Raw genomic sequence first — 71,743 nt, 5'->3', positions numbered from 1 at the left:
CACTTCTCTTCCAATACAGAATGTGTCACGGCAATAGACATTTCAGTCTTTGTCCCTGACAGGTGCTCTTCCCTCCCTTGATTTGCAGTTGTGCAAGAGTTTAATTTTTTCCAAATGAAATTCACAAAGGCCCATTAGGCACCAGTCCCTGGGGAGACCTGGAAAAGCTCTGCTAAGGCTCATGGTGAAAGCACCTCTATTTCCACCCTTTGTCCTCACTAATTCTAGGTGTTTGTGGCTGGTATTTTCATAGGACCTCAGAGGCTCTGCATGTTGTCCATTTTGATTCTAAAAGCTTCATGCTTATGAAAGCCACGCACCTCATTCCATGGGCTCAAGCTGCCTGGATCCATATCTGATGGCAGAACCACGTTAAGAAGCTGAATCCTTTATCTCCAACTACATTTTATTAATTTTGCAACTGTGACAAGTACAGTTTTGCAAATCACATATTGCCTGTGTTGAGTTATATTTGATGTTGCATTCAAATAGGCATTTGGTAGCCTTCTTAGCAGTTTGGGAGAAGAGGGGGAAACGGCTCTACAGACTTTTTTGGTGTCAATCATTTGATTGACAGTTGGCTTCTAGGACCAAGATACTTGCAGGACTATTCCTTGCCTTGCTGAGATTCTGAGGAACTGCTGAAGACTCCTTTTTTCCCCTTATGTGCTATCATTATATCGTACTTTCTCCTCTGTCTTTTGTTTCTGAGGCACTGCATGTTCCAGATTTGCTGGGTAGCCAGTTACCTGATGTATATGAGAGAGACTATCTCATTTCTCAATTGCAGCTGGGAGGTCACCAGAACACCTTCCTGAAGGACATTCAGCCAGCATTGCTCATCTCCTACCGCAGCGCCTTAAACTGAGTCAGCCCTCTCCCCCAAGGATATCACATCGGAATCTCATTGAGTCATATAAATGACCAAGACAGATGCTGTTGCAATTCCTTTCCTTTGGTTTTGATTTTTGAAAAGTATATTGCATAATTGCCAGGTAAACCATTCATGCCACCAAGACACAGTGGCCAGAGTAAGTGAAAAAGGCACCTGCCTTAATGACTTGTGGGTGGGTGAGTGCATGAAGCCAGCTATGTATTCATATGGTACCAAGAAGGTGACAGTATTCGTATTTGCTGCAGTATTTCATTGGCGACTGAAGCAGGTTGTAGGATAACTTATATTTAACTTAACAACAAGGAATAAGTTAGAAACACAGCACTCCTGTTGCTATAGTCTAGCCTGGCTGTATTCTCTGTCTCTGAGTGTGTCAGAACTGCATAGTGTCTTGTCTGATGTGTGGCAACTTTAAACTCCATACTAAAGCTTAGATTTCTTATATTGGACACTGTCATAAACAGATAGCTAAGGGTTAATGTCTCTTTCACCTATAAAAGCAGCAAAGAATCCTGTGGCACCTTATAGACTAACAGACGTTTTGGAGCATGAGCTTTCGTGGGTGAATACCCACTTCCTCACATGCATGTGAGGAAGTGGGTATTCACCCACGAAAGCTCATGCTCCAAAACGTCTGTTAGTCTATAAGGTGCCACAGGATTCTTTGCTGCTTTTACAGATCCAGACTAACACGGCTACCCCTCTGATATCTTTCACCTATAAAAGGGTTAACAAACAGTGACCTGAAACACCTGACCGGAGGACCAATCAGGAGACAAAATACTTTCAAAACTGGGTGGAGGGAAGTTTGGGTGTGAGTTCTTTGTTCTTTGTCTTGGTTCGGTGACCCTCTCGGCTCTGAGAGTGATCTTTCTATCTCCAGGCTTTCTAATCTTCTGTTTCCAAGTTGTAAGTACAAGGATAGTAAGACAATAGGTTTATATTGTTTTTTTTTTTTGTATTTACATGTGTGTAGTTGCTGGAATATTTTAAATTGTAGTCTTTTTGGATAAGGCTGTTTATTCATTTTTTTCTTTTAAGCAATTGACCCTGTATATTGTCATCTTGATACAGAGACCATTTTTATGTCTTTTTTCTTTCTTTTTATATAAAGCTTTCTTTTTAAGACCTGTTTGAGTTTTTTCACTGGTTAAGGCTAAGAAACGAAGGGAGGGGGAAAATCTCTTTGTGTTAGATCTACTAAGCCTGACTTTGCATACCCTCTGGGTGAGGGGAGAGAGAGATTTGATCTCTCGGTACTTGTGTTTCAAGGACTTGAAGCAGGGAATCTCCTAGAGTACCCAGGGCGGGGAAATCTGGGAGGAGGTAAAGAGGGTGGAATCCCTTTGTTTAGATTCATGGAGCTTGAATCTGTATATCTCTCCAGGAACCCAGGGAGGGAACACCTGGAGGGGAAGAGGGAGAAGGAAAATGGTTTATTCCCCTTTGTTGTGAGACTCAAGGAATCTGAGTCTTGGGGTCCCCCAGGGAAGGTTTTGGGGAGACCAGAGTGAGCCAGACACTGGAATTCTGGCTGGTGGCAGCGGTATCAGATCCAAGCTGGTAATTAAGTTTGGAGGTTTCATGCTAGCTTCTCATGTTCTGAACTCTAAGGTTCAGATCTGAGTAGGAAAGTATGACAGACACCTTCCCTTTTAACAAACTGGTTTCTAAACAGTTGGATTCTAAATCCCAGGTTGAACAAATTCTAACAAATACAGCGATTTAACATCTTTTATTTTGTATTTTGAGAGGTCTCAGTTAGCGGGTTGCAATATTTCAACAGGATTCCAGATCTGCTGTAAAGCAAAGTGTATTTAGGCACATTCGTTATTTTATTTATTTATTTTATTCATTCATTTGTATTGCAGTAATGCCTAGAAGCCGCAGTCCTGGACCAGGCCCCCACTGTGCTAGGTGCTTCCTAACACAAAAAAGGCTGTTCCTGCCTCAAAGAGCTGACAATAGACAACAGAGGGGTACATGGAGCGGGAGCACAAGAAAACAATGAGATGATACTGGCCAGCATGATGGCCAGTGGTATTATCCGACAACTTGGTCCCTTTCACCTAATCCAAAACAGGATCAATCCGTGAAGCATTCCTCCAGCGTATCTGTTCTCCCTTCCTTCTTCTCTGTTAACTGCTCGTTTTCTTTCACCGTTCCCATTTCTGGTCACCTTTAGCAGATGTTTGATTCATTTATAAAATGATCCCACTTTCTTTGATCAGTGAATGTGAACATGGTGTCATTTCTTTAATCACTGTAACTTATTCAGGTCAGCAGCCGTCTTGCCAATTCTAAACTTTGGTTTTTAATCTGTATGAAGGATTTATGCCTCTGTTATACCTTGTTTTGACTTGACTAATGTCTTGGACAATATAACAGAGTTATTTGTCATGCTTTGATTTTTGTCTCATTTCTGGTAATTGAGTGTGTTTTATATGCCAGTTATATAGCAATTCTACCAGTGATTTTTCCACACTGCAGCAGTGTTGCTCTGAACCTGAGTGCTACTAAATATGGATCTCCCCCTTGCATCTCTTATTTATGTGACCAATTTCTAACTAGATGGACTCTACATTCTGCTAGTTCATTTGCTTATATGTAACTTGGGCAAGATATCTTAAGTTGAAATCCATACTTTTTAGAAAAATCCAGAAATTCCCTGTTCTTGGATCATGGTCCAATGTTTGTTGTTTTTTGGGTTTCTGTTATGTGAAAAGATGGATTTAACATCTTTAATCACAGCTGTGGTATCTGCAAGTGTCACCATTCTGGAAGGCTGCTAGAACAGTCCATTATAAGCAGCTGTTCATGTTTTCCTTGGTAGTTCTAATATGTGCCCTGGAAATGTTGGTTGTTCATTGGGTATCATAGGGCATAGACACCAACTCTGTGGGTGCTCCGGGGCTGGAGCACCCATGGGGAAAAAGTGGTGGGTGCTGAGCACCCACTAGCAACCCGTTCATCAGCTCGCTCCCCGATGCTGCCTGCCCGCCAGCGGGCCCTGCGGATCAGCGCCTCCCCCTCCCTCCCTCCCCGCGCCGCCCGCCTGTCGCCATCTGCTATTTTGTGGCATGCAGGAGGCTGGGAGTGGGGGAAGGTGTGAGGATGTGGGGCACTCAGGGGAGGGGTGGAAGTGGGTGGGAAGAGGCATAGCAGGGGTGGAGCGGGAGCGGGAAGAGGCAACGTGTCAGTGGGGCCTTCGGGAAGAGGTAAAGTGGGGGCGAGGCTTGGAGTAGAGCCAGGGGTCGAGCATCCCCTGGCACTTTGGAAAATCGGTGCCTGTGTCATAGGGTCTTTGTGTTGTGTTGTGTATCTGTGTACTTCGGGCGGGACCCACACTAGCTCACCATTTCAGCAATATCACTGTTCCATTGTGGCTAGAATGGGACTTTCTCAGCTCTTCTTTTGGACTTCATCATCCCAAAGTGCACTTTGTGAATTCTTCCCAATGGTTTACATTTCCTCACTGTGGGAAATATGATATTTGTACTTGGATGGGTACTTCTTTAATCAGTGAAAGCTCACTTTTTTAATATTGGGAATATACAGGCGGAAAGTAGAGTAGAGCAGAACAATTACCTCCCATGTCTTACATATGACACTTCTGCTAATTCATCCAGAATGACATTTGCCTATTTTGCAACTGCATCACATTGTTGGCTCATTCAATTTGTTATCCACTATAGTCCCCAGATCTTTTTCAGCAGTACTACTGCCTACCCAGTTATTTCCCATTTTGGATTTGTGCATTTCATTTTTTCCTTGGTAAGCACTTGTCTTTACTGAATTGCATCGTGCTGACTTCAGACCAGTTTTCCAATTTATCTAGGTCATTTTGAATTCTAATATTATCCTACAAAATGCTTGCAATCCCTCCCAGGTTGGTATCATCCACAAATTTTATAAGCATGCTCTCCACGCCATTATCCATTAGCATGCTCTCCACTCCATTAGTTTTGAATGAAACTACTGAATTAGTACCAGACCCAGGACAGACCCCTGTGGGACCCTACTAGCTATGGCCTCCCAGTTTGACAGTGAACCATTGATAACCGCTCTCTGAGTTTGTTTTTCAATCAATTGTGCACCCGTTATAGTACTGTCATCTAGATGATATTATGATCAATTTCAGCTGTGAAGCGAGGATTTAAGAGAGAATTATGAAACTAAACAGCCATTGATAATGCCTAGCGTCCAGGGCCGGCGCTACCATTTAGGCAGCCTAGGCAATTGCCTAGGGCGCCAGAATAATTGGTGGGCGCTGTTTTGCCGGAGGGGGCGGCAGGTGGCTCCGGTGGAGCTGCCGCAGTGGTGCCTGCGGAGGGTCCGCTGGTCCGCGGCTCCGGTGGAGCTGCCGCAGTCGTGCCTGTGGACGGTCGGCTGCTCGCGCGGCTCCGGTGGACCGCCCGCAGGCACCACTGCAGCAGCTCCACCAGAGCCACGGAGCACCGGACCCTCCGCAGGCACCACTGCGGCAGCTCCACCGGAGCCGCGGGACCAGCGCGCGGGGCGGTGAAATTGCCATGCGCCTAGGGCGCTCAAACCCCTAGTGCCGGTCCTGCTAGCGTCTCTCTTTTAATTTGTACATACATATTCTCTGCTGCTGTCATGGCTCTCAAACCAAATGTTACAGCCAGCCATTCATTGTTGCATCTCTGTAACACTACAGCTCTCCACCCTCCTTTTGAAGAATCTTGTGGAGGTCTTGAGTCCTTTCAGTGGGGCAAAAAGTAGCAGCACTGGTGCTGAGTTCAGTACATCCTTCAGATATTTTTAAGACATCTGTACTTACGGCTAGATCGGCACTGCTGTGATTGATGCAACGGGGTCAATTTAACGTAGGGGGTCTCGCAATAATTTTTTGGTGGCCTCAAGAGTGCGACCACCAACTCTTGCTGGTGGCCACTCTGACAATTTTTCCTAAAGTAATTAATTAACTTTAGGAAAAACAAATAGATATGCACATATACATGTCCAGATCATTGTAATTTATTTATGTAGGTTTTTACTGAAGACTCAGGGTATGTCTACACTACAGGATTATTCCGATTTTACATAAACTGGTTTTGTAAAACAGATTGTATAAAGTCGAGTGCACGCGGCCACACAAAGCACAATAATTTGGCGGTGTGCGTCCATGGTCCGAGGCTAGCGTCGATTTCTGGAGCGTTGCACTGTGGGTAGCTATCCTGTAGCTATCCTATAGTTCCCGCAGTCTCCCCCACCCATTGGAATTCTGGGTTGAGATCCCAATGCATGATGGTGCAAAAACAGTGTCGTGGGTGATTCTGGGTAAATATCGTCACTCATTCCTTCCTCCGTGAAAGCAACGGCAGACAATCATTTCGTGCCCTTTTTTCCCTGGATTGTCCTGGCAGATGCCACAGCATGGCAACCATGGAGCCCATTTTGCCTTTTGTCACTGTCACCATATGTGTACTGGATGCCGCTGACAGAGGCGGTACTGCAGTGCTACACAGCAGCATTCATTTGCCTTTGCAAGGTAGCAGAGACGGTTAGCAGTTGTTCTGTGCTGTCTGCTGTGCCATTGTAAATTGGCGATGAGATGACGGTTATCAGTCGTTCTGTACTGTCTGCTGCTGTCATGGGTGCTCCTGGCTGGCCTTCACTGAGGTCGGCTGGGCGCGCAAAGACAAAAATAGGAATGACCCCCTTGGTCATTCCCTCCTTTATGTTGTATCTAAGAATAGGGTCAGTCCTGCCTAGAATATGGGGCAAGTGTACTAGAGAACCAGTGTATCGGAGAACCAGAGAGCACAGCCGCTCCGTGTCAGATCTGCAGAAATGATGAGCTGCATGCCATTCACGGGGGGGGGCCCTGCAACAAACCCACCCGTTGCTTCCCTCCTCCCCCAACCTTCCTGGGCTACCGTGGCAGTGTCCCCTATTTGTGTGATGAAGTAATAAAGAGTGCAGGAATAAGAAACACTGAGTTTTTAGTGAGATAAAATGAAGGGGAGGCAGCCTCCAGCTGCTATGATAGTCCAGGCAGGACATTAAACGGTGTGGGGGAGAGGAGCCCAGCATCCCGCTGCTATGATAGTCCAGGAAGTACAGAATCTTTTCTTTAGACATGAAATGGGGGGGCTGATGGAACTCAGCCCCCAGTTGCTATGATGAGGACGATTACCAGCCATTCTGTACCATCTACCGGGAATGACCGGGAGTCATTCCTATTTTTACCCAGGCGCCCCTGGCTGACCTCACCTGAGGCCAGCCAGGAGCACTCACAGGATGATGAGGACAGCTATCAGTCCTTTTGTACGGTACTATCTGCCACTGGGGAGGGGAGGGGAGAGGATGCTGCTGTTCAGTGCCACAGCACCGCATCTACCAGCAGCATGCAGTAGACATATAGTGACAAATAAAAAAGTCAAGAAACGATTTTTTCCCTTGTTCTTTAATGGGGGGAGGGGTGGTAAACTGATGACATATACCCTGAACCACCCCAGACAATGTGTTTGACCCTACAGGCATTGGGAGCTCAGCCAAGAATGCAAATGCTTTTTGGAGAGTGTGGGGACTGTGGGATAGCTGGAGTCTGCAGTACCCCTTCCTTCTCCTGCTGTGGACTCTGTATCATAGCCTGGAGATTTTTTTCAAATGCTTTCTCATTTCATCTTCTGTAACGGAGCTGTGATACAACAGATTTGTCTCCCCATACAGCGATCAGATCCAGTATCTCCCGTATGGTCCATGCTGGAGCTCTTTTTGGATTTGGGACTGCATTGCCACCCGTGCTGATCAGAGCTCCACGCTGGGCAAACAGGAAATGAAATTCAAAAGTTCGCGGGGCTTTTTCCTGTTTACCTGGCCAGTGCATCCGAGTTCAGATTGCTTTCTAGAGCGGTCACAATAGTGCACTGTAGGATACTGCCCAGAGGCCAATACCGTCGATTTTGTGGCCACACTAACCCTAATCCGATATGGTAATACCGATTTCAGCACTACGCCTCTCGTCGGGGAGGAGTACAGAAACCGGTTTAAAGAGCCCTTTATATCGATATAAAGGGCCTCGTTGTGTGGACGGGTGCAGCGTTAAATCGGTTTATCGTTGCTAAAATCGGTTTAAACATGTAGTGTAGATCAGGCCTCAATAATAAAAAATAATGTACAGTTGTCTCTTTTCTTTACTGGACCTAAACAGAATAGAAACAAATAATGTGCTTTGCATGTTCTTGTCTGTTGTTTCTTTTGCTTGTTTGGTTGCTTTTTTTTTTTTTTGACTTGTTAGCTAGTAAATCTGTTTCTGTGAAAAGTGTTGTTTGTATGTTTGTTAACACTGCTTTGCTTTGCACACTTCCCCACCCCCAGCCCCCGTCACCACCCAGGAGTGGCTACTTGCGGCCACACAAAAAGCCCCTGGTGGCCACATGTAGCCACGATGGCCACATTTGAGAAACACTTCTTAGCGGATCTGGTGAAGACTCACTAAGTCAATGGCAGAATGTTCTCCCGTCAACTTCTGTACTCCAGCTCCCCAAGAAGCGTAAGGTAAGTCAGACAGCGAGTGTCTCTTGTCGACACAGTACAGTGTAAACACCACTGTAAGTCGACCTAAGTTACGTCGACTTCAGTTATGTAACTTACCGAACTGAAGTAGCGTAGCTGAGGTGGACTTACAGCTGTAGTATAGACCAGCCCTTAGCATTTCATGCTTTTGCTTCCATGCCCATTCTGAATCTTTATGAATGAATTTTCTTAGGTGACTTGCCCAAGCTGCATAATTTGATGTGAATTCACTGACATAATTCAACATACCTTGCTGTCTCTACTTTTTTATCTTTGGGCCTCTGCATATTTTTGTCACTGGAGTCTTAAACTCATCAGGCATTATACCCTTGTGGTCAGTTTCTCTTCTAAGTAAATTTCAGTTGTGGGAAATTTACTCATAGCCTTGTTCCATGTAAGATAGTTTTTTTGCAGTTCCTAAGAATCTTCACACTCATTCCTAATGTTGAGTAGAAGTGGTATAGTGCTGCGCCAGACTGCTGGGTTATCTATACTTGCTCCCGTGAGAGTCCCTAATTCTGAGACATTGTGTGATAAAAGGCTTCTGGTGCTGAATGTATTCCAAAAGGCAATTTCAAAAAGCAGTGTCTGCCAAAGAGTGTTTTGAAAGTGCAAATCTTGGAGCATTCTGTGTCCAAGGAAATGTGTCAAAACCCTGCCAGTGCAGCTAATCTGCTGAAGAACATGGCTCCTGCCACCTCAGCAAACATTTTGTTCCTTGTAGGCATGTGGAAATGTTCCTTTTTAGTGTTTGCATTCAGCTCTTGGCGACCAATGTGCTAACTCATTCTGCATCTTTTTTCCCTCTACCATTTCTAAGGAGCAAATCCCATCTGTTCGCTCTTCTAGTCTACAGGTGACTCTGTCTGCATCTTGTTTGTTGCTGGGAGACATCACTTTCCTGTGGACACATCTTCATGAAACACAGGCAGATCTTGGTTCCGGCTCATTACCAGCACTGCTGTTCTGACTCCTTTCTGTGGCATTCTCTCTCTTGACTAAGCCAAGCATATCACATGTGTGCAAGCCCAACTGATTGCTGTCCTTGGTGTATTACAACAAACTCTTGTCTTGTTTTAGCTCTTGTACCTTAGTGACAGTTCTCTCAGTCTCTGGGAGCTGGCATTTGTTCCTCTCATCGTTTGACTTTTCAAGCTAAATATTTGCTTTGTGTTACTCTGCTTCAGTTTATTACATTCACTTGCACTTCTGTGTGTATTTTGTATGTAGACCATTTGTACACATCTTTAGTAACTATTATTTTGAGTTGGCAGAATCAGTCTTTCTCGTGTTTATGAAGAGCTCATTTTTAGTTGAGGGATTCTCACATTCTTCCTTTAGCCCATCCACTTTTCTGCTTTGTCTTCACATTTCTGCAAAGAGGTTGGGCTTATTATTATTTCTGTGTTTGCCCAAATGCTTGATATTTGCTATCTTCCTGACAGTTGCCACGTTGCCTATATTGTTCCTTTTTTGGTGTGTATTTTCTTCTGCCTTTTTTGAGTCCTTATCTGGAATATATCATTCATAAGGAACACTTTTTTTTCTAGTGGTACAATTATTTTTAAACTGATCATTGCTTCTTCACAACTTCCTCTCCCTTGAAATGCATTGTGGATATGCCACCCTTCAGCGTAGCCATTATTAAAAACTGTGCAATATGTATGACTTACCTTCCATTTTATTAACTCTTCTGGCTTTTAGTTACAACTGAAATTGCTATTTGAACTTCTCCAGGTCTCCTCAGCATCCCCTACAAGAGCTACTATGAGATTTACATGTTGCATTTGCAGAGGGGTTGCAGCAGCCATTCTTAGTTCACCATTCTCATTGCTAAAATTTGTGTTGCTTACTTCCATTAAGCATTTGCAGTCTAGTTACAATTTACCAGCATTCCATTCTTTTCACATCTGGTGCCATGTGGTATTTCATTGATGACTGAGGCAGGTTTTAGGACACCTGATTATCTAACGATCAACAAGAAGTAACTGTTAACGGCATCCCAGCAGTATGTACTTTGTGAACTAGCCTGGATGTAGTTTTTGTCTCAGTCCTGCAGCTGGTTCCAGTCTGCTTGTGTATCTGTAAGTGTAGCCTCATACAGTGTCCTGCAGGATGAGTGGCAACTTTAAATTTTTTTTCAAGCTTAACCCTTTTGTTCCAGATTAGTATACATCTGCATGTCTCTCTCAGTCTGCAAACTCCACTTTGTTTTGTGAACACCATTTTGACTGTAAAACTGTATCATGCCTTCTCTGTTGCTTTTTACCTTCCATTTTGGACTGGGATTCCAGGAGGTGTTAGCAGTGCTCCCTAGCAGACGGTTAACAAAGGAGCACAGTCAAGAGTTGTTAACCTGGATGGTCAAATGGAAGAGCCCTAGAACAAAGAGCTAGCTGCTGCCCAGGGAAGCCAGAAGAAGGCATCAAGAGGGGCAAGAGAAGGAAGATGATTATAGGAGGTTCTGGAACCCTGAAAGGACACTGAACCAATCTTTATCTTCCCTATATGACCAAATCCTTATCACTCCTCATGTGTAGCTGTGAGGAAGCTGAGGCAGGGATTTCCATGCAGGTTTCGTTGTTTTTCCATAGATCTGTATATCTCTTATGCTTGTCTGTCAGTAAATGGGTTTAGAGATTCCTGTGCAAAGTCTCTGTGTTACTTGATTTAATTGTCATGTAGCCATGATGGGTGAAATAGTATTCCAGAGGGTCCACAGCTTCAGTGAAACTCTGATAGAGCGAAGTAGTCACCAAGGAGACATGGGAGAGTTGGTACTAGTTTCAGGTCCTAGAGTTGGACTGCAGAGTCCAATACCTCAGAAGAGGAGCTGGAGATCTGCACCCTGAGATTGTCTGGAGGCCCAGAGCCAGTTCTTAGTCTCTGTCCACCTCTAGTAAGCCTGAGGGCGCAGAGGAGCCAGCCTGGTGAGCATCCTCCTGGGGAAACTCGTCCAGGGTTCTAACACTTTTATTGCATAATATTATCCCCAGCTGGAAAAACTGAGGCAGAGAGCGAGTGAGAGGGCTGTGGATAGAATTACTCCCACAGTACAATCATGTGAGGCTTTTGTGTGCTTTCCTGGGAGAATGTTGTGAAGCTCTGAAGAAACCAATGGGAGATAAATAATTGCTTGTTAGCCAGATTACATTTACTCAGTGGGGTTGGTCATTGGGTTCTGGTGAGATTACACTGTCTTCTAAATCAGATCTGGGGGATCATTGGTTAGCAGTGGCATTAACTGCTGGTAAAATGGTTGTTTATGTTTTGGTTAATGAGTCTGGGTTTGATAATGTAAATGGTATTTGAAAATTATGTGCAGAGTTGACTGATTCCAGTGTTGCAATAGAAATTAATTTTACAACTCTGAAAATGTAATTATCGGGGGTGATTATAATTTTGGCTTCAGATGGATCATTTTCCTTCCAAATATAGTATTTCTCATCCCAATAAATATATTCATAACCTACGCATTGCACTCAATTTAATTGACAGGTGGTGTAAATTAACCCTCCTCAAAAACGTGATTTACATGGTTTGGTTCTAACTCATCTATTAAATACAGGGTTGATTTTGTGTTGATTTCTGGGCAATTTAGGTAAAGTGGTTTTAGTTTGCTCTATTTTAGCTTCTGCTTATTTGATCATTGCTCTACCTGTTTTAGTCTACAATTGCAGCCATGTTGGGAGTGTATGATAGAGCTTATTGAAAATGTAGTGCCAATTCATTGAAATCAGAGCAGTAAATACATCCCAGGTGTAACTTCATTTGTTCCAGTAATGCATTTGGCTCAGACTATTTTGTAAAAGGGTAAATGTTTTCATTGCAAATGTTTTGGAAAAGAGAATTTTGATTCTGGAATTTATGAAAAATGGGATTTCTAATCAGAAAATAAGTTTAGTAGAGAGACAGCAGCCTCAAGAAATACTTTAAAAACTTGGCTTTTCCATTTCATTTGTACTGTAATAAAGAGAGATTACCAGGTAAAGGGCAAGGTGTGTTTATATCATTCTTTCAGTTTCAGGTGGGAAAGGACTCTATTAGGGCAAGGAATAAATGAATTAAAAAAGGAAGGAGGGTATATTGTTTCTTAAATCAGAAAAAATCACCAGTCTAAGTACGGTATTAATTAGTTCTTGTCTGTAAACTGCTCTGAAGATACACTCTAACTGCAACTGTACTGTGCATGAAAGAATGACTAAAGATATCTGTCTTCTATATCATTTAAACTGTAATATCTTCTTGGAAGGGACCTTGCTTTCATACATGTCCATAAAGTACCTAGCTCAGGCAGAATAAAGCATTGGGACAGATGCCTTAAAGGGGAAATTAGCTTTGGACCACTCATTTTCGTAACACGTACTCAGAGTAGAGAGGCCATGATGGGAGAAGAGTCCTGCATTCTGGCAATGATCAACATCAAAATGGTCTCTAGGGGCCACCGTGGGCCAGGTATTCATATGTGCTCATTGCTCAGCACCCTCAGTTGGGGGTCAGATTTTCAAGAGCTCAGCTCCCGTTTAGGCACAACCCAAGTGATGAGATTTTCAGAAGCGCTCAGTTCACTGGATGCTGAACTCTTCTGAAAATCTGACCGGGGAACTGCTGAGGGCCCACATGCCAAGCTAGTGGTGGAGCCCTTGTTTTTGTAATCTTTTCTCACATTGGTCCTCACTGCCTGTCGGTCACTCTTGATGTTCTTCTTTGAATTTCCTCCAACTTAGCAACATCTTTCTGATACCGAAGTGCCCTCAACTTCTCTGTAACCTGAACTCTGCATATAAAGACGAAAATCACACTGGGCCTGATTTAAATCTGTTTTCAGTCGATGCAAATCTCTCCACTGGCTGAAAAGGCCTCTGGATCAGGCCCATTGTGTTTCATTACAGCTACCATACATATAATGTTCTGTTACCCAGTCTCTCTTAGCCACCCCTAGTTTACTTTTAGGTTTCTCTCTCCTGTCCCGGTAACTGGGTTTCAGTTTATAGTTAGTTTTCCAGTTTTTTGGGCAGTGTCAGTTACAGCTCAGTGGCAATGAGAGAAAATTTCCTTGGATGATGAAGCATTTGGATGTGGTATGTGGAGTGAGTCATAACTCTGTCATTTACTGGTACTGGAGAACAAAGTTTAACATTTTGGTGGTGAGGGGATGCAGGGATCACCAATGTGGTGGTGGGGGCAGAGTTTGGAAGAGGCATAGATTTGCTGTAACCCCTTTGGGGTTTAGAGAGCATGGCCTCTTTAAATCTTTTTCCTAGAGGAGATGGGGAGAGTGAGAAAAAAGGAGGGAAACTCCAGGGGGTGGCTCTGGAGCTGGGAGAGAGAGGGAGCAGCCCCTCGCAAAGGAAGCAGCAGAGAACTTGCCTGAAGCCTGGGAAGGACAGGGCGGCCAATCGGGGACACCCCAGGACAGGAGCCAGGAGGAGCACTGTGCCAGGGAGGAATCGCCCAAGGAGGACAGGCCGGAGCTGGATCCAGTATCACGACTGCCCAGAGCTGCATGGGGCTGTGAGTACTGGGGCTTGTGACTCTGCACTGGGAACAAGGAGGGAGGCTGCTAGATAATTAAGTGGAGAGGTGGTCGCTCTGTGTGGCTTGCAGAGAGCGGCAGAAGAGGGCACCGGAAGGGTTTGTTGGGGGCAAGTTCACTGGCGCCGAAGATGACCAGGAGCACCCAAAACTCACCACTGGACTGGACCTTTGCTCAGGACTCCTGAACTCTGTGTGTAGACACATTGCTCGATGTCTGCCCTCTCAGACTGTGCTACCACTGGACCCGTGGGACCTTGGCTTGGATGCAGCTCTGTTTTACTGCTCCCTCTATATTCCCCCTTGTTGTATTTCTCCTCTCATCCCTCTGTAAATAAATATCTCCCTTTGTTATATCCATTGTACTTTTCCTGTGGGGGGCGTGTGTTCACTCTGGAGGGTTTGGAACAGGTGCCCCTGGGCTGAAAGGGATTTTTCCTGCTGCATTCCTGCGCGTTCCTTCTCTTGGCCAGAGCTGCCTGCAGAGCAGACTCCATCTTGGCTACGAAGGCGCTAAAGTTACATTGGGGTGTGTGCGGAGATAATGGTGGGTGGGGGAGAACCTGGGCATTATGTGTGAGGGATTTGGGTTTACTTGCACTACTCTTCTGATCAACCTCTCCCATCCTCTTTCAGCTCCTGCTTTCCATACTAATCCTGTTCAGCTCGTGTCCCCCTCCTCCTTTAGCCACCAATGGTGTCTTCCCCTCCTCTTCTCTATAGATTACAGGCCAGAGTTACGTCTGCACTGCAGTGGGGCGGAAGCCCAGGTAGACAGACTCGCACTAGTGAGGCTTGAGCTAGGACACTGAGAATAGCAGTGTGGATTTTGCAGCTCCAGTGGAGACTGGAGCTAGCTGCCAGAGCTCAGACATGGGGTTGGGTAGGCTTGAGAGCCTGATGGGCTGTCCAAGCTGCAAGGTCCGCACTGCTATTTCTAGTGCTAGCTCAGGCCTGCCTACCCACGCTGAGGCTTGCTTCCAGCTGCAGGGTCCAACATACTCTTAGTTACCTGACACCAGATACCACAGTGGTCATGGGTGGCTTGGAGGAGGAGCTACAGCTCTGCCCCACAGCCAGGGCCGTGTCTACAGTTTTTGCCAACCCAAGCAGCGCGCTGAATTTCCGGAAGGGGCAGTCCGTGCGCCCTTAGGGCGGCAGGCGCGTTTCCGCGATGGCGGCAATTTGGCAGCAGCGTCTATGTTTATTTGTCCGCGGCAGCTTCAGCTAAACATAAAAGCTGCTGCCGAATTGCTGGCACTGCGGAAACGCGCCTGCAGCTCTAATGGCACACTAACTGCCCCCGCTGACCGAGGCAGCAATTCTGTGCGCTGCTTGGGGGCAAAACAACAGGGACTGCCGCCCCTTGCAGAATGCCGCCCCAAGCACCAGCTTGGAATGCTGGTGCCTGGAGCTGGCCCTGTCCACAGCGCTGCTGAGTTCACACCATGCATGATGTAAGATGTATTCAGCATGGAGTGAATAACATGGAGAGGGGAACTGACTGGCCCCGGGTCCCAGTATTGGTGGTAGCAGTAGGCTCAGAACCCAGGTTTGAGAATGCTCAATTTTCTGTCTCAGCCAGTGAACCACTCTTCCTCCACCTGCTCAATGTGTGAGATTTTCACATCCTGTGAGCGCCAAATGAGGGCAAGTTACACCACTTTATTGCTTCCCTTGATTTTTCTAAGCAACTCAGAGCTGCTATGCAGCTTGCATCATTCTTCATGTCACTGCTGCATTTAGGCCTACTGTGTGTTTTATGATTAGTGCGTCAGTGTTTCAGTGGAACAGCTTCAAGCTTTTTCATCACTTGCTTATTTTTGTGCCCTATGAAAGTGCAGCTCAGGCTGCAGGGACAGAAGTGCAAAAAAAGAGATGGACCTTTCCCAGGCCAGCGCCAAGTACATTGCATACATAGCCATAGGTAAAAGCAGAATTGCTGCCCAAACTTTAAACAGCCAGGTTTATTTACCTGTTCACAAGAGAATTTTGACAGAATCACAGAAATGCAGGGCTGGCAGGAACTCCACGAGGTCATCAAGTCCAGCCCCCTGCACTGGGGCAGGAACAAGTAAACCTAGCCCATCCCTAGCAGGTGTTTGTCCAACCTGTTCTTAAAAACCTCAAATGATGGGGCTTCCACAACCTCTCTTGGTAACCTGTTCCAGTGTCTTAACTATATAGAATCTTTTAATCATAGGACTGCAAAGTACCTCAAGAGGTCATCTAGTCCACTCCCCTGCACTCAAGGCAGGACTAAGTATTATCTAGACCAGTGCTTCTCAAAGCCAATCCGTTGCTTGTTCAGGGTAAGCAACCTGAAGGGCCGGGCTAGTTTGTTTACTTGCCATGGCCACAGGTTCTGCTGATCGCGGCTCCCACTGGCCACAGTTCACCAATCCAGGCCAATGGGGGCTGCGGGAAGGGCGGCCAGCACATCCCTCAGCCCGCGCCACTTCCTGCAGCCCCCATTGGCCTGTGATGGTGAACCACGGCCAGTGGGAGCTGCGATCGGCCGAAACTGCGGACGCGGCAGGTAAACAAACTGGCCCAGACCACCAGGGGCTTTCCCTGAACAAGTGGCGGCATGACTTTGAGAAGCACTGATCTAGACCATTCCTGACAGGTGTTTGTTCTACTTGCTCTTAAAAATCCCCAATGATGGAGAGTCCACAACCTCCCTAGGCAATTTATTCCAGCGCTTAACCATTCTGACAGTTAAGAAGCTTTTCCTAATGTCCAACCTGAATTGCCCTTGCTGCAATTTAAGCCCATTGATTCTTGTCCTATCCTCAGAGGTTAAGAAGAACAATTTTTCTCCCTCCTCCTTGTAACAACTTTTATGTATTATGTCCCCTCTTGGTCTTCTCTTCTCCAGACAAAAACCCCAATTTTTTCAGTCTTCCCTCATAGGTCATGTTTTTTAGACCTTCAATCATTTTTGATGCTCTTCTCTGGGCTTTCTCCAATTTGGCCACATCTTTCCTGAATGTGGTGCCCAGAACTGGACACAATATTCCAGCTGAGGCCTAATCAGCACTGAGTAGAGGGGAATTATTACTTCTCACGTCTTGCTTACAACACTCCTGCTAATACATTCCAGAATGATGTTTGCTTTTTTTGCAATAGCGTTACACTGTTGACTCATATTTAGCTTGTGATCCACTATAATTGCCAGATGCCTTTCCGCAGTACTCCTTCTGAGGCAGTCATTTCCCATTTTGTATGTGTGCAACTGATTGTTCCTTCCTAAGTGGGGTACTTTGCATTTGTCTTTATTGAATTTCATCCTATTTACTTCAGACCATTTCTCCAGTTTGTCCAGATCATTTTGAATTTTAATCCTCTCCTCCAAAGCACTTGCACCCCCTCCCAGCTTGCTATCATCCGCAAACTTTGTAAGTGTACTCTTTATGCCATTATTTAAATCACTGATGAAGATATTGAACAGAACTAGACCCAGACCCGATCCCTGCGGGATCCCACTCATTATGCCCTTCCAGCATGACTGTGAACCACTGATAAATACTCTCTGGGAATGATTTTTTCCAACCAGGTATGCACCCACCTTATAGTAGCTCCATCCAGCTTGCATTTCCCTATTTTGTTTATGAGAAAGTCATGTGAGACAGTATCAAAAAGTCAAGATATACCACATCTACCACTTCCCCCGTATTCTCAAGGCTTGTTACTGATGAAAGAAAGCTATCAGGTTGGTTTGACAGGATTTGTTCTTGACAAATCCATGCTGACTGTTATTTATCACTTTATTTTCTTCTAGGTGTTTGCAGATTGATTGCTTAATTATTTGCTCCATTATCTTTCCAGGTACAGAAGTTAAGCTGACTGGTCTGTAATTCCCCAGGTTGTCCTTATTTCTCTTTTTATTGATGGGCACTATATTTGCCCTTTTCCAGTCTTCTGGAATGTCTCCTGTCTTCCATGACTTTTTAAAGATAGTTGCTAATGGCCCAGATATCTCCATCTCCTTGAGTAGTCTAGGATGCATTTAATCAGGCCCTGGTGATTTCAAGACATCTAACTTGTCTAAGTAATTTTTTACTTGTTCTTTCCCTATTTTAGACTCTGATCCTACCTCATTTTCACTGGCATTCACTATGTTAGATGTCCAATCGCCACCAACCTTCTTGGTGAAAACCAAAACAAAGAAGTCATTAAGCACCTTTGCCATTTCCACATTTTCTTGTCATTGTCTTTCCCCCCCTCATTGAGTAACGGGCCTATTCTGTCCTTGGTCTTCCTCTTGCTTCTAATGTATTTGTAGAATGTTTTCTTGTTTCCTTTTATGTCCCTAGCTAGTTTGATCTCATTTTGTGCCTTGGCTTTTCTAATTTTGTCCCTATATACTTATTTGTTTATATTCATCCTTTGTAATTTGACCGAGTTTCCACTTTTTGTAGGACTCTTTTTTGAGTTTTAGATCATTGAGGATCTCCTAGTTTGGTCTCCTGCCATACGTCCTATCTTTCCTATGCAGTGGAATAGTTTGCTCTTGTGCCCTTAATAATGTCTCTTTGAAAAACTGCCAACTGTCTTCAATTGTTTTTCCCCTTAGACTTGCTTCCTATGGGATTTTACCTACCAGCTCCAAGTTTGCTCAAGTCTGCCTTCTGGAAATCCATTGTTTTTGTTGTGCTGTTCTCCCTTCTTCCGTTCCTTATAATCATGAGCTCTACCATTTCATGATCACTTTCACCCAAGTTGCCTGCCACTTTCAAATTTTCAATCAGTTCCTCCCTATTTGTCAAAATCAAATCTAGAACAGCGTCCCCCAAGTAGCTTTCTCCACCTTCTGAAATAAAAATTGTCTCCAATACATTCGAAGAACTTGTTGCATAATCTGTACCCTGCTGTGTTAGAGTTAGAAAGCTTTTCCTAATATCTACCCTAAATCTCCCGTGTTGCAGATTAAGCCCATTACTTCTTGACCTACCTTCAGTGGACATGGAGAACAATTGATCACAGTCCATGTATAACCCTCTTTAAACATAGTTAAAGACTTATCAGATCCCCCCCTCAGGTGTCTTTTCTTAAGATAAAACGTGTCCAGTTTTGTTTTAATCTTTCCTCGTAGGTCAGACTTTTCTAAACCTTTTCTCATAGTGCTCTGTACAAAGTGAAAGGGGAATAGTTACCCTGCAGTGCACTGCAAAACACCACCTGCCGTAAGCAAAGGAGGGAGCATTTCAGAAACCCAATAAACATCACCTTGACTGGCTTAGTTTGTACATGTCTGTGTTTTATTTGTTGTTTTGGTTGAAATGTCCTGTACCACAAGAATACAATTTATTTAACAGTTTTTCAGGAGCAGATAATAGTTGAGTAAAATAGATACTGTTTATTGCACTCTTTAACTCCCTGCATCATTCTCACAGCCTCAAATGGACTTTGACCATGTGTCTGGTTGTAGCTTGTGGATACATGGTGGAAGCTCTTTCTCAGCTCAGCCAGTTACATTTTACGGTCTGTCTCAGTGATTTTTCCTTTAATAGTTGCTTACATATTTCTGGTGCAGCATGATTTTATAATATGTTTGTAATAGTTCAAAAATTGATGCAGTCAGGTTAATGAGAGAGAATCACGCCCCCTATTTGGCATGAACTGTACTGCTAGGTTGTGGTTCAGTGTTTCTTCTGTAGCTTCATAGTTTCACTGTAAGGTAATGCCCGTGTTTGCCCAGAAACATAGTTCCATGCAGTGTTTCACCATTTATCTGAATTGATCCCTGTGCAATTTGTTTTGCACCAGAGGCCAGAGACCTCGGTTTTCCAGGAGGAATGTGACTGTCTAAGAGGCGCTGTCCCCTCTTGAGTAGGTCTGTAGCAGCTGGCAGCTATTTAGTTTATCTGCCTATGCAAAGCTTTGTAGTGTGTGGTACGTAGTGAGCGGGAGCTGTGTGATGCAGCGCCTATTAGTGTGAGTGAATGGTGGATTGAGCTTCATGGTTATGCACACTTGTTGAGGCACTTACCTCTGTGTCTTGTTTTAAACTAATTGCAGGCATTTAGTAACCACATGCATCCCAAAGTTTGGATTCCAGCATCTCCTACACCATGTGACGTTACAGTAGTACAGGACTGGATCAATGACTCTTACACTAGGCATGAATTCCCTACACGACTCCCAGGGAATCTGTCCTAGAACCTCTTTCCTATTTAAAGGCTAGATTGTTACATTGCTAACTGTGTGTGTGAGATGTTGCTGAGCGTACACTAGCCTAAGCAGTCACTGCAGCCCCCCCTAGGCTCTCTCAAAGTGTGACAGGCCTGGAGTGTGACACACCCATAAACCCAAATGCCATTGCTCTTCTGGGCATCCATCCCCATAGTCTAAAGTACTGCTGTCATCGTGCTATATTGGCTGGTTAGAGTAAGCCTGGGTGTAGGTTTCCTATGACAACCTCATGTGCTAAAGAGCTGTGGCCTTGTTTCCTAGTTAAAGAAGGTGGGGAGCTGTTGGGGGTGGGGGTTGTTCCAGGCATGTGTTCCCTTTGCATTTCTGGTGGGGGAGATCACAGCTCTTGCTTAGAGGCAAAGCGATTCATTAACACTCTGATTGGTTTTTCCAGCCCATTGAGATACTTATATGGCTTGGTCCAAGGTCTGTCATCTTGGAGCTATGGGTGTGAGGGGACCTGATGGGCTCAAGGGTTATGCAGATTAAAATCGAGAAGGAGTCCTGCAGCTCTTCTGAGGGCAGAGTGTGTACATGCAGCCTGCTTTAGGCGCTGCTTATCTCCACTGGTAGCATGTTAGGGGAGAAAGGTGAGGTGGTAACTGCAGAAAGCACCTTCAAAAGTTTTACACTTCCCTATCACTACAAGAATTACACCACTAAACTCTTCAGGCCGAACTAGCCAGCAGCCTCGGGGGGACGGGACCTAGATTCAGCAGCTCCTTCCTTCCTCTCTTCTCCCTCCTGAGGGGCTCACGTTCCCTTAACGACTCAACAACTGTCCCACCACGAGTAGTGTAGGAAAAGCCCTTTTGCAACAAAGAGGTAAGGCTCCCGCCATGGCCCTGTGGCTGAGGCCACTGATGTTAATTCACTTCTGAGGGCTTCCACAGCAAGGTCTGCACCAGGGTGCTTTGCACAGAAGAGGCATGGCCATGCTTGCTCAAAACAGAGGTCAGTGCAGCTGCCTGCAGAGCTCCAGGTGGAAGTGGCATTGACAGGCACTGAATCCAGGGTATTGGCCACAGTGCTGGGGAGAGCCCATCCCAGCTTGTGAGTAAAATTACCTGATGCTACACAGCTAGAAACAGCTGCTAAGGTGCAGCATGTACTCAGAGCTGGCTACACGCCGACAACATGTGTTTCCCGTCTCAGGTCACAGAGCATTATGTGGATGTTTTATACAATCAAAGTCTCTCTCTGTTTCCAGAGCAGCTAGTGAGCAACATCAGAGTCTGTTCGAAGCACAAGGCTGCTGTCCATTCTCGGCCTTGAGGAAGTGGATGCACATCTCCCAAGTGGTTGCTGGCTCTGCCAGTTAAGCCTTGCAGTGGGGTGTCCTGTCTGTTCTCTAATGTGGTTGATCCAGAAAGGGAGTGAGTGTAGCACTGGCAAAAGTAGTTTGAATGACAGCCCTGGACAATGACGCCTGCTTCTCTCATGGAGATCACTCTTCACTATACTGTTTGCTAATGTGCCTCACCCTTGCCTCAGAGTGAACCGCTCTGTCAGGTCATAGCCTTTCTCCTGAGACTGCCAGCAAGGGCTCAATGAGTGCTGGTAGTTTTAAGATGCACAAATTAACCAAGACTCTTCACCCATCCCAAATCTGGTGCCAGAAGAAAATTTTCAGCCATCACTGTGTCAGGCTGGCGTTGAACAAGTGCCCTAGAAGAGATAGTTACAAACTCCTCCCCCAATTTCTTCAGCCACCCAAGTTCCCCTCTAGAAAACCACTTTAGGAACCTGGTTAGAGGTGGGGAGTAGGACAACCCTAGGAGTGAGGCACAAACGTTCTCCATGAATGTTTCTTGAAAAGAAATATTTTCTTTTGGAGCTAGCCCCATGAGGCCTCACGAGGCCATAGAGCAGTCCGAGATGGACTGTTGATTATTTTGGGGGTGGAAGGGAGGCAAGGGACATGGCCAATGGTATGTGGGAGTCGGGGATTAAATGACTCCATTTAAATGTGTTTTCAGTTGGCACCAACTAGCAGCTTCCCAGGCCTGCAGTACATAGTTTTCTCCAAAGGACAATTCCCTTTGTTCCCAACTAGTGAGTGAAGTAAAGTCCAAGCAGCTATGGAGGCAAACATCCATTCTTGCAAAAATGGATGGGCAATCCCTGGGTGGGAGAGGGGGATATTTACATTTGGGCCCTGTTATTGCAGACAGATATTTGTGTCATGTGAGTGGGGGAAGGACTATTTTCGGAGTTGACGAGGCAGATTTGATGCTCTGCATGGTGGAAATTGGGGGATTTTAATTAGCACCATGTGTGAGGATGCAGAGACTATCATGGGAATCCAGCACCGGAGCAAAATATCAGGGTCATCCCGAGAGTGAGGACTTGCATTCTCTGAAACATGGAGCCTCCCCCTTGACTAGCCTGTGGGAATGTGGGATTGCCCCAAGATTACAATAGCCAGGCGTAATGACACACTGTACAAGATCATGGATTATTTTACATAGGCAGGAGCATCGTTCCCAATAGGAAGCGGAGCCTCTATGTACATGTGTTATGTGTCACTAGAGGAGTTCAGGAGGCAACCATTTTTGAGTGAAGAGGTCCCATGAGGCTCTTCTCTAAACAAGCACCTGCCCCATGGGCCTGTGAGCTGGAATGAGATGACAAACATCAGGAGTTGCCCTCTCTGCCTCCACCCTCACACCACCAGTAGATGAAGACTAGTGACGCTTTGCTTCTTCAGCTCCTGCTTCAATTCCCCCCTTCCCTCTCCAGAGTTGGAGGAGGGAGCTGGGGAACAGGCTTCCCCAGCTAGGGCAGAGAGCGTAACTGCTCAGGGGCCCACATTCCCTCCAGCCCCTTCTGCAGGTGCATGAGCGCGAGCACGCTCTGGTACTTCCTACAGCAAAAACAAAAACAGAGAAACAGGTGACTGATTAAAAGTTTCCCCCTCTGTACATGAGATGCTGCAGACAGGCAGGCAGGCAGGCAAGCAGGCCGACAGCTGGACATTACATAATTCTTCCATAATAAATGATTGGAGATAAAAGCCGACCCCTGCTGCTGTTTGGATTGCTCTGTGTCTGCGTCTTTGTTTCTAGTTTGTTCCCCGGCCACTGAGGGCTGGCACCAGGGCCGTCAGACCTTGGCCTCTAGCATTTCTAGGAAGAGTTTGTGCATGGGGACCTTGCCCTGCAGTTTGATGCTGTAGAAGTGCTGCACCGCTTTGGCGGCTGTCTGACGCAGGAGGGGCAAGGTCAGCAACAGCTTGCCCGCCCGCCTTGGCTCCTCGTGGCGCTGACTCAGCTCGTAGTCCTGCAGGGCTTCATGGAGAAGGTCCTGGAGTTTCTGCACCGCCTCCATGTCCTCTATGTGCATGGAATCTGCAAGGGGGGGAACGGATAGCAAAGAGCAATGGTCAAAAACCAGAACTGCATTCTTCATTTGAATCTAAGGCTTTGTCAGTGCTGCGGCTTCTGGAAAGTAGCTCACGGGTAGGAAGCATCAGGGCCCCTGGGAGAAGAGCTGGCAGGGCAGGTGTGCCCCCAGCGTGGCTGCCTGTGCCAGGCTTTGCGGTACTCTGGCAGTGGGTGCTCAGGGGCGAGTAGGGTTGCAAAGGGTGGCTGGTGAATTACATTATAAACAAGCCACTTCTACAGGTGGGCTAGAGAGCTGTGCAAGAACAATGCTAGCTTGAGGTTAGGATGGGTACTTGGCTACTCCCGTGCCTACCAGCCCCCTGTGTTCCTGAGGGGGAGTGGCATGAAGAGTGAGGGGCTGCTGATGTGCCACCAATCAGGAGTGATCGCAGTAGGTATAATTAACACTTCCACAGAGCTTCATCTGTGTGAACTAATTGCTGAGCAGCTGCTCGGGGTGGCAGAGAGATGGAAACCCTTCCTGGAGTACTGGCAGGGCCATACCCAGCTCAGGACATGGTGGAGCAGAGGCTCACAGAGTGGCGCCAGTGTGGCTTTTAACCAGCAAAAATAAAACTATCCTTTCTCCACAGCGGCTTTGTGGCTCCCCCCCGTCCGCTGCATTTGCTGAACAGTGTGACTGGAGTGGCTGCACAGTCTAGCTGAGGCACATGGCAGTTTTTGTCCGTCAGGTGAGTGCTTACAATTGCACTTTGCCAGTCTCAGTGAGCTTTACAGATAAGCCTCAAACCCCAGCTCAGAGGGAGGTGTGTTACAGATGGGTAAACTGAGACACAGATCTGCTAAGTGACTTGTCCATAGTGCAGCAAGTCAGCTTCAAAGGAGAACACCAGATCTGACTCCTTATCACTAGCTCTGTGCCCCAACTCACACTCCCTGTGTTCATTCCCTTAGGGACAGTGGGATCACGTGGAATCATGTACCTAGCTGTGCTTTATATACCAGGTACTCTTGTATGATACGTGAATCAGCGTAACAGTGCTGCTTCTCTTCGCCAGCTGATTTCTATAGGCTGAAGAGCCCTAGCAGCAATGTATTTCCCATTTCTTCCCCTCTGTGTTTCTTTTAGAAAGACCCAGCTGCATCCCAAACCCGTTCTGCCCATTGCCCTTCTCTATGCTGAGAAGAGCTCCAAATCTGCAGCGGCCTGCAAAAACTAAAACAACATTGCAGGATTAATTTCCCAGCAATCCATCAGCAAGCCAGTGTTGATTACATTGATGAACTGTTAATTACAAAATCAATGGCTATGAATTTTTACAGCTGCTAGAGCACCAACGAGGAGGGAGGCTGCCAGGCTGTGGCCCACAGGGGCATAAAGCATGGTAATCTAAGGACTCCCTCCTAATGTGCATTCAGCAAGAGCCATGCCTGCACTTCTGCAGAGCTCCGTGGATGGGAGACAGAGTGCACGTGTGATAATGGACAGCCAGTCTGTCCAAGTTGCTGCAAGCAGGGCCTATTACCTCCCCCAACAATAAAAGTTTAGTTTAAGCTGGCACCCTGGGGCCCCATAGGAGCAGGGGTCTCCATGTTCTACCATCACAGAATTTGCGGCACAGTTCATCCCTTGCTGCAGAACTGTGCTCAAATCACCTCAACACTATGTCTTCAGGCGGGGCAGCTGCAGGGAATAAAGGGATATGGTTACAGACAGGATGAGACGCCCCTAACTAACTAGGGCTCTGGGCTAAACTGCAGGGAGCCCCTCAGCACTAGAATTTAAATGAATCTCTGCCCCTTTGGGTTTTTCCCCTTCCTCAGAATGCTTAGGCTCTGGGTGGGAGTGGCTGACACTGTGACACACACAGCACGGAGTAACAGGACAATTGGCGAGTCAGAACCTGCTCCCTGCTGGGATGTTTAGAATGAAGTATTGGGAAATGGTGGTCTTCACTGCTCTTTATCTGTTGTTATTCTCCAAATAAAACCACACTCATTCCCTCCAGTAGTCCCACATAGCATCTCCTTGTAGCTTTACCCACAAAAAGGGCTAGTGATCTGCCAGGGCTCCAGCAGTGGAAGCTGTCTCCCAGCAATCCCCTCTCTGTGTCCAGCTGAGTCACTTGGCTTCTGAACATAGACTTTAAGGTCAGAAGGGACCATTGTGATCATCTAGTCTGACCTGCACATTGCAGGCCACAGACCCTCACACACATACCAATGCTCCAGGATTGTCCTGGAGTATCCAGGAATTAAAGATTAATCTTTAATGTGATGAAACCTCCAGGACCATGTACAACCAAAATTGGCAATCCTACACACACACACCCCCCCTCCTTTAATAGACTCATAACCTCTGGCTGAATTATTGAAGTCCTCAAATAATAATTTAGAGTAAATGGTGGAGTCTCTCTAAATTTGAGTCTTTAGTTTAAACCAGCTAGTGACCCATGCCTGTGCTGCAGAGGAAGGTGAAAAACCCCCAGGGTCTCTGACCTGGGGGAAATGAGCATGTGGGCAAGACCCACCAAGTAGACACCTGGGAAAGAATTCTCTGTAATAACTCGGAGCCCTCCCCAGCTAGTGTCCCATCTCTGGCTACTGAGGATTTTTGCTAGTAGCAGTTGCGGATGGGCCACATGCCATTGTAAGCAATTTCATCATACCAGCCCTTCTGCACTGATTCATAGATTCATAGATTCTAGGGTCAGAAGGGACCAATGTTATCATCTAGTCTGACCCCCTGCACAAAGCAGGCCACAGAACCCTACCCATCCACTTCTATAACAAACCCCTAACCTATGTCTGAGTTATTGAAATCTTCAGATTGTGGTTTGAAGACCTCAAAGCTGCAGAGAATCCACCAGCAAGTGATCCATGCCCCACGCTGCAGAGGAAGGCGAAAAACCTCCAGGGCCTCTGCCAATCTGCCCCGGAGGAAAATTCCTTCCTGACTCCAAATATGGCGATCAGCTAAACCCTGAGCATGTGGGCAAGACTCACCAGCCAGCACTCAGAAAAGAATTCTCTGCAGTAACTCAGATTCCATCCCATCCAACATCCCCTCACCGACCGCTGGGCATACTTATCTGCTGATAATCAAGGATCAATTGCCAAAATTAGGCTATCCCATCATACCATCCCTTCCATAAACTTATCAAGCTTAATCTTAAAGCCAGATATGTCTTTTGCCCCCACTACTCCCCTTGGAAGGCTGTTCCAGAACTTCACTCCCCTAATGGTTAGAAACCTTCGTCTAATTTCAAGTCTAAACTTCCTAGTGTCCAGTTTATACCCATTTGTTTTTGTGTCTACCTTGGTACTAAGCTTAAATAATTCCTCTCCCTCCCTAATATTAATCCCTCTGATATATTTATAAAGAGCAAGCATATCCCCCCTCAGCCTTCTTTTGGCTAGACTAAACAAGCCAAGCTCTTTGAGTCTCCTTTCATATGACAGGTTTTCCATTCCTCGGATCATCCTAGTAGTCCGTCTCTGAATCTGTTACAGTTTGAATTCATCCTTCTTAAACATGGGAGACCAGAACTGCACACAGTATTCCAGGTGGGGTCTCACCAGTGCCTTATATAACGGTACTAACACCTCCTTATCTTTGCTGGAAATACCTCGCCTGATGCATCCTAAAACCGCATTAGCTTTTTTAACGGCCATATCACATTGGCGGCTCATAGTCATCCTGTGATCTAGCAATACTCCAAGGTCCCTCTCCTCCTCTGTTGCTTCCAACTGATGCGTCCCTAATGTATATCTAAAGTTCTTATTATTAATCCCTAAGTGCATGACCTTGCACTTTTCACTATTAAATTTCATCCTACTATTACTCCAGTTTACAAGGTCATCCAGATCTTCCTGTATGATATCTCGGTCCTTCTCCGTGTTAGCAATACCCCCCAGCTTCGTGTCATCCGCAAACTTTATTAGCACATTCCCGCTTTTTGTGCCAAGGTCAGTAATAAAAAGGTTAAATAAGATTGGTCCCAAAACCGATCCTTGAGGAACTCCACTAGTAACCTCCTTCCAGCCTGACAGTTCACCCTTCAGTACGACCCATTGTAGTCTCCCCTTTAACCAGTTCCTTATCCACCTTTCAATTTTCACATTGATCCCCATCTTTTCCAATTTGACTAATAATTCCGCATGTGGAACCGTGTCAAATGCCTTACTGAAATCGAAGTAAATTAGGTCTACCGCATTTCCTTTGTCTAAATAATCTGTCACCTTCTCAAAGAAGGAGATCAGGTTGGTTTGGCATGATCTACCTTTAGTAAAACCATGTTGTAATTTGTCCCAATTACCATTGACCTCAATGTCCTTAACTACTTTCTTCTTCAAAATTTTTTCCAAGACCTTACATACTACAGATATCAAACTAACAGGCCTATAGTTACTCGGATCACTCTTTCTCCCTTTCTTAAAGATAGGAACTACGTTAGCAATTCTCCAGTTGTACGGTACAACCCCTGAGTTTACCGATTCATTAAAAATTCTCGCTAACGGGCTTGCAATTTCATGCGCCAGTTCCTTTAATATTCTCGGATGAAGATTATCTGGGCCCTCCAAGTTTGTCCCATTAAGCTGTTCAAGTATGGCTTCTACCTCAGATGTGCTAATATCCACCTCCATATCCTCATTCCCGTTTGTCATCCTTCCATTACCCCTAAGCTCTTCATTAGCCTTATTAAAGACTGAGGCAAAGTACTTATTTAGATATTGGGCCATGCCTAGGTTATCCTTAACCTCCTTTCCATCCTCAGTGTTTAGAGGTCCCACTTCTTCTTTCTTCGTTTTCTTCTTATTTATATGGCTATAGAACCTTTTACTATTGGTTTTAATTCCCTTTGCAAGGTTCAACTCTACTTGGCTTTTAGCCTTTCTCACTTTATCCCTACATGTTCTGACCTCACTAAGGTAGCTTTCCTTGCTAATCCCACCCTTCTTCCACTCCTTGTAGGCTTTTTGCTTTTTCTTAATCACCTCTCTGAGATGCTTGCTTATCCAGCTTGGTCTACAACTCCTGCCTATGGTTTTTTTCCTCTTTCTTGGGATGCAGGCTTGCGATAGTTTCTGCAGCTGTGACTTAAAGTAATTCCAGGCCTCCTCCGCATTTAGATCCACAAGTTCTTCAGTCCAGTCCACTTCCCTAACTAATTTCCTTAATTCTTTAAAGTTAGCCCTTTTGAAATCAAACACCCTAGTCCCAGATCTTTTTTTGTTTATCCTTTCATCTGGTTTGAACTGAATTAGCTCATGATCACTCGAACCAAGGTTGTCCCCTACAACCATTTCTTCTATGAGGTCCTCACTACTCACCAAAACCAAATCTAAAATGGCATCCCCTCTTGTCGGTTCTTCAACTACTTGGTGAAGAAATCCATCTGCTATCACATCCAGAAAAATTTGAGCCCTACTATTCTTGCTAGCACTTGTCCTCCAGTCTATTTCTGAGAAGTTAAAGTCTCCCAAGATCACACATTTCCCATTAGTGTTTACTTCCTTAAAAACATCAAGTTCAGTCTTGAAGCTAGTTAGGTTTTTTGGCCCCATTCCTCCACTTGGAAGCCTATTCCAGAACTTCACTCCTTTGATCGTTAGAAAACTTTGTCTAATTTCAAGCCTTAACTTGTTGAGAGCCAGTTTATATCCATTTGGTCTTGTGTCAACAATGGCGCTTAACATAAATAATGCCTCTCCATTATTTATAGAGTGCAGTCATATCTCCCCTCAGCTTTTGTTTGGTTAGGCTAAACAGGTCAAGCTCCTTCAGTCTCCTCTCGTAAACTAGGTTTTCCATTACTCTGGTCATCCTAGTAGCTCTTCTCTGCACCTGTTCCAGTTTGAATTCATCTTTCTTAAACATGGGAGACTAGCACTGCACATAGTATTCCAGATAAGGTCTCAACAGTGCCTTGTGTAAGGGCAATAACATTTTCCCTCTCTCTGCTGGAAATACCTTGCCTGATGCATTCTAGGATTGCATTAGCCTTTTTCATGGCTGCATCACATTGGTGGCTCATAGTCATCCTGTGGTCAGCCAATGAACCCAGGTCTTTCTCCTTCTCTGTTGCTTCCAACTGATATGTCTCCAGCTTATAGCAAAAATTCTTGGTGTTAGTCCCTACATGCATAACATTGCATTTTGCACTATTACATTTTATCCCATTTCTAGTACTCCAGTTTTCAACATACTCTAGATTTTCTTGTATGCTATTCTGATCCTCCTTCATATTGGCAATACCTCCCAACTTTGTGTCATCCACAGATTTTATTAGCATGCTCCCACTTTTTGTGCCAAGGTCATTAATGAAAATGTTAAATAAGATTGGTCCCAACACTGATCTCTGAGGAACTCCACTAGTAACCTCCCTCCAGGCTGACAATTCTTTAGCCACCTTTCAGTTCTCTCATTAATCCCCATCTTTTCCAATTTAACTAATAATTTCCCATGTGGAACTGTATCAAATGCCTTACTGGAATCCAGGTAGATTAGATCTACTGCATTTCCTTTGACTAAAAAATCAGTTATCTGCTCGAAGGAGGAGATCAGGTTTATCTGGCATGATCTAACTTTTGTAAAACCATGTTGTATTTTATTCTAATTACTGTTTATCTCTATATCCTTAATTATTTTTTCTTTCAAAATTTGTTCCAAGACTTTGCGTATAATTGAGGTCAAACTAACAGGCCTGTCATTTACCAGATCACTTTCTTCCTCTTTCTTAAAAGTAGGTTCTATATTAGCAATTCTCCAGTCAGAGGGTATGACCATCCCTCCAGTTTACAGATTCATTAAAAATCCTTGCTCGTGGGCTTGTAGTTTCATGTGGCAGTTCCTTTAGTATTCTTCTATGGAGATTATCCAGGTCCCCTGATTTGGTCCCATTAAGCTGTTTGAGTTTGACTTCCACCTCGGATGTGGTAGTTTCTACTTCCATATCCTCATTCCCAGTAGCCACCCTACCTCTATTCCCAAAGCTCTTCATTAGCCTTATTGAAAACAGAGGCCATGCCTAGATTATCTTTCATCTCCAATCTATCCTCAGTGCTTAGCAGCCCTACTTCTACTCTCCTTATTGTTTATATAGCTATATAACCTTTTACTATTGGCCTTATTTTCTTTGTGATGTCCAATTCTGCTTGGCTTTTGGAAGTTCTCATTTTTTCTCTAAATTTCTGTCCTTCAGGAGGTAACTTTCCTTGCTGATCTGTCCCATCTTCCATTCCTTGTAGGCTTTCTGCTTTCTCTTAATAACCTCTTGGAGGTGCTTGCTCATCCAGTTTGGATGAATTCTCTCTCTCTCTCTTTCCCCCATGCTTGGGATGCAGGTTTCATGTAGCGTCTGCAACTTTGACAAAATAATTCCAAGCCTCCTGTACATTCATATCCTTGAGTTCTTCAGTCCAGTCCACTTCCCTAACTAATTCCCTTTTGAAATCAAAGTCCTTGGTTGCAGACTTATTTTTGTTTATCCTTCCACTTAGTTTAAACTGAATTAGCTTATGATCCCTAAAGGTGGGGACTGGCTCAGAGGTACATCTATAGGTGAAGGTGTTGGCCATTTGCATGCAAGCATTTATATGTTTCACTGCATTTGTGCAACTGTGCCCTTCGATACGGAAATTGAGTCCATAGTGACATTACAAGGACATTAACGTTAAGTTAAGTACTAAAAAGTCAGCCTAAGCTCAGCTGTGCAACCTTAATTTACCGCCTGTGGGTACAGATTGTGATACAGTTTTTAGTTACATGATCACATCCTGTTTTTCCCACAGGAAAAAGACAGACGCATGCAGGGAGATCTCACACACTGTTGACTTTCAAACATTCAAGTAAGAAATACCGGGACTGTAAAAACTAAATTCTGCTTGCAGCTGTACTGCACCAACCCACTGAAGTCAAAGCAGTTGCACCCCTGTAGCTGAGAGCAGGATTTGGCCCAGTGTTTTCTAACCCTTACTCTTGTTTTTCCTGATTCATGGAGTGAGAAGCAGAACCACAAAGCAGCTGCTGAGAGTTGGTTGCTTTATTTTATGGTAAATATTGTTCTGTCACTGATGGTAATTCTCCCCACAGACTGTCTGCTCCAGCATATCCTGAGCTGGGCACTGCCCTGCTTATGCCCCAGGCATGAGCATGGTCAAGACAGTGCAACAACAAGTACTGAAGTGCCTATTGCAAATAACCCTGATGGCAGCATTGAGCTCAGAGGTCCCCACTTAGAACACAGCCCACAAAACAGCCTCCTGTGGTACCCCTTAGCACTTTAGCCCAGCTGGGTGGGTGTTAGGGCCAGTAGCTTCCTTCACATCACTACTCTGGTTTCTGCTCCTTGTCTAACGGAGGCACCCTCCTTGTAGGTTGGAGGCTGTTTCTTCATAAAGAGCTTATTAGATTGCCAAAAAGCCACAATTCCACAATCAAGAAAGAGGCCCACTGTGGCTAAAAGCCTATCCTGGTCCAGTGTGAAGCAAAGGCAGCAATTAGAAATATAAAAGTAACTCATAACAAATGGAAAAAGAGGGAAATAGATGGCACTCAATATAAATTAGAAGTGATGAAGTGCAGAAAATTGATAAGAGAAACTAAGGACATCAGGGAAAAATCCATGGCTGGTAGGCTGAGGACAATAATGAAGATTTATTTAAAAAGTATATTAGGAACAAAAGAAATTCTAGCAACAGTACTCCATTACTAGATGGAAATTGTGCACTTGCTAATAATGATGCAGAAAAGGCAGAAGTATTCAATAAATATTTCTGTTCTGTATTTGGAAAGAAGCAGAATGATGTAATCTCATTATCTGAGGATGATGAACTACTTTCCAGTCCATAAGTAACTGAGGACGATGTCAGACAACATCTAGGCATGAACATTTTTAAAATCAGTAGGCTCAGATAACTTGTACCCAACAATCCTAAAATATTTGGCTCAGGAGCTTTCTGTCTCGCTGATAAATTTTTTAATAAATCTTGGAATACCAGGGAAAATCCAGAAGACTGGAAGAATGCTAATATGCCAATATTCAAAGAGGTCAAGCTCAGGGAATTATAGGCGAGTTATCCTGAGTTCAGTCCTAGGAAAAATAATGGAAAAGCTGATTCATGATTCCATTAATAAAGAATAGGAATATAACATTTGACAGTCAACATTATTTTATGGAAAATAAGGCATGTCAAACAAACCTGATTTTGTTCTTTGGGGAGATTGCAAGTTTGGTTGATAAAGGTAACTGAATAGATATAATAGACGGAGACTTTTGTAACATGTTTTACTTAGTAGCAGCTCTCATCATGCAGTAACTTCAGCTCTGATGACTTTCACTGTTTCCTCATGGATAGATTTGTGAGTAGCACCTTTTCAGCTGCATAGCACACACTATCTGTTGTGATTTGGGGCAAGCTCTTACTGCCCTAATCCCAACCAGTGCACCTCACTCTGCTCTGGAGGGCCTCTGCCTATTTTGTGGCTGAAGTGGAGTTTACTCTCTGTGGCCTGTTCAGACCTTGGCTTCTCTGATGAGGCTGCTAACAAAGGGGGACAGTTAGTGCTAACTGTAGTGGTGGTTTTGGTGTTATGGCCACTTGTCAACTGGGATTTGAACCCTCAACTAATTTCACACTGGTGAGCACCCCATACATTTGAGTAGGGTGTAAAATTTGATTTTTACAGTCTCGCTTCTCTATAGTCACCACTGAGCTGGGCCAGATTCAAACAGGGCCTTAGAAACAAAAAGTGCTGAATCTCATTTTCCAAGAGCCAGCCGGCTCTCCCGGACCTGGGCTTGAATAGGAACTGGTGACTTCAAGGTAAAAGGCTCCATATCCCATTCTCTGATCCAGCCTGTCCCCCGACCTAGGTCTGACTGGATCCAGTACACTAGTGCGCAAAAGCTCCATATTCAGCAGTTCTCTCTCCAAAAGCCAGCCAGTCCCCCCTCTCAACGAACTTGAGGCCAGATTGGAGTTGGAGACTCAAGAGTGAAAGGGCTGATACCTCAACTCCTGCTCCAGCCACTCATTCCTCTCCAACCAGGGCCTATATTGGGAGCAGCATTCTAAGAGGGAAAAAGGTCTATACCCTATTTCCAGACCCCTGGAGATAAGGCCTACATTTTCACCAGGTACTCCATTTACTTCTAAACTGAAAGAAAAACAGTGTGGGAGAGTGGCGCTGTGTTAGACCCAGTGGAGAGCCTCATTGTTACCAGGAGCCAGAGCATAGCCAGGCACTGGTCCTCTGACTTTTCAGGAGCATATTAGAGTGCTAGATCCATGTTGGCCTTGGCTCCCTGAGCCTCACATCAGTCCGGGCCATGGTTTTACCTGAGTTGGCAAGGGCCAGGGCCTTGAGTGTGACAAACTCCTCCTTCTCCACCTTCAGCTTCTTGTACCGGCGCACCAGCTGCAGGATGGCCAGGTAGAGCTCCAGCAGCCCCGTCAGGCGCGAATGCTCCTCATCCATGATGTAGTCCTCGGCGTAGACCAGCTTGTCCTCGTAGGGCAGTGAGCGGTACACAATGCCCAGGATGAGGATCTCCATCCAGGCACTCTGCAGGAGGCTCATCTGGTCCCCCAGGGAGAGATTAGAGAAACCTGACAGGGCAAATGACAAGCAGGGTCAAACTGGGATAGGACCCAAAGGCTGTATCCCCAACAGCTCCCCAGTTTTTCTGAGAATCACTCCATCTTCCCAATCCCCTGCACATTACATGGGATCTCTGAGCATCTCTCCAAAGCCTGTGGCGAGCCTCCCAGCCCAGGTCAATGTACTTGGGTTTGTGGGGCTCACACCAGCACTCAAAAACTGCCGTGGAGACAGTGCTCTGAAGTCGTGGCCTGGGCTGGAGCTCTAATGCCACCTCCTTCCCCCCAGGCTTCAGAGCCTGAGCTGCTATGTCTGCACAGCTATTTTTAGTGTGGTATTGGGAGCCCAAGTCTTTTGACCTGGGCTGGGAGGCTTGCTGCCGTGGGCCATGTAGACATGCACTGTCTAGGTACTTATGTGGCCCTCATCATGCAGTGTCTGGCACCTATGGAATTCACCCATCTCTTTACTTCCCAGTCCACCTGCAGCCCTGCCTGGAATCCATCCTTTGTGCTCCCCATGTTTCCTTGCAGCACTGTCCTGAATACAGCCCAGTCCTCAGGTCACACCATGGTGGGATGTACCCTGACCCTGTTCCTCTTGCAGTACTGCCTGGTAGGTACTTTGCTCCCCTGTTCCTTCTGCTGTATTTTCTGTAATGCAACCCATTCTCTCCCCATCCCAGCAAGGAACTCTGCTGGCTCGACAGGGAAGCACTCCAAAGGGAGTCAGTGGGCTCCTGATAGGGTAGGAAGAGAAGCTGCTTGCTTGAGTTTCAAGCTCATCATGATCAAAATGCCATCTCAGCCGAAGTGGCAAATTCTCCTTCACTGTAGCACACTGGAGGATCAAAAGTTAAATCCATATGAAAACATGATCCACTTCTGAGCATCACGACATCCGACACTCAGCGATTCCAACTTTCTAATGGAAGAGCCCCAACAAATATTGAAAAATGCTGAGGCCGCCAGACCAAACCCTAAAATACCAATACATGTGTCATATGAACAAACCAAGCAGCAAGAAAAGACGGTTACTTACCTTTGTAACTGTTGTTCTTCGAGATGTGTTGCTCATATCCATTCCAGTTAGGTGTGCGCGCGCCGCGTGCACGTTCGTCGGAGAAACTTTTACCCTAGCAACCCAGTCGGGTCGGCTGGGCGCCCCCTGGAGTGGCGCCGCCATGGCGCCCAATATATATCCCAGCCGACCCGGCCACCCTTCAGTTCCTTCTTGCCGGCTACTCCGACAGTGGGGAAGGAGGGTGGGTTTGGAATGGATATGAGCAACACATCTCGAAGAACAACAGTTACAAAGGTAAGTAACCGTCTTTTCTTCTTCGAGTGATTGCTCATATGCATTCCAGTTAGGTGATTCCCAAGCCTTACCTAGGCGGTGGGGTCGGAGCGAGATGTGGCGGTATTTAAAACTGCTACGCCAAAGGCCGCATCATCTCTAGATTGTCTGACTAATGCATAGTGATCGGTGAAAGTGTGTACCGATGACCAGGTCGCCGCACGACATATCTCCTGTATAGGCACGTGCGCCAGGAAGGCCGCCGATGTCGCCTGGGCTCTTGTGGAGTGTGCTGTGAGGTGGCCAGAGGGGACACGAGCTAAGTCGTAGCATGCGCGGATGCAAGCAGTTACCCAGGAGGAGATCCTCTGAGAGGATATAGGTTGCCCTCTCATGCGTTCTGCGATCGCCACGAACAGCTGAGGGGACTTCCGAAACCCCTTGGTCCTCTCGATGTAGAAAGCAAGCGCTCTACGTACGTCCAAAGAGTGTAGCTGTTGCTCCCGCCGAGAAGAGTGTGGTTTCGGAAAGAAGACGGGGAGGAAGATGTCCTGGTTTGTATGGAAGGCGGACACCACCTTAGGGAGGAACGTCGGGTGGGGTCGTAGATGTACTTTGTCTTTATGGAAGACGGTGTAGGGTGGGTCCACTGTGAGAGCTTTCAGCTCTGAGACCCGTCTGGCCGATGTTATGGCTACCAGGAAAGCCGTCTTCCATGATAGGTGTGTGAGCGAGCACGTCGCCAGTGGCTCGAATGGTGGGAGCATGAGCCTGTTCAGGACTACGTTGAGGTCCCAAGTAGGGGCAGGGCGGCGTACAGGGGGGTATAGTCGCTCCAGTCCTTTAAGAAATCTGGTGACTAAGGGATGAGAGAATATGGAGCGGCCATCTTTGCCTGGTCGGAAGGCTGAAATGGCCGCCAAGTGCACCTTTAAGGAGGAAGTTGCTAGGTCTTGCTGCTTAAGGTACCAGAGGTAGTCGAGGATTATGGAAACTGGGGATTGTGTAGGGTTCACCCCTTGAGAAGCGCACCAGCAAGAGAAACGCTTCCACTTGGCCCTGTACGTAGAGCGAGTGGAGGGCTTCCTGCTGTTAAGAAGTATATGTTGGACCGGTGCAGAGCAGCTGAGCTCCGCCGAGCTCAGCCATGCAGGAGCCACGCCGTGAGATGCAGGGCTCGCAGGTCCGGGTGGTGAAGCGTGCCATGATTCTGGGTAATCAGGTCTGGATGGAGAGGAAGGTGAATTGGGGGGGCCACAGATAGGTCCAGCAAGGCGGTGAACCAGTGCTGTCTGGGCCACGCAGGTGCGATCAGGATCAGGTGCGCCTTGTCTCTGCGCAGCTTCAACAGGACCTTGTGTACCAGGGGGAACGGAGGGAAGGCATACAGGAGATGGCGGGTCCACGGCAGGAGAAAAGCGTCCGTGATCGACCCCGGGGAGAGACCTTGAAAGGAGCAAAACTCCTGGCACTTCCTGTTGGACCTGGTTGCGAAGAGGTCTATGCGGGGAAATCCCCACCTCTGGAAGATGGAATGGATGACGTCCGGTCTGATCGACCATTCGTGGCAGAGGAAGGATCGGCTGAGGTTGTCCGCCAGCGTGTTCTCGACCCCTGGGAGAAAGGATGCCACTAAGTCTATCGAGTGGGCTATACAGAAGTCCCAGAGTCGAATGGCCTCTTGGCAAAGGGGAGACGACCGGGTTCCTCCCTGTTTGTTGATATAATACATGGCCGTTGTGTTGTCCGTGAGTACGGAAACACAACGGCCTTGCAGGTGACTGAGAAATGCCCGGCAGGCAAGGCGGACTGCTCTTAGCTCCCGGACATTTATGTGGAGTGTTAGCTCGTGGGACGACCATAGGCCCTGGGTGCGAAGGTTTTCTAAGTGAGCTCCCCACCCCAGGGATGACGCATCGGTTGTTAGAGTTATCGATGGCTGTTGCGGATGGAATGGCATCCCCGCGCATACCAACGATGGGGTCAGCCACCAGTCAAGGGAGCGAAGAGGGTCGGGGGGCACCGTCACTAACACATCCGGGTGGTCTCTGCTCGGTCGGTATACTGAATGAAGCCACGTTTGGAGGGGCCTCATTCTGAGTCTGGCATGCTTTGTCACGTAAGTGCAAGCGGCCATATGACCGAGGAGTGTGAGGCATACTCGAGCAGAGGTGAGAGGGGATGCTTGCAAGCTCCGGATGATCGCACCGATCGCCTGGAAGCGGGGTTGAGGTAAGAAGGCCCTGGCCTGAATCGAGTCCAGGGTCGCACCTATGAAGTCCAACCTCTGTGTTGGAACCAGGCTGGACTTCTCGGTATTGACAAGCAGTCCCAGTCGGGAAAAGAGGTCCGTGGCGGCCTCTACATGTCGTCGTACCTGCGACTGGGAGGAACCTTTCAGGAGCCAGTCGTCTAGGTACGGAAAGACATGGATTTTCCGCCGACGGAGGTAGGCAGCTACGACGGCCATGCACTTGGTGAACACCCTCGGGGCCGTCGAGAGACCGAAGGGTAGAACTGTGAATTGAAAGTGCTGATGTGCGACCGTGAAGCGGAGGTACTTCCTGTGCGGTGGGAAGATGGCAATATGGAAGTACGCGTCTTTCATGTCGAGGGCGGCGTACCAGTCTCCAGGATCCAGGGATGGGATAATGGTTCCCAGGGAGATCATATGGAACTTCAACTTGAGCATCCACTTGTTGAGGCCCCGAAGGTCTAGGATGGGTCTGAGACCTCCCTTGGATTTGGGAATCAGGAAATATCGGGAGTAGAATCCCTTGCCTCTCTCGGCTAGAGGTACTTCCTCTATGGCCCCCGCCGCCAGGAGGGAACGAACCTCCTGTAGGAGGGTTTGCTCGTGAGAGGGGTCCCTGAAGAGGGACTGGGAAGGGGGGCGGGAAGGGGGTGAAGAAGCAAATTGTAGATGGTATCCATGCTTTACTGTGCGTAGTACCCAACGGTCTGACGTTAATTGAGACCACGCCGGGAGGAAGTGGGAGAGGCGGTTGTAGAAGGTAGGGAAAGGATCCTGAATTGAGACTGATAAGCCGTCCCCGGGCGCACCTTCAAAACCCGGACTTGGGGCCCGGTTGTGACTTGGAGGGCCCTTGGTTCTGGCCTCCCTGGGAGCTGGGTTGGCGTCTGCGTCCCCCGCGTCCACGCCGTCTATTGAGGTCTTGCCTCTGACGGGGTGGGAAGTATGGGCGCCGTGTTTGGGGCCTGAAGGGTCTACGCTGGGTGGACGGGGTATGCATCCCCAGAGAGCGAATAATGACCCGATTGTCTTTTAGATTTTGCAATTTTGAGTCCGTCTTCTCCGAGAACAACCCTTTCCCGTCAAAGGGTAGGTCTTGGATAGTGTATTGTAGTTCTGGAGGTAGTGTGGAGGCTTGCAGCCATGAGATGCGCCGCATGGTTATTCCTGACGCAATGGTTCTGGCTGCCGAATCAGCTGCATCGAGGGAGGCCTGGAGGGCAGTCCTGGCCACCTTCTTACCTTCCTCCAGGAATGCGTTGAATTCTGGGCGTGAGTCCTGGGGTAGCAGTTCTGCGAACTTACCCACCTCCACCCATATGTTGTGGTTATAACGTCCTAGAAGGGCCTGCTGGTTGGCCACACGGAGTTGCAAGGCCCCCGCTGAGTAGACCTTGCGACCCATGAGGTCCATGCGCTTAGCCTCCTTGGACTTGGGGGCCGGTGCCTGTTGTCCATGTCGTTCCCTGTCATTGACCGACTGGGCCACGAGGGAGGAGGGGGGAGGGTGTACATACAGGTACTCGTACCCTCGAGAGGGTACCATGTACTTCCTCTCCACCCCTTTAGCTGTCGGCGGGATGGAGGCTGGTGACTGCCACAGGTTTTCGGTGGTAGACTGAATAGTCCGTATAAACGGTAGAGCTACTCGGGTAGGGGCATCTGCCGATAGGATGCTCACCACCGGGTCCTGAACCTCTGAGACTTCCTCCACGGGAAGGTTGATATTAAGGGCCACCCTACGGAGGAGGTCCTGGTGGGCCCTGAGATCTATTGGTGGAGGACCCGATGTTGAAGTCCCGGCCACTGCCTCGTCCGGCGAGGAGGAGGAGGAGACTCCGGGGATGAGGTCATCCTGTGCGGCGTCTCGTTGTTCCTCTGGTTCCTGCTCGTGACAGCCCGGTGAGTCTGGACGCGGCTGTTTGTCCGACTCAATCACGGGAGGTCGGGAAACAGTGGCCTCTGGCACCCGATGCTCTGCAGTAGTGGGACGTGGCTGAGGTAGGGGGGCACCCTGGGTCTGTTGGTAAGCCCATGGTGTCCAGAAACCCCACTGTTGGGCACTCGTGTCCTGTGTGTGTGGGTCTTGAAACTCTCCCAGCGGTACTTCGGGTTCGTAATAGCTACCAGCATGGGAGGATGCCGACGTGCCTCTTGATGGCCACGGTGGTGCTGCAAAGGTCGGTGCCGAGGTGCCGACCGACCTCACACCTCTGGATACTGGCGACCGGTGCTGGTATCGGTGGGGAGAGCGAGACCGGGACCTGCGACCGGCTCGGTGCCGGGAGGTCGACCGGGATCGCGAGTGCCGTTGTCTGGATCTGCTTCTATAGGCACGGTGCTCCCTGCGGTGCCGTGAGCTGGAGCGGTGCCGGGAGTACAAAGTTGACGCACGTGACGTCGACCGGTGCCGGGAGCCTGACCGGTGCCGGGAGCCTGACCGGTGCCGGGAGCCTGAGCGGTACCGGGGTGATCGGTGCCGAGAGCTCGACCGGTGCCTAGGCGATCGCCGTCGAGGTGATCGGTGCCGGGAGCCCGATCGGTACCGGGATCGGGATCGGGACCGACGCCGTGAGCCTGAACGGCGTCTTGAAGCTGAGCGTCTGCCGGACCGCGACCTGGAGCGGTGCCGGTCTGTTACACTGACTGAAGTTGGTCTGGTCAGGGTCGGCTTGCCCATAGAACACAGGACCCGCACCGGCGGTGCTGGGGGTAAGGGCATGGGTGCCTCCGTAATGGCGATCAGCTCTCTCGCCGCGGCAAATGTCTCCGGGGTAGTAGGTGTGGAGAGCTCTACCACTGTGTGCACCGGGGAGCTACCAGGTGCCGGACTCGACGGACCTCGCGGGGCCGGAGTCGACGGTACCGGTTTGGGCGGTGCCGCGGTCGGTATCGGTGCCGGGCAATCCGCCTTCTGCGCAGGGTCTGGCTGCGGGGCGGCTGTTGGTGAGACGATTTGTGCCTTCGCCGCCTTCGGTCTCGGGGAGGTGGAGCGGCTCTGGCCCGGTTTCGGTGCCGCCTTCTTGGAGGAGGTACTCGGTGCCGCGGTGCCCTTGCTCACCGGCTTGCTTGCGCTCTGAGCCGAGGGCGAAGGTGTCAAGGCCGCTTCCATTAGGAGCTGTCTTAATCTGATGTCCCGCTCCTTTTTGGTCCTTGGTTTAAAGGACTTGCAGATTGAGCACTTAGCAGTTAAGTGCGACTCCCCTAGGCATTTTAAGCAGGAGTCATGAGGGTCTCCCACAGGCATAGGTTTGTGACAAGCCGAACAGGGCTTGAAACCGGAGGAGCCGGGCATGGGCTCCGGCTCCCCGTGTGGGGGAGGGGGGGGTACCCCGATCCCCTCGCTACCACTAAAAACTAAACTAACAACACTAAATTACTGACTATTGATAACTATAAACTATCTATATACAATAATTAACTATGTACAACGAAAGCTAAATGAGCTGCTAGGGAGTGTGGAGATCAGCGAAGCCGCGCTCCACAGTTCCAACGACCGACACGGGCGGTAAGAAGGAACTGAAGGGTGGCCGGGTCGGCTGGGATATATATTGGGCGCCATGGCGGCGCCACTCCAGGGGGCGCCCAGCCGACCCGACTGGGTTGCTAGGGTAAAAGTTTCTCCGACGAACGTGCACGCGGCGCGCGCACACCTAACTGGAATGCATATGAGCAATCACTCGAAGAAGAAGGTACAGATCCCTACACAGCTGTAGATCGTGGCCACATGAGTAGAGCTCACTATAGAAACAGGCAGACCTCCCCTCCCACCCGATACAGATGAAATTACCATAAACTGGGAGGCACAAAACACTGCTTGCACCAAAAGAGGAGTGAGTTCACAATCCATGTGACAGAGGAGAGTGAGACAAGAGGCGCACTCTGCTCCAGTGTCTGACATACAAAGGAGTGTGAGAAAGATTTCTCCTGAAATGATCAGACCTCATAAGATGCTTTTCATCAGAAAAGCAATGAGGAAAAGCTCTGCTGGAGCCTAAGAAAAAGGAGAGACAGCAGAGATGACCTCAGGCTCTGTAGCAGCCTGATATTGGATCCCGAATGGACACAGCTGCCCTGCGTCCATTTGTCAGCAAATCCTAAACACAGTGTGTAGAGTCCCTGCCACCCTGACAGAGACCTGAGTGGGGTGTCTGTCTCTGTTTACACTTCAGCAGCACCGGGGCAGCCTGTCCTGGCAACAGAGTTTCACAACACTCAGGCTACGTCTTCACTACGCGCCGTATCAGCGGGTAGCAATCGATTTCTCGGGGATCGATATATCGCGTCTCATCTAGATGTGATATATCGATCCCCGAACAAGCTCCTATGGATCCTGGAACTCCACCTATCCGAACGGCGGTAGCGGAGTCGACATGGGGAGCCGCGGACATCGATCCCGCGCCGTGAGGATGGTAGGTAATTCGATCTAAGATACTTCGACTTCAGCTACGTTATTCACGTAGCTGAAGTTGCATATCTTAGATCGATTTCCCCCCGTAGTGTAGACCAGCCCTGAGTTGAAATGGGAAGTCCTGAGTATTTCTAAGCAGCAGGAACACCTAAGACTTGGTGCAGCATTCTTTCCCCTCCCTCACCTTCAGGCTCCCGCCTTTCTCTCCAACACTGGCTTTTTTTTCAGTCTAGTTTTCTCTCCTAACTCAGCATCCTCTGCCTCTGGATCACTCTCCTCCTGCAGCCCTGTCTGAGCTCATTAGCCTCTGCCTCCGAGATTCCCCAGCCCGACAGGCTGCGAACTGTGCGCAGCAAGATGTCCTTTATTCCCACAGCCTTCACTGCTCACGTCGCTGTGTCTGGGCCCAGGTAACCAGCCACCGCAATGATCATTTGATTTCTCTTGTTAGCAAGTCAGCAATTAACAAAAGAGCTGGTGATTGCTGTATTGACCGACTGTGGGTTCTATTTTTCTATCTGTGCTATCTCAGCCCAAGGAAGTGAGGGCAGAGGGATGGGTTAGTCTTATTTATTTATCACTACCCCATGTTTTGTGTTTGTGTTGCCAGGGGAAGCAAAGGGTGATAATGGCATGGCAGCCCTTGGACATCCAATTTCCCTTATCAGGCCCCTGAATAGAAAAGAGGCCCCAGGCCACATTAATTAACAGATATCAATCAGCTGTCACGTGTTCTGTGTGTGAGGTCTGGGGGTAGCAGTGGGTGGGAGGGAGGAATCGATAATCCATTGGGGAGGAGTGCCAGAGGGAATCAGGGAACAGCTAAAGACCACCAAGGAGACGAGCTGGAATAGAGAGTGAAATGAGTTAGATTGAATCCCTAGCTGAGTGCCATCTGCCTAACAGCATCTGGTCTATCATCGCTGTGCGAGGCATGCTCGTGCACAATCCCCATTGTCACAGGCATCTCTCCAGATAACAATCCAGGCCTGTTCCAGGCCCTGCATATGTTTGTATAGGAAGGACCTGATGTGTTCTTGAGTTAGGTATGGTCGGCCAGGAGTGCATGGAGTTCTTGGAGGGTTAGGTGTTCACATCAGCAAAGTCTGGGGCCCCCTACTGCAGGCTGTCACAGCCAAGAGAACAGTAACATGTGGGTTTCTTCTTTTAAAAAAATCTGTTTCTCCGAGACCTGCCTCTTCCTTTGTCCTCAGCTCCTGCTCTGGCAGCTAGTAAACAGTCCCCTTTTACCACAGCCCCTGAAGGCAACATTCTGAGTAAATGGGAGAATGGTCGAATGACAAGTGTGCATCAGGCTCCTGGCCTCCTGATTTCTGACGCCTTGCTGACACTGCTCTCTGCTGCATGTGGAGCTGATGCTATCCCTCTGGGAGAGAGGACATCTGCTTTGCAGAGCACTTATAGCTTCGGTTCCTAAAGTTTATAGCCTCTCTCTCTCCTATCTGCACTCCCCATTCCCTACCCTCTATCCAACCACTTTGGCATTAGCCATTCATTCAACTATGGAAAGGAAGGCTGGTCCAGTGCTTCGGGTTCTAGCCTTGAGGGCCCTAGGTTCAACTCCCACAGCTGTCCTGGGTCAGTTGCTTAGTCTTGCTCTCCCTCAGTTCCCAATCTGTAAAATGGGGATAATACCACTTCTCTCCCTGAAAGGTGAGTGACAATAAATATGGTGAAGATTTTGAGGTGCTCAGCCATACAGTAATGGGGCCCAGACCACATAGGATTTCCTCCTGCTTTTCTTTTTGGATAGTGTCAATCAGTTCCTCCAAGTTATTTCCTTTCCTTGGCAGCTGCCGGTGTGCACAGTATGTGGCCTTGCATATGTGTGTGTACAAAGTCCATCCTGCTCTCTATGGATCTTGTGCATTACTTTGATTCCTCTGGCCTCACAGAGCAATGCTCACATGCATCCACCTTTGTAAGTACACTTTATTAATTACCAGTCTTCCTATGATGTCCTCCATCAGCTCCCCAGCTTGTCCCCAGGCCCAGCAGGCAGTACATCCTTTCTCCACTGTGCCAGCATAATCTGGAACAGCCCCCTTTGCTCCTGCACAGAACTGTGTCCTAAACCTTCTCTTCAAAACACACCTTGGAACCCCCACCTCCTGCTGGGTTCTGATTCCTAATGAACCAGTTAATTCCTGCCCCCTGGGCTCAGTCATTCTCTCCAAAGTGTCACCTCTGCACTCTAACTCCCATCCCACCTGCAGCTGCTGGTCCAAATCTCTCTTTCACACAGGCATGCTCTCCATTAACTGCAGTAGGCACCCACGTAAGAGCAGAATGTGGCCTGCTCCCCTATACTGCTACAGTAATTCCTCACTTAAAGTTGTCCCGGTTAATGTTGTTTCATTGTTACATTGCTGATCAATTAGAGAACATGCTCGTTTAAAGTTGTGTAATGCTCCCTTCTAAAGTCATTTGGCAGCCACCTCCTTTGTCTACTGCTTGCAGGAAGAGCAGCCTGTTGCAGCTAGCTGGTGGGGGCTTGGAACCAGGGTGGACTGGCAGCCCGCCATCAGCTCCCCACTCCCCTAAGTTCCCTGTGCAGCAGCTGCCTGCAATTCAGCTGTGTCCCTCCCCCCACTGCCATGTGCTGCTCCTGCCCTCTGCCTTGGAGCTGCTCCCTGAGACTCCTGCTTGCTGTGGGGGGGGGGGAGGGAAGGAAGAGTGGGGGGACAAATGTCAGGGTGTCCCCCTCCCTCCTGCTCCTGCACCCTGCTTACCCCATCTTCCATAGAGCAGGGGGGACAGAGCAGGACTCAGGAGGGAGGGAGCTTGCAGTAGCTGCCTATCAGCAAGCTGACCTAATTAACAAGGCAGTGTACTTACGGGAAATGCGGGTATCTCCCTCCATTCCTGCTGCCTTGTGTAGAGAGAGAGTTAACCCTTGAGGGCTTAGCCAGTTGCTAGTTCATCATTTAGCAGTAAGGGAAATATCCCACCCTCTGATTCCTCCATCTCAGCCAAGCTTCACAATCATCATCACTGTACCAGTATTAAATTGTTTGTTTAAAACTAATACTCTGTGTGTGTGCATGTATGTATAGATATAATGTCTTTTGTCTGGTGAAAAAAATTTCTCTGGAACCTAACCGCTCATTTACATTAATTCTTATGGGGAAATTGGATTCGCTTAACATTGTTTTGCTTAAAGTTGCATTTTTCAGGAACATAACTACAACGTTAAGTGAGGAGTTACTGTATTGTATTGTTACATACAGTGCCTCCTTTATGGCCTGTACAAATGGCAATCACTTGCGGAAAGGTTTGGAAAACTGCTAAAAAGTATGCTGGATGGAAATGAATTGTGTATATTAGATGGACCTATGCAACTAGTTCTCAGCCTTTCCAGGCTACTGTACCCCTTTCAGGTGGCTGATTTGTCTTATGTACCCTAAGTTTCACCTCACAAAGTCAGACACACACAAAAAAGGGTCACAGCTCACTATTACTGAAAAACTGCTGACTTTCTCATTTTTACCATATACTTATAAAATAAATTATGACCCCCAGATTGAAAAACTGATATACAGAGCAGTATAAACAAGTCATTGTCAGTATGAAATTTTAGTTTGTATTGATTTTGCTAGTGCTTTTCATGTAGCCTGTTCTAAACTAGGCAAATATCTAGATGAGTTGACATATCTGCTAGAAGACCTCTGTGTACCTCCGGGTACATGTACCCCTGGTTGAGAACCACTGACCTATGGCACCTGTGCCTGTCTCTCTGACCCCCTTCAAAGATCAGTCACCACCAGAGATGTGTCATTTAAAGAGCCTGATTCTGATCTCACACTGGTATAAATGAAGTAACTCCATGGACCCCAGGCGAAGTGAACTCTGGATTTACGCTGGTGTCACTGAGATCAGAACATGGCCCAAGGAGTTTAGGTAGAGATCTGTGGTAAGAACTAGGAGTGAGTGAGCCTGTCCCCAGGAAGAAGGAAGCTTCCTGTTCTACTGGAGCTAGTTAGTAACAGTGTGAGGTTACGGGTCAGTTGGCATCAGCAGGGACTCTAGACCCAGCTTCAGCCATCACCCCTGTTCTTGTCCATTCTCCAGAACCTCTGCCAGTTGGACTAAAATTGGGAGAGTTACTGGCCATAAAGACCTAATCTATATGCACAGCAAATTCACCAGTTGCCTCCTGATCCAATGAAAAAACGATTAGGGAGGCAGGTATGATAAACAGTGCATAGACAAACCCCACTGAATGAGAAAATAGAGATACGGGGTTAGATCCTTAGGTCTGGCTGAGCTTTTCTCAACACAGGGCAAAGAAACTGTTTTATGTCACCTTTGTAACGCCCACCAGCGTGCAGCTGGCTAGAGGCTGTTTCAATCCCTGGTGCAAATTAGAGCACGATTTAGGGCTGCTCTAGCTTCCAGCTGCAGGTTGCCACATCCTCTGTGGAAAGTTACTTGATTTGCCCTAGCTGATGTAGTGACATTTGGTTTTTTTATTTCAGTGATTTGGCAGGGTGAGCTCCCAGAAATTTTTTTTTTTTTAAACCCACACACATAATTTGTGGCAAGTGGAGTTCATAATCTGTTAATTCATTATCATTTCTGTCATCCTGGAGGGCCATTAACAGAGGTAATAAAGGGAGCTGTAATTATAGGATCTGAGGCCACTCCAGACACAGCTGCTGTCATTCCACTTGCCATATTTCATTCTGTGCTGGTGCTAGCAGCTTCTTAGTGAGAACAGCACAACCGCTACCTTGGGACAGCCTCTGTTGTTGTCCCTCAAGAGAAGTCTCCTCTTCCTGCAGAAAAGCATGTGTAAAAGGTAGATGAAATACAAAGGTGATTAACAGAGGGGCTGGGTAGGAGGAGATGAGTCTCATCCAAAGGGGAAGGACTCCAAGCTGGCTGGGGAGGACATTGAGCTAATAATGTTTGCTGAACACTTTTAAATCATGTTTTCATGTTCCTGATTGCTGGAGAGTGGCTTTAAGCTTAATCAGTTTCATTTTGCTGACATTAAAGAACAAGAGTTTGCTCTGGGACCTGGTATCTGAAGTGCTGGGCTCATTCCTGTGCCTGGGTTTTAAAAACAGCATTCTAATTTAACACAAGACTGACATGTGATCTTTAGTCCTTTCGCCTTGTTCTTAGTGTCTGAGCTCCAGGGCTAGCTTCACAAGGGGGGCTTAGGCGCCTGCCACTTTTGGTGCCAAAGGCTTTGTCTACACTGGCAAGGGAAAGACAAAACTTATGTCATTCAGGTGTGTTAAAAACCACACACCTCCCTGAAAGACAAAAGTTTTGTCGATGACAAGCGTTGGTGTGAACAGCGCTTTGTTGGCAGGAGCGCTCTCCTGACGACTAACACTGCATGGGGGGTGGGTGGAAGTTTTTTGTCAGCAGCCATATCTTAAAAGCTGCATAGTGTAGAGAGAGCCTTTAACAACATTTAGAGCCTCAAAAATCTCTATTCCCAGCAGCTCCTTAACACTGTCAGCACCTAAGTTTTCACTGATAAGGTCCCCATGGCATCATCTAAATTTCTTCCATGGTTGTGCGCATGCCCCCAGCTGCCCAAGTCCTGGGGGCAATGACAACCTAAGTAGTCACTAGAGCAGGGATTTGAACTCTCTCACATCAGTGCCCATCCACTGAGTCAGTCTCAGACTCTAACCCTCTATGGCAGTGGTCGCCAACCTTTTCCAGGTGGCGGGTGCCGGACGACAAACCACTGAGGACTGTGGCCGGTGGACGAGCATCTGCCAAAATGGCATAGAGAAGTGGCAAAATCAAGAGGCGTCGCCGCCAAAATGCTGCCGAAAATCAGCGGCATTTCGGCAGCAACGCCACTTTTCGGCGGCATTTCAGTGGCGACACCTCTTGATGATGATGCTTTTTGGCGGCATTTTGGCAGATGCTTGTCCGCCAGCCAGTATGTGGGCGCACTTAGATGACCCAGTGGGCACCATGGTGCCTCTGGGCACCGCATTGGGGACCACTGCTCTATGGAATAAAACTCCAAAACAAAAAGCACAGTCACAAGTGGGACAGATCACAGCTATGAAAAGAAAACAGCCAACCCCTCCCCATCCCAGACTTTTTGATATGAGAACTAAGAGGTCAGTTTGATGTCATAGGCCATCATCAGATTGCCATTTTGCCAAATTCATCTGTATTTTTTTCTTAGCCATTGCGAGCAACTGAATGACTGCAAACATAGTGTGAACTGGAGTTTCAGGTAAGTCATTCTGTGCTTGAAAGTGGGCTGAAGTGCAGCTCTGCCAGAGGTAGTATAAAATTACTGCAGTAACAACTGCCAGAGGCTCAAAGAAAATACACAGCAAATGGCTGTCCTCCCTTATTGAGGTAGATACCAAATCCTCTGGTGTTTGAAAAGGTTCAAAAGCCAATTGGCCGTAAGTCTGGCCATGCAACAGTGGCCTTTGTTTCAGGCCAAAAGATCCCAAGTGTGGCCATTAAAGGAGCAAAATAGTAGGAAGTATGCCATGGGGGGTGGAAGGGATAGCTCAGTGGTTTGAGCATTGGTCTGCTAAACCCAAGGTTGTGAGTTCAGTCCTTGAGGGAGCCACTTAGGGATCTGGGGCAAAAATCAGTACTTGGCCCTGCTAGTGAAGGCAGGGGGCTGGACTCAATGACCTTTTGAGGTCCCTTCCAGTTCTAGGAGATAGGTATATCTCCAATTATTATTATGGGGTGTGTCTAAACTGCAGAAAAAGCCCTGGGGCAGCAAGTCTCATGGGGCTCGCACTATGAGGCTAAAAATAGCAGTGTAGGTGTTCCCACTCAGGTTGGAGCATGGGGGGACGAGTCTCAGAGCCTGGGCTCCAGCCCAACCAGGAACATCTGCACTGCACGGGAACCCACAATCTCCTCTGTCCCAGGGGAAGCCTTTATCTACTGTGTGCTTCCCTTGTAAGTTACCTCTGACATACAATTTCTGGTGAAATACCTGCCAATATATATCCCTGTACTTGAAGGGAACTCTGTTATTTTGAAGGAACCACAGTGCCCCAATAAGACAGTCTTGTGGGCAATACAGAACTACTGAATGGTGTTAACAAAAAATATTCCTTCAGGCCCCTCTGGTATAATGCGCTCCCAATGTGTGAGCCACGTGCCAGAATGCTCTTGCCTGGATTTGCCAGTGGGAGATAAGTTTAACATCATAAACAAGCTGTTTGTAAGGAGGAGTCTGCTGGGCTGTTGTAGGAAAAATACCTGTAGGGGCCTCTTCCCCTTGGCCAAGGGCGATTTAAGTATTTTATACAAAGTGGGACAGCTTCAACAAGAGAATCCCAAGTGGCGGAAGGCATCTTTGGCCAGCCTTTACTTGAGCTAACTCCCTCTGAGAGGCTAGCTTAGGTAGCTCCCCCCTCAGCATGCTGGCTTCTGTGAATCCCCTTTTTAGCTCAGAACTCTCCCCAGGCCTGGGTGCCTAACTTGGGGCTGTGAATTCTACTGGATGGCAGGGTGCCTAATGCTTAGGCACTGCAAATGCTCAGCCCTAAGTGCCTTTAGGAATCAAGCCTCAAATGTCTATGAGCACAGTCAGGGGCGGCTCCAGGCATCAGCACGCCAAGCGCGTGATTGAGGCGGCAAGCCACTGGGGGCGCTCTGCCGGTCGCCGTGAGGGTGGCAGGCAGGTTGCCTTTGGCGGCTTGCCTGTGGAAGGTCCGCTGGTCCCACGGCTTCAGCGGACCTCCCGCAGGCTGCCACCGAATTCATGGGACCAGAGACCTCCCGCAGGCAAGCTGCCAAAGGCAGCCTGCCTGCCGTGCTTGGGGTGGCAAAATGCCTAGAGCTGCCCCTGAGCTCAGTTGTGAGAGAACCTGAGTGTGTGATTGCCCTGATGTATGAGCTCCTTGGTGTCTGGAGTTCGGGTGCAGACTCAAAGGAACAGACTGACATGCCCATTTGAGTCAGTCCCCTTCCCTGTATTAAAATAAGGTTGTACCCTATTTTACATGTATTAAAATCGCTTGTATAAAGCTCCCAGAGCACTTTGCTCTGAAAGCAATATGATTAGTTTATTATTGAGCTGGCCTCATCCCTCTGACTGACCCAGGAGCTGTGCTGATTGGGTTGCCACACTGGGGGTTTTTCACAGGAAAGGGAAAGAGACAGAAAATAGAGGTGGTTGCAGGAGGACCCTGTCCTTCTGGAAGAAAAAACAGCCCCTTTTACAGAGTAGCAGTCACCTTGCACTTACATCCCCGTTCTAGGAGAGCAGCAGCAGCACCAACATGGGAAGTGCATTTGTTCCAAAATGAAATTCTGGGAGGAGCAGCTGTTCACTACAGGTGTAAGCAAGTGGTCCCTGAGCTAGGGTGGGGCATCCCCAGTGCGCAGCAGTGATAATGGGCTGCAACACCTAGGTGTTTGGGAACTAATGGCCACAGTGACAGTAACCTGTGAGTAACTGTGTTTGGGTATGTCTGTCCGGCAAAAAAAAAAAACATGGCAAGGACTCTCAGGGCTGGGTCAACTGACTTGGGCTTGCGCTCTGGGGCTAAATATAGCAGTGTAGACATTTTGCTGGGGCTGGAGCCCAAGCCCCACCTGCGCAGGAACATCTACACTGTTATTTTTAGCCCTGTAGCATGAGCCTGAATCAGTTCACCTAAGCTTTGAGACTCGCTGTTGTAGGTTTTTTTAGGCTGTGTAGCCATACCCATAGCTGCATTGTGTTAATGCCCTTTCTGTTAATGGAGTTAACCCCGCAGCTGGGTTAATGGAACAATCCAGGCTGAGATTCCTCAATCAGCAACATAGCCTTGTTTGTGCTGAATCAGCACCAGGTGGATTCCACAGTTAGCGAGTGGTGTAATCCCTGATACTGCAGATCTCCTTTAAGAAGGGCACCCCTGGCATTAACCTCCGCTCGGAAACACTGCCTGCAGAAAGACCGATTTCTCCAAACTCTACAGTCAGGGCTGTGGCTCTATGAAACACCTAACTTGTAGGTACCTAGCAAATCACTGGAACAACAATGGGAGCCACAAAGCCTGAGTTAGGCCCCTAGGTTTCCTATACAATGAATGGGGAGAGGTAGGTGCCTAAGAATGGGATCCATAAAAGCCTGCACGCTAGGCAGAGAACCAGGTAAAGTAGTCAGTGGGTGATGCCAGCAAGAGGGGTGTGCCCTAATCCCCACCACCCACCTCCGTCATGGAGATAGGCATCTAAGTCCAGGCTGCAGGCACCTATTTCTCCTTGCAATCCACAGCCAGGACCCGCTGCCTGGAGTCAGGTGGTGTAGGCGCCTCAGCCATTTCTTGTGAGGAGGAGGTGACCATGCTGGCCTTTCTTACAACCTTTAGCCCGGTGGTTTGGGTACTCACCCAGGACATGGGAGATCCCTGTTTAATTCCCCCCTCTCTGCCTGCTGGGTAGTAGGGATTAGAACAGGGGTTGCCCATCTCTCAGGCAAGTACCGTAGCCATTGGACTAGAGAGTGTTCCTCACACTCTAGGGCAGGAGTCTCAAACACGAGTTATTTCCTGTGGCTTGCCATAGCTCCCCTCACACACACCCCGCCTCCGCCCCCCCGAGCTCGCTGCATCCCAGCTCCTCTGCCTATCCTCCCAGTGCTTCCTGCTGCCAAACAGCTATTTGGCGGCACATAGGACTTTCCAGGAGGGAGTGGGGAGGAGCAGGGACGCAGCACGCTCAGGGGAAGAGGCGGCACTGGGGCAGGGATTTGGAGAAGGGGTTGGAATAGGGGCAGGGAGGGGACGGAGTTGGGGTGGGGACTTTGGGGAAGGGGTTGGAATGGAAGGGGTGGGGCCCCATGGAAGGGGTGGAGTGGGGAAAGGGGGGAGCTTTTGTAAATTTGTATGAAAAGGTGTCAGTGATGCAGCCCTGGAGCCAAGGTACTAGTCCTCATGTGGCCCTCGTGGTGATTTGAAGTTTGAGATCCCTGCTCTAGGGCCAATCAATATATTTTTTTAATGAAAGTAGAACAACTTCAACAAGAGAGGCCCACATCAGAATATCCTGTAGCCCAGTGGTTTGGTCATTCACCTGAGAGGTGGGGAAACCCCTGTTCAAAGCCCTTCTCATTGGACAGTGGGGGAACTGAACTGGGGGCTTCCACATCCCAGGTGAGTACCCTAATCACTAGATGTAAGGGAGGCCCCCTTGTGGAGTACCCTAATCACTAGATTTAAGGGAAGCCCATGCTCTGAGTACACATACTGGATTGGGCCCTGGGGGAAGACAGGGCTGTCTTCCCCTGGTTTGAGGATTTTGCTGGGGCTTAGGTGTGAGAGGGGCATCTGGACCCCTGCCTGATGCACATGCCCAGAGGCAGAAACTTAGGGCCTATGGAACTTTTACAGTGGAAACGTAGGTGCCGAGTGAGTTTAGGCACATATAGGGTTGGGTGACAGCTGAGTGGGGGTTTTGCAGATAACAGTGTTTTCTAAAACTGCACTTTAGGTGCCTAAATCCCTTTGTGGATCTAGGCCAAGGTACCCAAGAGTCCCCACTTCAAGCAACCCAGGAAGTCTTCCCAAGGGGAGCCTCCAACCTTAGAATCCAATTATGACAAATTTTACAGGGAAACAGTCACTCAGAACAAAGAGGAGCAGCAGCCAAAAAGAGAACAAGGACAAGCTGCAGAAATTAGTCATTGTGTGAGCCAAACGTCCGCTAGGTTAGGACAACTGAATTATGGCAGATACTCCCAAATGATCAGACGGGGTCAAAAATGTTTCATGGAAACATGCTGCATGGCTGAAGCAAGGAACTGATGAATCAAGAAGCAGGATGAGAAAGCGTGAATCTGTGCTGAAGCTGGAGTAATGTGTGCAAGGTTTGGCAACAGATTAGGTCCAGTAGTTGAGTACAAAATGTTCCTCTGGGCTGGAGGGAAAGAAGGGAGAGGGGACGAGACTGCTCTATCAGATGATTATTCATGCTGCATGTCTATCTGAAGCAGTCTTCTGCAACGCAGCAAAGTGAGCCCTGGGGACACTTTCTGAAATCCCTCCCCACTAGCCCCTGCACTTTTGCTCTGCAATCAGAACTTCTGTCCAAGATGCCTAGGCATCTCCCCTCGATACTTTATGTTATGGAGCTTGACATAAGGTCAGGCCGTGGACTCAGAATGCAGCTCATCCAACAGCAGGAATCACATGGGAGCCCCCAATATCTGAATGAGGGAGATGGCCACTCCTTCAGTCCTGGACCTGTTACTACAGTGCTGATATTCTACATGGACTGCTGCTGCTGTGCTGAACAAACAGTATGGAAGTCCTGTGCATGCTCCAGTCAGCTTCCCCTTTGAGGTTGATCACATCACACTCAAAGTGTTCCCAGCCTCCATCAACACAGGAAACAGGAGCTCCAGAGCAGTGCCTTAATCAGTCTCCGGCATGAGTGGACCTTCCTCTGTGGCTTTGCTCCTTATGACTAGGAAAGCTTCCCCGTCAGAAGGGCAGTGAGCTCCCTATTCTGCGGTGGTGCAGCAGCACAGCTCCTGCCCACTAGTGGCAATAGAGGAATATGACACCCTGCATTTCCACTGGATACAATGTCTAATTGCCATGGTTATTTACAAGGTGGATTCAGACTGTCTTGAGCCAATCATACAAAACACTCTACCATCTAATCCCAAAGGCTAATCACCAGGGGTTATTGCTGTACCACTCAGTCACAGGCATTACTGGCTGCTGTACAATATCATCTCTAAGGCTACCACATAATCCCAGGACACTATGTGTATATCATAATTAATTTACACAAATTAATCATATACTGTATTGGAACTCAATGCCAATGAGGGCTTCACCATGAGCAGCTCTCTCTTGAAGTAGATTCAACCCATCAGACTGCCAAGATAAAGTGATGCTCACAGAGGTAAATAATCACCTCCTCTTGTCTTTCACATTAACACCTCCTCCCCTAATTTCCCCTTTGTTACCTGGGATGTGCTTTGCCCATCCAATGATCACCACCAGTTCCCTGTCTGCTAAGTCACAGAGGGTTGTCAGCGCTTTGATGTCACTCTCCGGCATGGTGGGATCAGGCATGGCATAAATCTTCTCTGGCTCTGCCACCAGCAAGTGGGAGACGATCTTAGTCACTGCAAATGTCAAAGGACAAGTTTCTACTGTACCTTTCAGGAGATGGAGTGTATGTAGCAGCTTTCAGACAACACTTAGCAGGATACACAACTGATAGGCGTTCTCGTACCATACGGCCTGCAATTTGGGAGTTCAGAAATGTGTTTTGTTCACAGCAGGAGGGAGACTGCACTGTAGTTAGCGTAGAGTTTTCAAACTTCTTCGGCTGCATATCCCTTTCCAAATAGTATAGTCTACCAGGTACCCCCATCTAAGATAGGGTAATAATAGACCTATGATTAGATTGCCAAGTCTTCCTAAATAAAATGTGTTGTCTGCCATTACAGGACTTTTCTCATGTACCCCCTGATGAAAGCCTGTGTCCACCTATGGGTATGTGTACCCCAGTTTGAAAACCACTAATATAGAGGCTGGAAACTAGAATCTGTGATTCTTCAGTACTGAGCCAACGCCTGCAGAAGTCTGACAAAAGCAGGAGCCCATTGTAAGACATGACTCAGTTATATCAGGTAGATATAGGGATATGACAGGGTGAAAGAAGCCTAAGATAAATGTGACGGACAAACAACTGATGTGATTTTGAGAAGTTCAGAAAACAACTTGGTGACATGGTAGAGAGAGATCAGGGTGTGGGGCTGATTTAGTGGATCTTGGGTGCAGGAAAGACCAGAACATCTCTGAAATTATACACTTAATCTCTCTCCGAGAAAGCTCTGACTGATGATCCAAAGAATCCCATCATCAATGGGCCACACCCACACACTACACTCATTGGAAAAAATGAATATCTGACAATGGAGGTTTGTAATGGAAACAGAAGGGGACAGCCACCACATAACATTATTTGTGCATCCATGGCACCAATAGAAAAAGAAGCTGTGCTGGCCTTAAGGAACGCAATGGGAAGCTTGTACATACATGGCTTTTTGGCTGGAGGAGGGATCTGTAAGCTCAGATAAGTACTGCTCTCAGAGTCCAGTCTTCTCTTGTACTTCTGGCGTCCTCCGCGGACTCGATCAAGACGAACCCCTGTGGGTAAGAGAGGAAAGAAACTCATGGTCCCCTAGCAGTGTCATAGTGAATCCTGGAATTTCACTGCTACAGCTTTGTAGGAGAGGAGGCCTGGATAGTCTTCCTTACCCAGCAGAACTTCCCTGACCAGGCCACCTGGCCTGTGCACTGAATCCAGCACAGCTGTCCCAACGATGCCAGCTGGGCAGTCTCCTGCTCTGACAACATCCCTGGGATAGTTACCCTTCTGAAAACATTAATGAAAACAAAACCCAGCCCACCTCAACTCTTGAATCATTGTCTGTTTGTCAGATAAATTGAAGGCTTCAGATTTCAGTGCCCTCTGGATGATCATGTTTTTAAAAAAGAAGTCTCAGAAATGTCAGTCGAACCTGTGCTTATGAAAAAAACCCTTTAGATTGTTCTTAAAAATGGAAAGTTAAATGTTCTGTGACCTTTCACTGTCTATATTTGAGGAAAGCTGCCCATAACAAATAGATTATGGAATATGAATAGAACCAAGATCTGTCGAGCAAGGCAACCCATAATGAAAGTAGAGCTAAATAGAAACAGAAACAAGATGTTGCAACCTCTACCACAGTGAGGCAATGATAAAACTGAACTAGAGAGACAGCGAAGATTTGTAGCAACAACGCCTCAAATACAATGAGTTAAACAGCAAACAAAGCATCAAATACAACACTGAAATCACTATACCTATACAAACAGCAACAGCAGGATCGAGCATCAATACAAGAATAGCAGCTGAACTTCTACATCAGTACTAGACTTGAGCGAATAGTGGAAAAATAAGACCATGAACAGTTGTCCAAATTATTAAATACATTCCTTTCTTGTTGGATCCTTGGTCCTTTGTGTTCAATTTCTATGAAATTGGGAGAATTGAATTTTACATGGACAAACAGCCATTGAAAGTCAATTGTGAGTATACATGGAATTTGAATTTGCAAATACAAGTATTCACACCTGTAATATTTGTGTGCTGATTTAATCCAGAGTACAGAAACAACACACTGTGACTTATCTGACCAATCATAATAAGCAACAAATATTTGGTGATCAATCCAGACAGTAAAAAATAAAAATGTTCAAAATGTATTCGTCTATCACTTTCTCAACACATACCTTTCAGGAAACTGCAGTCTGCCCACAGATATTTTACAGCAGAAAGAGACTTAATCTGACAAGTAAATTATTCATTTCAGACCAGCACTTTGTTCACTAACCAATGCCGTTACACTAACACTGGAGGAACTATATGAAATCAGTACCAGAAGCAATGATACCCCTAACCAATACGAGCAGTCATACTCTGCTACTAACCCTACCATCACTTACTATGGATGTCTGTATGCATCAGTACCAATACTATTAACAGTACAAATACACCAACACCAGCAAACTCCAGTAAAATTCTCTTACAGCAGGGGTCAGCAACCTTTCAGAAGTGCTGTGCTGAGTCTTCATTTATTCACTCTAATTTAAGGTTTCACACGCCAGTAATACATTTTAATGTTTTTAGAAGGTTTCTTTCTATACATCTATAATATATAACTAAACTATTGTTGTATGTAAAGTAGATAAGGTTTTTTAAATGTTTAAGAAGCTTCATTTAAAATTACATTAAAATGCAGAGCCCCCCGGACCGGTGGCCAGGACCCAAGCAGTGAGAGTGCCACTGAAAATCAACTTGCGTGCCGCTTTTGGCACGCGTGCCATAGGTTGCCTACCCCTGTCCTACAGCACATGTATAGGGCTACCAATGGTTGTTGGCAAAGCCCAACGTCAGGGCCCAGGTGAGGGCTATGGTGTAGCTTTTAAGCTACAGGCTAGAGTAGTGAGTGATTGAGAGCCACGCTGCCGCACAGTGACACCCGTGGTACTGATATAGGAGCACAGTTGTTGGCGAGGGTTCTGTTGACAATGGTGCTGTTAGTGCTGCATGGCAGGGGTGCTTAGTTCTCGGTATTGCTATTGGTGCTGGTGTTTGTATGCATATTAAGGCCCCTGGGGCTGCACAAGGAGCTTCCTCTTCATGAAGCACAGCTCCCCAGTGCTGTTTCTTGCACATGAGCATAGGCATGCGTAGATAGGTAGATGGAACAGATTGATTCCCCTGGTGTGCCATCTCCACTCCAGAAGCCATCTTTGTACGGGGAGGAGCCATAGACCCACCTTCTCCCTGTCTAGCCTTGCTCCCTTTCAGAGTCCTACTCCCGTGTGGAGAGAAGCAGAAACAATCAGTTCTTAAAATCCCCAGAGCAAAGGAATTGCTATTGTGAGTGGCCCTTGCATAGCCCAGCATGTGGGAAAGAGAGGGGAAGAGCATGCGAGGCGGATGTCAGGGGGAAGAGGGAACATGGCTGAGTTAGGCTGTGCTACACTTGGTTCTCCACTGACATGGGACCTTGCCCTAGCAGTGTAAGTTAAAGCTGTCCCCCTGCAGGTGAGGATGGGCTGCTAAGAATCAGAATGAGATCAGCTCCGTGTCAGCCCCTCTGCACCAGGTCCAGCACAGTGGAGAATCAAGCCCTAAAACTATAGTTTAAGCCATAGGCACTGGAACTATTAATTTGAACTGAGATGTTAGGCCTCACTCTCTGCTGCCTTCCCCTTCATATTGTCATTTATATGAGTGCAGAAGGCGCAAAGTACGTGTCCCACGCGATCACTCTGAGTTAGCAGTGTTTTACACCCAGTTTGCACTGGTGCAAATGATGACCCTGATGATCAGATGATGTCTGAGCTGTGCCTGGATATAGCGGGGAATGGTGACTGAATAGAGCAGGGCAAAAGGCTGATCTTCAGCCACCTGGCCCCAGCAGAAGTTAGAACCACACAGGGCTTATTCTAACTTCCACTACTGATGTAAGGGCCAATGCCTGTAGATGCACAGATATGGTACATCTCTGCTCCACCACACCCCTCCTGCCCACATCACTCCCTATGAATGCCCCGATACACCTCTTCCCTCCTTGTGCATGGAATGTTGGAGCTGACTGATGTGGGAGTGGCAGAGCTTTCAACCAGCAGAGAGTTCACTGATGTTACTCTCTTTTAAGGCCACTCTGTGTCGCTTACATGGTGCAAACTTATTTGGCACAAAGAGGCCTTAACGGACTGGCGAATCTTACCCAAAGTGCAAGACAGGAGCCAATCATCCCCAATGAGTTCAGATAGTATCTTTTCCTGTGAGTAAAGTCAGGGTATTCACAGGCTCAGGTACCAGGGATGAGCAGGGGGGAGACTAGATGGCTAGACAGACAGATATGTCTGAAGAAAGCCCAGGAAGTGAAATGTGTGGAGTCAGAGCATACTGAGTGAGTTTGCTGCAACTGGCACATTTTCTAAGCTTAGGGTGATCAGATGTCTCAATTTTATAGGGACAGTCCCGATATTTGGGGCTTTTTCTTATATAGGCTCCTATTACCTCCCCACTCTGTCCTGATTTTTCACACTTGCTGTTTGGTCACCTTTTCTAAGCTGGTCACTGATCCAATGAAGAGACCCACTGAACTCACAGAAAATCAAAGGGACCTGGCTTCCACATCACAGGAGCACCTTGGAAAAATTTTACCCATTGTGTTTCTTATTTCCCTTCTCAGCACCTGGGAGCCTGGCTGGATGGCTCCTCCTCTGGACGTCCCATCAAGTTCCAGGGAGAGAAGAGAAAAAGAAAGCAGCAGAATCTGGAGCCTAGGGAGCCCCAGGAAGAATGGTAGACTTGTGTGAATACAAACCCGGAGTCCTGTATTAGCCAGGAGACCCCAAGACTGGCTTCTATCCTGTGACTTCTCCATTGAGATACATGTGTTTGGATTTCAAAAGACAGAAACCCCATGAGGCCTCCACCACATGCTGTGCTGAATGAGCAGCGCCTCCAGTCAGTCAGTGAGAAAATGTGCCTCCCCAGGAAGTGTTGAGTCAGCAGCAGAAGGGGGAAAAGGCTGTGAAAGTGACAAACATCACAAATATGACTGAGCTGCGTGGCCCAAGCAGGGCTTTCTGAATAAACCACAGCTTCCCATTCCCCCTCACCAGATTCTCGCAGCTCCTGTTTCTTCTGTGTGCTGATGGGCAGATATGATATTAGAGGGTGGAATCACCTATCCGCTTAGTAGAGGAAGCTGGGAACCAATCTGCAATTCCCCAGAGTGCACTCTCTGCACATTTTGATGAAGCAAAAGGAAAAAAAAAATCCGTGGAGGGAGTCACTTTACTTTTACCAAGGAGACATGCAGACAGGCGCATCGTCCTCAGCATTTGGCTGGTGGAATGGCTGCACAGGTTGCAGAGGTATTAGGGATCCTCAATCAGATTATAGGGACACAAAGGATTTAAGTGCATTAAAAGAGATAAGAGAGAGAGACAAGGAGATTTACTCTCCATCCCTCCTTCCCTGGCTGAGTGGATACAGACCTGTTCCTCCAAGGACTTTGGCTTGTTAATTTTGAATGAGACTGTATTTTCCTCCTGTTCCCCATCCAGTGTGACACTCCTTGAGGCAAACGCTTTAAATAAGGTCACAACCATTGTTCTGCCTCAGCAGCAGCAGCATTAGCCTTAAAGAGACAGTGCGTGGACTGACCCACATGCAAAACATCTCATCCATTTTCCAATTGCTAATCTGAGCCATTTGTAGGTGTGACAAGCAGCTAAATGCATTTCAATCCATTTGTTAGGTGTCTTATTATTGATCCTGGGTATAGCGTGCAAGATACTTGAGAGGTAAGTAACAAGAGAAGTACTCTGCCCTGAAGAGCTTACAGTCTTAACAGTCCCATACAGACACCGAAAGGGAGCTCAGCTGATAACAAGCACGCTTACTTTTCTCTTGCACTTTTCACTTCTCTGGGTTTTGTTACTTTTCTGTTTGGTTTGCCTGTTGTCTGATTTTGGTATTGCCTCTTATGAGGAAGCTGGGTGGGAAGAAGAAGGGCGTTAAAATGGGTTTCCAAGAGAGATGTGAAAAAGAGTGGAAGTGTGATGGGTGGGGTGAGAGAAACAGTGCCAGGCCTGGAGCAGCACAGAGAGGTGGCATCGAGTCCAAAGCAGGATGAGTGCGGCTAGAGGCAGTGCCAGGCCCAGAGCAGCACGGGAGAAAGGAGATGAGATAAGAACGGGAGAAGGAGACAAATTGTGAGGCGTGAGGAGAACAAGGAGGGTAAAGGGAGCAAACAGAGATGAGATGAGAGGCACACACGAGCCAGGACACCAGGCTGTGCAGGGCCTGGAAACATACAGATGGATGTCAATCTGAAATCACATGGTGGTTAAATACTCTGCTTAACTCCTTTGAGGTTGAATTGCAGGATGTGACACATGATATGAAAATACTTTGTGGGAGGCAGCCAGGCCTTTAGTGGACACACCTATGCATGATTTGCTGCCTTCAACCCATCCCAGGATGGGAGCAATGGAAACTTGTTACCCTCCAGCTGCTGTATGCCTTTCCAACTCATTTCACACATGGGCCACCACAGTCCAGGTCCCAGCAGGACAGGTGTATGAGTCACAAAATCACCACCAGTACCTGGCACTCACTGGCCCCCCACGTTGGCAGCTTCAGCAGAGAGGCACAGACAGAGACCGAATTCCTTCATCACACCTAGAGGGAGTCCCGCCACATCAGGTGTGAGGCACATTGGCATGGGAAAGTTTGGGGGAAGCCCGCTTTTCTATTCCAGTTTTAGGGCAGGGGCTCCTTCTGACATGGACGCTTTCTGTGCTGAAAATGCAAACAATTCCACAGATCTACTTGTGCTGTAACAAAGGGAGTGACACATTCCAGTCCTGTCAGCTCTGAGCGGAACACCTGTGTTAGCCCAGACATGTATACGAGACTCCCTTCTGACCACTGTCTGCCATGTTTCTCTGGGTCTCTTTGATTTGAGGTGTATGTTATTAGTTCCCCTGCCTGCTCTATCCCAAAGGGCGGTCCCAGGATCAAGGAAGGTAGGGGCCCTGGACTTGTGTGTTTGCCTGGTCCTTTTCAACCCATCATTCCGCCCTGGTTAGGGCTGTCAGTTTTCTAACCATCCTGTTGGTGCCACTCGTGTTCCAGGAGCTCATGTGAAGGGGTCTGTGCCAGTGCCAAGCCTCTGCAGTGCAAGAGCCAATCTGCTGATCTGTTCAAGCTCCCTGTAATTCTCTGCTCTGCCCCCTCAGCAAGACATCTGCCTGACGAGTTCAGGATCAGATGTCACCTCGCTGACTTGATAACATCAGGCTTTGGGGTTTTTTTCTTAATGGAAGTAAAATAATTCCAGTGTTTTTTTAAAAGCTGGACCCACGCCTAGTCTGTCAGAAGTAAAAATAGCCGAGTGTGCAGAGGCAGCAGCGCAGGAAATCAGGTTTAGTTTCTCTTTTATATTCTGGGGACTAAAAATACTCTTAAAAGCTCTGTGAAGCTGAGCCCTGGCCAGTGGGAAATGCAGCCTAGGCCCAATATCAGCTGTCACATCGAATTACTAGCCTCACATCACTTTCTATAGAGTCCTATCACATGCTCCTGAACAGAGAGTAACAGAGGGATCTAGCCCAGCCCGAAGGGCTCACAGCAGAGTTTTGCCAAGTGGTTCTGATGGGATGATTGGTACCCAGACTGAAAAGAACATAATTAAATGGAGCACTAAGAGAAATCCATAGACCAGGGAGTGATGCACTAGTATTTGCACCACCAGCATGGCTGTTCCCTGGATACAGAGGCCAGAACCTGCTTTCACAGGTTAACTGGAATCAGGTACAGCTTCTACTCCAGTGCACCACTACCACTAGTATTCGTACAATGCCATAGCTGTGTGCTACACTCTGCAGGAAGATAAGCGAGAGGTCCCTGTCCCGAGCAGCTTGCAGTCTAAATTAGACAGAGCGCCAGAAACAAATGATCCCAGACAACGGAGGCTGCAGGGAATGTAGTCTGGCAGTGGTAAGCTGAAGGGAAGGGGAAGAGCTCACGGGGAAGCATTGTTCTCAAGGTATAATGCTGTGATTTTTCTTCTACCATTTGCTGTGTGTTTTGCCTTTAGCCACAGGGGAAAGTGACTGCGATGTGTCGAGGTGCAGAGTGCTGACAGTAGGAAATTGGTGAAGAAGAATATTAAAATTAGACTTGACACAACAGTAAAAAAACGTACTGCCAAGAAAAACCCTTCATTGGCCCATGGGGAGGTGGATGGGATGGGATCTAACAAGGTTCTGCTAGCTCTATCCTCTATGATTCTAAGGGTCCAGGTGTAGAAAGCACCATGGAAAAAAGTTATAGACATTGATAAACACTATGGCTAGCTTCTTGGCTGTGTTAGGACAACTTTGCACAGCTGCCTTGCTCAGTCCCTGAGGATCTTCCTAGTGTATGGCTGGTACAGCCCTTCCCATCAATGATTCCCTACTGGCATGGCCTCTTCAGGGCCAAAGGCAGCTAGCATAGCCTAGAGCAGATTTCAGACTGCAGAGGGACACCTGGTTGTTGCAAATCAGCAAAGGCCGGGGTGGTCTATGGTCATCTTTGCACCCCTTCCTGAGCAGGTTTGCATCTCCCAGACCACAAACCAGCATCTGACCTTATCTTTTGATTAGCTGAGTGGCATGTGCAATGAGATCTCAAAAGAATTTTCGACATATATTTTGATTCAACAGACTTACTCTCCTTCCCCTGTTTGCACCCTCTTCCTCACGCAATCATGTGGCAACAAATAAATGAATCAAACAATCTCTTCCCCACCAACCACCCATGAAACAGAAATACGACAAACAGTCTGAGCTCTAAATGATTGTCTCATTGACCAGTTTTCCTTTGCCCCTGGCTTGTATCATCTCCCCTCTGTACCTCTCTCCATATAGGCTGTTTCCATTTCTTGTTATGCTATCAGTCTAATGTAGGGTGAAATCCTGCCTTCGCTGGCAAGAGCCATGCTGGAATGTGCCTGGTGCAGGGGTATCATCCAAGTATCAGCTCCAAGAGCCATAGCACTGGCCAGATCAGGGTAGGTACCAGCCACACTGCAGGGTGGGTTATATTTCACTGTTCCTGTGAATACGTCAGTTTTGTTACCTGCCAGTTGGGTAGGAATTCTCTGCTCCTGCCCAGGTGTGCTGGAGACAGGCTGCCTGGACTCAGGGAAGTTGCACCAGCATAACAGAGCTCATTTTGGCTCTCTGTATTTACTGGTCACCAGCCACCAAAATCAAGTTAGAGGCAAGTTGGTGAGTGAAAGGTTCCTTTGTAAAGTAATATAGAATGACTAGACTGCACTGACTATGACAGGACACTGCAGGCAGTGAAGGGTCTTAGAGGGTGAGCTTGGCCCAGTCCCATCATGCTGAAAGAGCAGTTGGTGCCCTACAATAGTTTTCTTTCCATGTTTTTGTTCAAATGTCAATAATAGCACTCTGCGTGGTGCACGTTTAGGCCAAATGCTGCATGCTTAGGGCCAGGGCCGGCTCCAGGCCCCAGCGCGCCAAGCACGTGTTTGGGGCAGCATGCCGCGGGGGGCACTCTGCCAGTTGCCAGGAGGGCAGCAGGCGGCTCCGGTGGACCTCCCACAGGCGTGCCTGTGGAGGGTCCACTGGTCCTGCGGCTCTGGTGGAGCATCCGCAGGCATGCCTGCAGGAGGTCCACCGGAGCCGCGGGACCGGCAAGCGGCAGAGCGTCCCCTGCGGCGTGCCGCCGTGCTTGGGGCGACGAAATAGCTAGAGCCTGCCCTGCTTAGGGCAGCAATACATGGAAAGGTGCACAGGTACACTCGATATCACATGCTTAGGAGCAACACCACATGACAGTGTCGCCTCCTAGGCTTACAGTACATGACATAAGCACATAATCTGCTGTGCATCATTGCCCTGGGGCATGCAGTATCAAGTATAACCAGGCACCTTGTGGCGTCATCTTATAGCTCCTCCACTGATGACAGTTTCAGCTGTACAGTTGTCAGCTTCTCACCCAGACACCTCTGTGGCTTATTTCTTGCTGCCCCTTATGTATGCATGCTCTCACACACACACACACACACACACACACACACACACACACACACACACACACACACACACACACACACACACACGTGTGTGTCTGTAAATATATCCAGGCTTATACAATCTGTATTTGATTGTAACCCTCGCCCCTCCACCCTTTGTACGGCCTCTGCATTCTTCGATTGTAAGCATATCGGGTCAGGGAGTCTTTCTAGGTTTTTCACAGCACCTAGCACAACAGAGCCCTGATCATGGCTGGAACCTCTGTGCGCTACTGTGCTATAAACGCTAATCATAAAGTGTGGGGTTCTGCTAGATAACGCATGCCTCAGGGCAACACCACGGAGGAAAGCAATGCATGCCTCAGGCAAGGAGGTAATAGCACAAAGCTCAGGTATATTGGGAGGAACGACACTAAAGATCAAGAATAATTTTTTCAGCAGGGTCCAAATGATTTAGGATCCTAAGTCAAATTTTCAAAAGTGACTTTGGCCCAGATTCTTAAAGTACTTAGTGATTGCTCCACTCAGCATTGCACTGCCTAACCTCGAGGTGGAATTTTCAGCCCTGAGCTAAGTGCCCAGGCTCCCCATACAATTCCTGGGGAGCTTTAAGTGCCTAAGGAAGGGCTTTTCAGAAGTCAGCCACCTGAGTTGGTGGCTGCCTAAGCTAGCTAGGAGTAAAATGCCAAGGAGAGCGGGTGGGGAAAAGAGAGAAGTTTAGGCCCCTAAGTGGCTGAGCTGGTGTGCCTGGCTGATAGGCCTCCTGCCTCTTGGGATCCCCAGCTGCAAGCCCCCCTCCTGAAGGTAAGTACCTACGCCAAGTCAGCAGCTTAGGTACCCCATACTCTACCAGCTGAAAATATCTCTTGCTTTCTCTCTCTCCTGCTCACACTCAATACCTTTCTTGTGCTTGCCCTGCATTTGCCTGTACCCCCAGCTGCCCCTGGCCCTCCTGATGTGGCTGGCAGGTGACAGGTGTTAGGCATGCTCTGTACATGCCCATGGGATCAGACCCTGCTGGCAAGATAGGCATTCTCCTGAGTTTGAGAATCTAGGTATGGGGCCACTGGGGCTTTGGCTTGAGCTAAGGCTCCAAGCAGCTCATTAGCCACTGGGATGGATTCAGCATTTAGGCAAATGTTGACTGGTGAAAACGTAAGTGCCTGGGGACTCAGATGCCTACAGGTTTGGCAGCAGCTTTGAAAATGTCAGTGGCAACTAATGGTGGACTTAGGCACTGATGTACCTTTAAGGATCTGGGCCTTAGGCTGCCGAATGTCTGTCAGTTTTGCAAATGGGACCTAGTAGGCACTTTTGAAAATTTCATCCAAGTGTCTTTAACTATCTAGCATAATTCCACCCCTGCTTGGAGCGCAGTCTTGCTTTCATAAAAGGGTTTTAGTTGGCTAACAACATGTAGCCATATGGGTCTGGACATCTCTGCAGAGCTGGGACCTTCACCAGCATGTCAGATGTCTCCTTTCCCAATGTCCATTTTCTGGAAGTACTGAATAGAATCCTGATGTGGGAAGAGCAGATGGAGGAGGGGGGGAAATGGGAGTCAGATCTGTTAAGCTCTCCAAAGGCCCCTAAAATAAATGCCATTTGCGGAGTGCCTGGTGCAGACATTAAGCTCTTTTTCTGAAACAGCTATATACCACTAATGGAAGCATGACACCAGGTTTGCTGGTGCAATGGTCCAGTCCACTATGGCAGCAAACTAGATACCAAGCTAGACAGCTCAATGATCCACACAGAGTAGGGGAAACTGGACCAGGTAACCTAATAGTCTGTTCCAGTATGCCAAGAGGCACGAGACTGGACTAGCTAGACCAATAGTCTGATCTATTATGGCAGGAAGCTGACATACCAGACCAGACGGACAAATGGTGTGGCTCTAGTATATAAATTCTATATTCCTACAATGGTATGTAGTCAGGGTGTGGGTGACACAGACATCAAAGTGTTACTGCCCACAGCTCCTGCTCTGAAGGGCATGGAGTTTGTCTGTCTGTTTTTAAGCACAGGGGTATTTTAGAGAAATAAAAATTGTTTTTCGTTCTTTTTTTTCATTTGGATGCTTAGAAAAGTGATATTTCTGGCACGGGCTAGAGGCAGAATACTCTATAAATACAAAACCATTAGATCCCATGCAGCAGCAACCTGATCGGGGCTGCCTTTTAATTTCCTGACATGAGCTGGCCACTAACCCAATTACCCAGAATTCCCTGAGGAGTCCTCATCCTTCCCAGGAAGCACCGAGACAGCCCAAGCATATTGCATGGATTCCAGCTGAGCTTTCACTGAAATCAAATATCATTTAGGAAACACATGATCTGAAAACAAGGATGGGAGCAGGAGGTGGAGGAGGGAGGTTTCTGGAAACACTTTGCTCTAGTGAGATATTCTGAAACTTAAACAGAAAGACACCCCAGATTCGGTTACTCTGCTGAAAGTGAGCTCTACCGTTTATCCAGCTTTCTGGGGCTTTGTGCAGGATGAACCCAGTGTTATTAAATGGAAGTGGATTGAGATCACTGATGCCTGCCATCTCCTGTTTAGTTACAAGACCACCGTATTCTATTCACATCATGAGAGATGTGCGTTGGCCACGGGTGAGAAGTGAGTTCATTTCTGTTACAAACACTGGGGGCACCTGCCATTCCATGCAGCTGGTTTGGGCGGGAACACCAAAATGGAGGCTAAACCTGAGTAAAGTGCCATTGTCTACAGGACTTCACAGCTCACAGACTGGGTTCACAGAAAGGTGGTCAGGTTGCAAGGGACAGTTGTTTGGGGTGAGAGATGAGTTTGATTTCCCTATCTGTGGAATCTCAGGTCTTCTCATCACTAGAAGTGAACAGTGAACACTTCCCAAATACACTGACATGCAGAGGCTTGGAGAGCAAAAAGATCGAGTTGGTATGAGGTTGGAAGGTGCTAGGACTGAGACCATTCCCATGGCAGTTGGAAATGTGTTGAGAAGGTACACAGTTAACAGAAAGAATAGTTGGGTCAACTCTGTGGTCATTGTTTACTTCCCATTCATATTTTATTTCATTAACTGGCCCCACAATGGTGGTACTCAGGTACTCTGGTGATGAGTGCACCAGAAAGAGATTAGATTAGGCAGATAGGAGTCCAAGAGCTTGTGAGATTTGCAACAGAAAGAATTTGGATGCACTGTGGAATTTTAACACATTTTCTGTCGTGTCCTTTGGAAATGCATGAGTGTGACAAGCAGCAAAAGGTAGCAAAGGAAAGGCTCATTCTGGAATCTCAATACCTGGGATTTCTGTACCATGGAAGTTCCAGTTTTTGGGCGAATGGAATCTGTAGAGAGGAAAATAAATCATATCCCATTTCTGCCAAGTCAAAATGTCTTGTGGGAGTCTCTTATTGTTGATGAGAGTCTCTCTTCTGCTCCTGAAGGCCCAGTCTCTTCTTTCTTCTATGAAAAGAACCTTTTTTGCATTTGTTGGTCTCACCACATCCCATCTCACAAAGAAACACAGGTTGCACAGTCCCTGGGGGAGTCCTCAGAATCCTGATACTTTCCTGCACCAATAGCATTGCAAGAAGAACACTTCCCTTCCCAGACATCCTAAGTATGGAGAATCTTTACAAGGCAACAGCTCTTACCCTAGGATGGAAGTTCCCATTCCTGCCTTTATTACTCTAGTTCTTATGGGTAAAATGCTGTAAATCTGGGAGACCAAAGTTATTATCTGCTGTATGCAATAACTGAACACTCCTTTGCCTGAGGGGGAATTTTCCCTCATACTATACCTGCCAAGTGAGACAGCACACAGGCTCCTGCAGTGGCCATGGAGTCACCAGATCAGAAGGGGCATCTGACAAACCTCATCTTTGTACCAAACTGCAATTTCCCAGAGTACCAGGTTTAGTTTGAACAGATTTCAGATCCTTTTATGGAATCATTTTTCCTGAACTAGCATCTTCAGAAACTGCCCCTCCTGAGTAACTTACTCTCAGTCCTTTACAAGCAGTGTTTTTACCAAATTCGAGGCTGGAGAAATGTGTGTAATTAACATCTGTGGAGAGCACAGTGCCTCTGTTTATCCACAGAATGATGGGTACAGCATGAGCAGTGTTAGTGCTAATCCCCACCCGTGGTCTTCTGGGACCATCTCTAGAGGGAGAGGGGCTCCTGGCGCCTTAGCCCAATCAATATCTGGCTTCTTTGCTGAGAGTGCCAGTGTAGGAGGCAGTTAGTACCAACTGTAATGGCAGTTTTTACCAGTCCACGAGGAACTGGATGGACGCCACTAGCTTATTTTGAAGACATGCTCCCAGTCCTTACAGCACGTGGGGACTCAAAAGGGATGAGTCTCAGCACACTGGTTTCAGGGAGCAGGAGATGGCTAGTCTTAGCAACATAAAACACATTCTTTCTGCTTCGCTTGAGAAAGGAAACAGTAAGAATGCAGGATGTGCCCTCCATGGCCGGCCAGCCAGCAAAGCATGGCAGGATTATTAGAGGGCTGTGCACCTTTGGTGACCCCTCCTCTTTCCCCCACCCCACCCATGTGCTTTGTGAGGGGATCTGCACTCCTGATTTCAGAGCATTTTTCCCTTCAGAGTTGCTCTGGCTCCTATTAGATGTGTGAAATGCTGCTGCAGAAATGCAGTGAAGCTGAAAGCAGCATCGAGGGAGCAGGCACTGAAAGGACGGGGCCTTTGGAAGATTAAAGAGTTTCTCTTTCAAAGTGAAAAGTGACTGACTGGGCTGAGCCTTGGTAGCCTGCCAGGAGTGCGCCAAGCTGCAATGGGAATAAGAGGCACCAACACAGAACTGTGAGCAGTGGCAGCCACCTGCCGTTTACACGGCTTCACGAACAAGGCAAGGATTCACAAAGGGCTGAATGCCGACACAAGGAGGAAGGAAAGCCTTGTGTCAGAGAACTCCTAGGGCCTCTCTGCTCAAAAAGCTGCCTGTGAGCTCACCTAGTGTGGGGCTGGAGGGGGTCTTTGTTGTGCCTTCAATACTTCTAGCAACATCTAGCTCTCCTCCTTCTTTGCTTTGCTCACTTGTCTGTGGTGAGGCTTCCAGTGATCCCAAGCAAACAGGCCTCCTCCCACTCCCTTTCCCCTCAACTAGGGATTTTCCCAGGGGGAACTTAACATCCAGCTGCTTCTCACTGGCCATACAGCATCCCCCTTCCCGTGTCTCATAGCTGCTTGCGCTATTTATGTTTAAACAAAAGATTGGCACCCTCTTCTCCTGTTGGCTCCTTCAGGGAAAACTGACACCACAGTCATTTCCATAGCAATACCCTATGAGGTAACAAACATAGGATTATGACCTCAGTGCAGTATCAGAAAGATGGAGAAGTTGGGCTGGGAGACCTTATCCAATCAGCTTCCATCTGGAACCAATCCGCCTTTTTCTGAACCCATTTACATGAACATTGTCTGAAATTACATCCCTCTCCTCCACTTTCAGACAAAGAAACTGTGAGCATGACTGAAAAACTATTAGAAAAGAAAAACACAACAGCTGACTGAGGGATGAGTAGCAAAGGCTTATTCTCCTCATAGCTGATACGGCACAGACAGGGATTAGAAGAGTCACATCTGCAGCACTCCAGAGATCCACAAATCCATGATCCGAAGGTAGCAAAGTATAAGCACTTAGGGCAAGACTGTGCTGTAACCACTGCCGGTGTTGGAGTGGGATAAGGAGGAGCTACGTTCCAGCGATTGTGTGTCTGAGACAGACAGACAATGCCAGTGGGGGCGCACAGTCCTGAACATACCCCCCTTTTGCAAGAACGGCATATGCTCTCCCTTTACAGGCCCAGTTCCACTGTCTTGTGTGTGGGGTACACAGGAATCTGTACCAGTTTGCTCTAGATTCCCCAGTCTTTGCACAGTAGGAACACATGGACCAGGATTGTGCCTGGCCCTGCACAGGGGTGCAGGATGGAGATGGTGAACGGTTCTCAACCACTGTCCCCTGATGTCATTCAGGTAGGGACACCGAACAGTACGGCACAAGTAGCACAGATTTCCCAGGTTACATGCCTTTCTCCAGAGGCACCAGCTCTGGCAGTTAGGTAGAATTTTAGGTCCACACAGTCTTGGCTTCTCTACTGAGACTGCCAAGAAGGGGGCCAATTAGTACTAACTGGGGTAAGCTCTAGATGGAAAGAGAGAGTGAGGTTCACAGGCAAGAAAGCCATAAAAAGCAAATGCTTTAGGTACAGGAGCCAGATGTGCTCTGCACAGAGAGCTTTCTGCACCATGTTCTGCCCAGGTTGCATTCTCCCTAGCAAGTCTCCCATGCTCTGCTGCATCACACTGGGAGAACTTGAGATGTCAACGCTCCGGTGCCTGTGCAACTCCCTGGTTGCAGCCCATTGATCAGGGCTCTCTTAAAGGAAGTGGCCTGGGGATAGCTGAGAAACCTATTGATCTCTCACTTGACTCCCTTCCTGCCTGTTTCTCATTCACTTTCTGCCATAACAAACCCGCACTGCTGTGTTTATCCCAGGGATAGTCTTGCTGGGTCTTAAAGGGGCACAGTCATATCAATGCATCCTACTGGATCATTCCATCTTCACCTGATGCAGGGGGGAGCATGTGTATTCCTGCTCATGCCCACACGCCAACTGCAGTCTGAGCCTGCTCCTATGGAAATCATGCCATGGATCCCAACAGGAGCAGGCTCAGAGTTATTACCAGCTTTCTTCATGTCACCTCTACATATTGTCCCCAGACATCCTCTCTGGCTTAACCCAAGTGCCGAGCAGGCAGGAAGGTATAAATATGTGATACAATTAATTAAAAATAATACTTTCCCCCTCTATAGTACCTGCTGCTCAAAGATCTCAAAGCACCAGAAGTAAATATTAACCAATGCAGTCTCCCAACCCTCTTGTGAGGATGGTCAGTGTCTTTACACTGAACCAAATAACTGGCCCAAGGCCATCAGAGAATAGAACCAGGGTCCTGACTATCTGCAGTCTCTAGTGCCCACTGCATTTCCTTGCAGCTGAGGGGGAGAAATGTGTTAACAGTCTTTTGAAAGGGGGTAAACACCAAGAAGAGAGAGGGGAGTTACTTGGTGTGATATAAGGGAGTGGGGAGAACTAGGAATAATTAGATGAAATCATTCAAATGAAGGAAACTTAGCGTGAGTATCTAGATACACTTCTTCACAGTGAGCTCTTCAAGAAATCAGAGCAATCTCTCCAGGGAAACCCTGCCACTTGGGACCTGAAAAACTAGACCAGACAAAACACTAGAAAATGTACAGAAGGAAACAGTCCTCCTGCACTGGCTGGGAGATGGAGTGGATGATCTAATAGAATCACGGAAATCAGAGATGGGAAAGACCAATGAACCTTTTATAATCTAAATCCTCTGTCAATTCTGCATTTTTGAGCAGAAAGTCAAACAATTATGGATTTCCTCTTTCCAGAAACTCCTGACTCTGTGGAGACCACATACCATAAAACCATTTTTCTCCCTTTTTGGATTTTGCTTTTAAAATGTGTATTGATTGACTTCTAT

The 71,743-nt window shown here is 47.5% G+C and overlaps 1 protein-coding gene across 1 annotated transcript; it reads right to left on the bottom strand.

Moving 5' to 3' along the window:
- Positions 1-19,237: 19,237 nt before the first annotated feature.
- Positions 19,238-56,583, bottom strand: LOC127052406 (steroid hormone receptor ERR2). Its single transcript, XM_050956002.1, has 5 exons — positions 56,565-56,583; positions 55,113-55,223; positions 54,032-54,193; positions 33,862-34,131; positions 19,238-23,520 (listed from the first exon to the last, which is right to left on the bottom strand). The coding sequence occupies exons 1-5, from the start codon at positions 56,581-56,583 to the stop codon at positions 23,276-23,278; spliced, it is 807 nt and encodes a 268-aa protein (XP_050811959.1). The 3' UTR covers positions 19,238-23,275.
- Positions 56,584-71,743: the final 15,160 nt, after the last annotated feature.

The sequence above is a fragment of the Gopherus flavomarginatus genome, chromosome 5, assembly GCF_025201925.1.
Source record: "Gopherus flavomarginatus isolate rGopFla2 chromosome 5, rGopFla2.mat.asm, whole genome shotgun sequence".
NCBI lineage: Eukaryota > Metazoa > Chordata > Testudines > Testudinidae > Gopherus > Gopherus flavomarginatus.
This window is presented reverse-complemented; position numbering and strand designations above follow the sequence as displayed.

Excerpts from the sequence above, each read along its gene's own strand:
- LOC127052406 (XM_050956002.1), bottom strand. Across the intron at positions 54,194-55,112 it reads TCCTCCAGCCAAAAAGCCAT|TGACTAAGATCGTCTCCCAC; the intron begins GTATGTACAAGC and ends TGACATTTGCAG. Across the intron at positions 34,132-54,031 it reads ATGGGCAAAGCACATCCCAG|GTTTCTCTAATCTCTCCCTG; the intron begins GTAACAAAGGGG and ends TTGCCCTGTCAG.